The sequence below is a fragment of the Cucumis melo genome, chromosome 10, assembly GCF_025177605.1.
Source record: "Cucumis melo cultivar AY chromosome 10, USDA_Cmelo_AY_1.0, whole genome shotgun sequence".
Lineage (NCBI taxonomy): Eukaryota > Viridiplantae > Streptophyta > Magnoliopsida > Cucurbitales > Cucurbitaceae > Cucumis > Cucumis melo.
Genome location: NC_066866.1, coordinates 28192498 through 28264586, shown reverse-complemented (window position 1 = coordinate 28264586; position 72089 = coordinate 28192498). Strand labels below are relative to the sequence as shown.

The 72089-nt window shown below is 33.6% G+C and overlaps 3 protein-coding genes across 20 annotated transcripts in view; 2 read left to right on the top strand and 1 right to left on the bottom strand.

Annotated features, from left to right (window-relative positions):
* LOC103502563 (phosphomannomutase) overlaps positions 1–1272 on the bottom strand; it is a 13030-nt gene extending 11758 nt beyond the window's left edge. The window contains exons 1-3 of one of the 4 annotated variants that reach the window (XM_008466533.3): positions 1034–1201; positions 578–631; positions 75–160 (exon numbers count right to left, since the gene is read on the bottom strand). In XM_008466533.3, the coding sequence (XP_008464755.1) occupies positions 75–143 (69 nt within the window). In that variant the 5' untranslated portion in view covers positions 144–160; positions 578–631; positions 1034–1201. Of the gene's footprint in view, positions 1–74; positions 161–577; positions 632–1029 lie in introns of all 4 variants that reach the window. The other 3 variants (XM_008466534.3, XM_008466536.3, XM_008466535.3) reach the window with 3 other exon arrangements.
* Positions 1273–38961: 37689 nt separating this feature from the next.
* LOC103502562 (uncharacterized) lies at positions 38962–49547 on the top strand. 5 transcript variants are annotated; one of them, XM_051090552.1, is made up of 21 exons: positions 38962–39238; positions 40435–40513; positions 41563–41657; positions 42017–42073; positions 42175–42245; positions 42610–42709; positions 42865–42935; positions 43255–43355; positions 43447–43550; positions 43659–43712; positions 43875–43930; positions 44094–44132; positions 44269–44413; positions 44971–45152; positions 45235–45302; positions 46062–46134; positions 46203–46264; positions 46345–47272; positions 47771–48061; positions 48159–48221; positions 48812–49547. In XM_051090552.1, exons 5-21 carry the CDS (start codon positions 42181–42183, stop codon positions 49080–49082), a joined length of 2673 nt encoding a protein of 890 aa, XP_050946509.1. In that variant the 5' UTR covers positions 38962–39238; positions 40435–40513; positions 41563–41657; positions 42017–42073; positions 42175–42180; the 3' UTR covers positions 49083–49547. The 5 variants fall into 5 exon arrangements, with proteins under 5 accessions (XP_050946509.1, XP_050946510.1, XP_050946508.1 ...); XM_051090553.1 differs by lacking the exon at positions 42017–42073 and adding an exon at positions 41947–41982; XM_051090551.1 differs by having other exon boundaries at positions 41547–41657.
* Positions 49548–53292: 3745 nt separating this feature from the next.
* LOC103502561 (uncharacterized) lies at positions 53293–55941 on the top strand. Of its 11 annotated transcripts, none has more exons than XM_051090549.1 (5): positions 53293–53519; positions 53629–53752; positions 54468–54542; positions 55415–55530; positions 55613–55941. In XM_051090549.1, exons 2-5 carry the CDS (start codon positions 53736–53738, stop codon positions 55711–55713), a joined length of 309 nt encoding a protein of 102 aa, XP_050946506.1. In that variant the 5' UTR covers positions 53293–53519; positions 53629–53735; the 3' UTR covers positions 55714–55941. The 11 variants fall into 11 exon arrangements, 6 of the variants coding, with proteins under 6 accessions (XP_050946506.1, XP_050946504.1, XP_050946501.1 ...); XR_007823904.1 differs by having other exon boundaries at positions 53311–53519; positions 54457–54542; positions 55418–55530; XR_540608.3 differs by having other exon boundaries at positions 53314–53519; positions 54457–54542; positions 55415–55476.
* Positions 55942–72089: the final 16148 nt, after the last annotated feature.

The following is a 72089-nucleotide window of genomic DNA, read 5'->3' as shown; positions in this document are numbered from 1 at the left end:
CATAAGAATGATGTAATGAATACTGATATAATAACAATCATACTCCCAAGATCAACTAACAAATTTTTCTTCACCTTTCTAGGAGCTGTTAAAGTCCCATCGACATCGAATAAGGCAATGATTCCAGGTCTCCTCACAGCCATCACACTCGATATATTTCCTTTTGCCAACAGCAAGAACATTTCCAATTATAATTTGATCAAATATCTTCAAATCGCTTTTAGTAGAAACATAAACCAAACAGGAAAAATTCCTAAAGCTTCAGTGGCTTAATTCATTGCCTAAACAATATCCGCATCACAATTTAATAGAATCAGGGACAGAACTATGACCTCTTCAATGCAAATTCATCATACAAATAGAAGGTATAGTATATAGCAAGAGAAATTAAGATTAATTAATAAATCATACAAGACCAAAAAAGACAAGCAATGTGAGAAATACTTGAGCTTAAAGATTGTATCACTAGAATGGAAGTGTAACGAACTGACTTTGGAGATCTCTAACATAGTCACTACTCTTACTCTAATGCCACAACTTTCTGAGATCTCTAACATGGGTCACTGCTTTTACTTACCCAAAGTGTGGCTTGATCCAAACTCACTGCTAAACTTCACACAAAGATTTCAATCTACACAACACAATGAACACATTATAAATCCATATTAGAGCAACATTAACCAAACCAGGTTTCAAAACCTTGAATTCACCAAAATCTTATGCAAACTATCAAGTATAGAGGAAATGAGAGAGTTTTATTAATAAACTTAGAACTCATAAATAATGAATCGGAATACAATTCCTCTAATAAATAGGCAAAAACACAACTACCTAATAACAGAAAAGTAGCTAACTAACTGGCTAACACTTCTTTAACTAATTACACATCCCCACAAGCCTGAGAAAAGAAACTTCCAAATCACAGATCTAAAAACCAAATTTAAGAGTATCTATAAATATATGGGAAAACTAAATGGGTATTCAAGATCTTCAGGAAAAACTCAAAAAAAATCTCCAGAAGAACCGTACTCACAACCACAAATCCGGCGACGGCTGTGGGGTTGGACTGGCAGCGACGACGGGGTGACGGAGGCTGTAGTGTGGCTACAGTGCGGTGTCCGGAGAAGCAAACAGAGAAGAGAGAAAGAAACGAGCGGCGACGGTGGGGGGCTGCGCGGGCGAATGGGGGACGGGAGAGCTGGCGTTGGGCGAGTTTGTGAGAAAGGGAGAGATATGAATGATGGGAGAGCGCAGTTGAGGTTCTAAAGACGGAAGGTTGATATTATCTTATTATATATTTTGTAAAAGAAAAACTTCACTTGACCCACATTTTTTTACTTTCAAATGTTGCGTAAGAGATACTAAAAGTCTTTGAAACCTTTGTAACTGATTGAGTACGTTTGATCGTTTTAAAAACGTCTTTGAATGTTGCAACAAATAAGAATACAGAGATAGGATACAACGATGCCTTCACTTCTTTTAAAAATATATATATATAATATATATATTCAACCCTCAACATACTATACTAAAAGTAATCCACTAAAATCATAACTAAGATCAACATAATACCAACATTAACATTTTAATACAGAAAAGCAACATTACATATTGGTCGATGGAATGCAATAGAAAATGCATTCAAATTAATACAGAAAATGCATAATACTCCTTTAAATTGTTGAAGATAATTATTTTGAGAGACTTCGTTGATATTTAAACATTAAGATGAACATAACATGATTATGATGTTTGGTCTTTTACTCGTGTTTTTTTTTTTTTTTTCTTTTTAGTTCAGATTGGGGCAGTGAACTTCCTAAATAGGCTACTTAGTTTTTAATTGAAAATATTAGATGAATTGTTTATCTTTTTTCTTTAGATATGTCAAATTGCATGTTAGATATATCTATGAAGTATTGAAAAATATTAGATGAGTTGCTTATATTTTTCTTTGAAAAACGTCAACACAAAATAAATACGTCAAATCATATGTTAGATGCGTATTTGGAAAAGTATCTGAAAGTATCAACATATGACAGGATTTGCCTCAAATGAAGTATTTGTGCTTCATAAGTTTTAACAATTTAGGTCACGTTTACTTGGCTGTAAAAGATAATAAATCAATGGTAATCTAAAAGTGGATTTCATTTTATTATGTTTGTTGTTTACATGCATTTCATACTTGTAATGAAATGTGGAGTTGCTTTTGAATTTTGTAATTAAATAATGTAATACGATCGAGGAATGGAAGGTGCTCAATTTGATTGCATTTGAAATTTACGTGGAATCTACTAGTCGTTATCATTAGTTATATTGCTATTGTTTCAAATATTGTTATTGTTATAGTATTAGACTTATATGAATTTGCCTTATTTTATCGTAATTGTTGCCATTATCGTTACCGCAACCACTACCACTAGAGTCTAGCTGTGATAGTAACGGCACCAATAACAATAACATTAACCATAAATATAAAAGATTATGCCTATCAGTAACAATAACGGTAATTGTAATAATAAAAATAAAATGCAATATATTCACTGTTTAAACGGAATAAAAAACAATCTAATTATGATTGGGATTTAGACTTATTACAATTAATCCATCAGTAGAGTTTAATTACAAACACTTTTAATATAGTTCGATAAATATGGTCTTATTTCAACTATTTTACAATTGGTAGTGATTTTGTCACTAACGCTAAAAAAAAAAATCATCAAATTTAAGTATCAATTTGATTGAAAAAGAAGTTTTTTAATTTAACTTAAATATTGAAAGTATAATCTTACATGCATAGTATTGAAATTTTATGAATGATTGATATATTATTTATGGTTTTTATTTATTTAATGAAAAATAACATAGTTTAATTTTAAAGTTAGAAGTTTGATTCTCTAGTTCACATGTTATCTAGAAAAAAGAAGATATCAATTCTAAATTAAATAGGTGAAGTTGGAGCTTAAAAAAGAAGTGAGGCAAATAGACATAGAGTAATTTTAAAAAATTTAAAAGAATTAGTTTTAATCAATATTCAAAATGAATTTGTAAAAAGGTAAAGCTAAATAAAAATAAAAATAAAAATAAAAATAAAAATAAAAAATGAATTAAAGTAACTTTATATGTAATAAAAAAGAATATAATAACTCCCAAATATGGAGTTACAAAATTGGAAAATGTGGGTTTGCGTAGACTTTGGACCAAAATGTGAAGGAATGCGTGAAGGTGCCAAGAAATCTCAAATAAAAAATGTATCTCTCTCTTTTCAACGTAACTTCCTCCACAAACATACAGCACTTTATTTTCCTCACCTTTTGTGAAGACCATGTGCATATTTTTTCTTATGTGATTTTCGAAACAATTTGTAAGAATAGAGTTTATTTTTTAATTTAGTCATTACAATGAATCCAACATAAATATTTTATTATTATTTTTAATTCTGTAATTGTATATTAGTTTATTAAATTGTATTTTACAAAACTACTGAATTTTGTGATAATGATGGACACTAATATAAATCGTTTATTAGTTGATGGTTTGTTCGAAATTGTGGAGAAAAATACTCCAAAGACCTAAATTCCATTTTACTAGGGAGTATTATCAAATATAGTAAAATAAATCCGATATCTACAAAATATAGTGAAACTTTAGATTTTGTTAATAATAGACACGTCTATTATTAAAATAATTTTTTTTTTGTTATAATTTGTATTTTTTTTTTTTTTTTTTTGAAAGAATTTAATTTGGTATTTGGGGAGGTGTAACTTCAACTTGCTTGCTAAGGAATTTGATAGCGTTGAAGAGAGCACCTACCGAACGATTTTTCAAAGCTTTTGGACTTTAGCTTTTCCTCTCTTCCGCAAGCAATATGTGTGAGTATTAACAAAGAGAAGTGTAAAACCCCACAATTTGGGGAAACCTTTGTGTGAAACACTAAAATTTTAAAGACTCTTAAGACTTATAACAACTCGATAAAGGAAAGAGAGTAAGTATTTCAAATGAAATTCTTTGGAAAGGTAAGTTAAAGGATAAGTGACTTGTTTGTGTGTCATGGTAGGTGGGAAGAAGAAAAATTAAGGAAGGATGGAGAGGTTGAAGTTGATGGAAGAAAAATTGAGGAAAAAAAATGGTCGTTAACCAAATAGTTTGAATGTTATGGTAGCTAATGTAAGTGCCTTGAAAAGGGAATCCTTAGGCAGCTTTAAGAGATCTCGATCAAGATAGAAATCAGAGGGCAAATTTCAGTGCTAAGGTAGGAGCATCTCTATACTTGTCGACCAAAATGAAAAATAGAAAGGTTAAAGAATTCAAACCATCTCAGGGCGTGGCAGATCGAGATGAAAAATAAAAAGGTTAAGGAATTGTAATCTCGAGGCCATCTTGGTGCTTGTTCGACCGAAATGAAGGACATAAAGCTTAAGAAGTTAAGAACTCGAGCAATCTCAGGGTCGTGACCGACCGAGATTGGAAGCATAGAGCGAAAGTTAAAGAGCACTCGAGCCATCTCAGAGTCGTGTTCGGTCCGGAGTGAAGGCATAAAAGGAAATTATTAGGATTCTCGGGCATGATTTCTGGCATGTCTGATCGAAAAGGGTGAAGATCTCGGAGGATCTCAGGTCGATCTTGATCAAGAATTCAGGTGTCTTAAGCATGTTTCATGCATTTTGCGGCCAAGTTGGAGGTGGATTAAGGAAATTACGAGACAAATTAAGGAAGCTAGATGTGTCATTTCAGTTTCATGCAAGAATTTACTGTAAATATGCAACTTCAAAATAGGAATTCTCACAATCCACTTGTGCCATTTACCTCAAATTACTTTCGAAAGATCATAAATTGAGTCTAATTTTTGGGCAATGGTTGTCGATTAGATTGGAGGCAAGGAAGATTTCGTTCAAGCTAAGAAAAGGTGGAAAGGTCATTTTTTGGGAGAATCTGAGCAAGGTGCACTTCTCGGAGTCTTCAAAATGCTCCTAGGAAATTTTAATCTAAATTTTGAGGGAAGAAAGTTAAGGCAATTCTAAGCAAGTTTGTAGAAGGAAGTTTTCCATTTGAGGTTTGGATCAAACGTTATAAGCATTGAAAGTTGAGTGTTAAAATCTAGAAATCTCATAGTATTCGGTCAAGGGGATGAGTGGCCGAGCATCATTGCGTGGAAGTGCTGGACATACGCATGCAAGACAAGTCAAGGAATTTTTTAAGGAAATTTCCGCACCAAGTGTTTTGAGTAATTAAATGATTTCTATAATGGTTTCATCTATTGAACAAAGTATATTTCATGCATGTTACATTTACGGATTTATATTGAGTTTGAAAAAACTTAAATGTTCGATAAATTGATTTCCAAAAGACCATGTTATGTTCAATTGAATGCTATAGCTACGTGTTATGAAAGCTAAAGTATGTTTCAAGATTTTCAACTATGCTTTATCCTAGTCCGAATCTTCCATGAGACCTATTGTGCATATAATGTGGTTAACTTCATACCGATGGTAGGGTTGACGAGTCTATTTTAACTAAGGGCCATTAAGAAGGGTATAAATTATTATGTCTTAAAAGAGGAGGATAACATTGAAAGTTGTTTCCTATCGATTGTTTCGTCTTAGGACGAAGAGATTTAATACTACATGTGGCTATGGATCATGTCTTCCAAAAGCTCTATGCTATTAATAGTTTAAATGTATCCAAGTACCATGCTATGAAAAGAATTTCTATTGCTAAATGTTTCTTAAGCCAAGGTTTTATGCTAAACTGTTTATGAAAATATGTTTTATAAAACCATCGCTCATAGGTCTTTTGACTTACCCTTTCAAAATGTTTTCTCTCTTTCTAGGTATAGATTGTGCATCTCCGAGTGATCGATTTATTATTGCCAGACCAATTAGATTTTAGTTATGAAAAGGAATTGTTATGATAAAATGAGTTATCTTGCTAGAGTTAGAAAGAATTGTGAAAACTTTATAATTTTCATGTCCTTACACGTTTTCCGTTAAAACGTTGTTTTTATAAGAAGTGTTTTACTAAATGGGCTACATCTCAGTTTTGGATTAATAGTATTGTTATTAGCTTCCGCTTGCAAGTGATTTAAGTTTAGAAATTAAGGGTTAGCTCATGTCGCTTAGAGAGAAACGATGTTGGTTGATTTCACGTTGTCTCTCGGGTTGAGAGTAGGTGAACCGGGAGGGGGTATAACAGGAAGGCAACCTGAAATTAGAAGAAAATTTAGCAAGCAAAATGTGAAGTACCGAGAGCCTCATGAAAAAGAGAAAAACCTTGAAGCTATTTTTCCTTCAACATTTTGATTGTGTTAGTGTGTATTCTTCTTGGGTTATGATCAGTTTATGTTGTATTTCAAGCTATGGAACTGTGCCACTTGAGTTTAAATAGTTTGTGTCGAACTATTTGGAAAGAGAGATTTGTAGGGTGGATTGTATGTTTCAAATCTCTATCAGAGTAGAACTTTCAGTTGCAAAAGGTTCGATGTAGTCCCAAGTTCAAGGGAACCAATATGCTACCTTTTGGTCTCGCTCTTCCTTTTTCCTACCCTTTATTATTTATTTATTTATTTTATGATCGATTACTTATTTGACTCTAACATATGAAACATATGGATTGGGTTTAGTACCCATTTACATTGACGTCTCAAATTGACTTTTGATATGGTTGGTTCAGCTCTAGCGATAAGGTTCAAACTGAGTTGGCCTAATGATATGGTTATTTTAACTATACTTTAGTATAGAGAAAATTCATCAAGTTTCACAGCTGCAATTTACCAATTTATCATATGATAATAGTTTTGTTTCCTTGGCACAAATACTATCCTCACGCCTTTTCTTATAGTAATTCATCTATGTGTATTATCGAATCCGAAGCTACTGATCACATGACTAATTCATCTAATCTATTCAATTCATATTCTATGTCATGTGAAAATAAAATAAAATAAAATAAAATTACAACTGTAGATGGTATAGTTTCTCTTATATATATTGAGACAGGAGCTATCAAATTGATTAATATAATTTGACTTGTAATCTTTTATCTGTCAGTAAATTTGTAAAGAAGGAAAATTGGAAGTGCTAAAAATCTTGATAGCCTCTATCACTTCGATGCAGGTTTTTATAGTAATGAAATAACTCAAGGTCTTAATAATATTGATTCTCTTACTATTCATGAACAAATTCTGCTTAGACGTCGTTTCCAAATTTATTTAAAAATTTTGATCTCTCTTCTCTTCATTTTGAAAGTTATGTCTTTGTAGTAAATCATTAATCCACATATTTACCAAAATCTTAGAAAGTCTTCAAACCTTTTTACTTTGATTCATAGTGATGTTCAAAAACTTGATCGACAAAATTTGTATGTGGCCAGTGCGCTTAGGAATCATTGTTTTTTTTTTATTTTATTTTATTATTATTATTTAATGTGTTTAAACTATTGTTTTATTTCTCAAGAACATAGGAAGCAAAAAATCTAACTCTAATTTTGCATATGGGCTACAATTGCCCACTTAGAAGCAAAAAGAGAAGATTTGGAAGAAGCAAACAAAATGATGAAATTGCTCTTCTAAAGCAGCGTTGCAATGCTAGACAAAGCATTGTGATGCTACAGCACTGACGAAAAGCTAACACATGGATGAACGAAATGGAACTGTTGAAGGCAGCATAGTGCCATGGTGCTGCTCTATAGCGTCGATCCTGACGCTATTTCAATTTCACATAAAAAATGTACTACTAGTTCAAATAAATACATATTTTTCTTTGTACTTGGTAGCACTGCAACTCTTACCAATAGCCTTGCAATGCTTTCACCCATCCGCCACTAACAAATAAGCTCAAATTTTCACTTCACACCCAAAAATCACTAAATACTCTACTCTTCGGTGATTTTCCTTCCCTCTCTAATTCCTCTCTAAACTGGTGTTGTAATAATAATTTTCTTGTTGTTTTCTTTCATTATGATCTTAGGCTAACGTAAGACCATCTAGCTTGAGCTTCTTTGTAATCTCTATATCTCAGCTTAATTGTGAGAATTATCACTATGAATAAAGATATTGTATCATGTTTGATCTTCATCTATGATTATGAATGCATATTCTCATTATATCTTGATCATATTTTTATATTATATCAAGAATATATTTTACTATTTTGTATGTCTAAATACTTTACCCTGATTTCACTATAATAAAATCACATCTTCTTGTTATTGATCGACACCCAATTCTTGATTAGGCGATAAAATGCTTAGATTTAACCTTGATTAATGCTATGAATCTTAGAAGCAAAAGGTTAAATTACTAATGGTATTGTTCTTATGACGTATTTTTTGTCTCCTGTTGTTATAATAACAATCCTAAACTTTTGTGATTACTTTAGAACCATTGCAAAGGATCAATATGGTTGGTATTGGTTTATCCCATATAGGAATCTTAGATAACAAGCTTCGAAGTCAACTTTCTTCTTCACTAGTTGTTGCTAGTGCTATCATTTTTTTACTCTTCGTTCACTAGGCAAAAATAGTTTATTTCTTGGATTTATAAGCGATAGCTCCACCTACTATGTTAAAGATATAACCACTAATAGCCTTAGAGTCATCCGGGAGGGAGTTCCAATTTACTTTGTTGTAACCTTTTAGGATAGTGAGAAAGTTTTGATAATGTGATCTTAAGTTCTAGGTTTTCTTCAAGTATCTCATAACTCTTTCTGTACTATTCCAATGCTCTACAATAGGTCTGCTTGTAAATCTACACAACAATCCTACAACATAAGCTATATCTAATTTTAGTGTAGTTAACAGCATATTTGAGATTGCCGATAATGCTCGCCTACTGAGATTCATTAACACTATCACCAACATTCTTAAACAACTTTACACTTGTGAGACACTAATTCCAAAAGGGAGTCACGTTGAAGAAGAATTTTATAAGAGAAGCTGTTTTGAACAAGTGTAAAGAGAAGCATTATGCGAAGAGGGATGCGATTGGAGAAAGGGTATTGCGAAAAGAAGTATTTGTCTAAGAGTTATCGCGTGGAATTAGGTAATGTGTTGAGGTTGCTGGCGAAGAGGTTGCATTTAATGCGAAGGGCTAGGCAATGAGAGTAGCAACGTGGGAAAAGTACCTATGACTAAGAGTATGGTGATGGGGTAGGTATTTTGTTGAAATGACTGGACGACCTCTGAGGAAGAGTAAAAGTCTAATGTTTTCCAAGTAAAGAGTCAGGCGATTTAAAGAAGTTTAGCTTTCCAAAGAGATAAGGTTGGCATCTCAAGGAAATATCTATTCATAATTGACGGTTGACTTACGTGTCAAGTTTGGATTTGCTGCAGAACACGGTAAAATGGAAAGATGACAGGTATAAAGTAGGGAAATGACCATTGGATGTGAAAGCTCACTACAGATAAGACCGAAGACTGGATGAAAAAGGAAAAGACAAGTTGCTAAATGTTTTACAGAGTTGTTAAGAGTGGATTTTGGAATCTTGGAAGAATCAGTTGAAGGAAACCACGAGGCAAGAAGAGGAAGCCGAAAGAAAGAGTTAGGGCTAAGTGTTGTTGTGAGTGATATTTATAGAACAAATGTGTTTTGTAACTAATTTCATATCCTTCTAAATGAATGCACGTTGTTTATCACATAAGCGTTGTAATTTATGATCTTAACAAACAGACAAGTATTTTATGAATGTCGTATGATAACATTCTTTTATAATCCTTTCGTTGATGCTTGTTATATCATATATATGTGTTCTGTGTTGACAGTGATATGTTGAACTAACTCCTCTCATGTAATGTTAGTGTGATGACGAGTAATGGTGGCTGATCTATCGCGAGACACTGGTCGAAATCCTTGGTTTAAAGAAAGACGATGATGAGTGTGAATCCTAGATCTAGGTGGGTAAACACTAGTGAAAGTGAACCCTAGGTCTGAGTGAGTATGAAATGTTTTTTCGAAATGCTAGATGCTTGTGAGTGTGCATCCTAGATCTGAGCGAGAAATGATATGTGAAGAAGTTGGTGAAAGTGAATCCTAGGTCTGAGATGAAATTGAGATTATCACGAGACGCTGGTAAAAATCCTAATTCAATCGCCTGATACTGGCGAAAGTGAATCCGTAATCTATTGTGTGATGTTGGTGAAAGTGAATTCTAGGTCTAGACGATTAGATGTGAATGAGAGAATTACCCAGTGATGAGTAGCGATTACTCTGATGGCTTGAATCGCGTGGAATTGTTGGAATTGTCGTGGCTATGTTTGATGCAGCAAAAGCTCTTCTTTATGAAACTTAATATTATGGTTATTGGTGTTGTTGTGATTATGGTTATTGTCGTGATTGAATTTGTTGTATTCCCAAAAAGGTTTTTCTTAACCCATCACTCACTAAGTCTTCAACTTACATTTTAAGTTTCCCCTCCCTAGGTTGTCGGCGTTGAAGCCAAGTAAAGGGGGGAAAGAAAGGTTGTAATGCAAACTTATGCAACGTCCAAGTCATGATTCTAACTTGCGTTGAAGGAGTCAGTGAGTAAGAATTTCACTCCTTAACGTTAGAGGCTTATGCTCTAATCGAAGGAAGGTCATCCAACGCGTTAAGGTTAGAAAGGCTGAAGACGATGAGTGTGAAGGAATCGAGTCTGGAAAAGGAAGCCCTAAAGGTTGTCCCTGAAATGGTCGCTGGGCAACGGATGAAAATGAGGTCTTTACACCTCTAAATACCTCACCACAAGGAGCAACGTTGGGTAGTGGAGGAAGAAAAATGGATCAGAACTCAGTTTTAATTTTTGTACCTAGCAAGAAAAGGAATGTAACTGTTAAGCTTGAACCCTATGTAAAGTATCAAGTTAATAAAAGAGAAGTTATATTTATTCTGCTACTTATTGTTTGTACTTATCGCTTAGTAATGAATTTCTTTGTAGTGGCAAGAGTGTTAAGCGATGGAGTAAGTCTAAAGGTTGCAGATGTTTCCGCTGCATTGAATTAAGTCTCTAAGGTTCGAGGCGAAGGCCTTGCGCTTAAACAGATTGGAGTAAGTTGTTTCGATTACTAGGCGTTCATTGCGTCATCTCGCGATAAGATACAGAACGAGTATCTAGGTGGCACGTCTCCCATTTGGCTGTGAGAAGTGGCATTTGGGGTGGGGCGTGACAACACTGGAGTCGTAAAGAGTACAAGATGATTGACTATCAATGTAATTGTATGTATTTAGAATCTTTTCTATGTAATGAAATTGTTCAAAAGAAATGGTATAAGGCACAACCCTTAGGTCCTAATTCATTGTCATAGAGCCTTCCTTAGAGGCACCCGACAAAACTCTTAAAGAACTATATGAGCCCGATGTCCATCAAAGGCCAATAGGTATAGTGATTCCACCTACCACAACCAACTTTCACCTAGGTCGAATTTGATCTCAAATTTACCTATATGTAGAGGATCCAATGGAGAAGACCCACATAAATACCTTAGAGACTTTTCTTGTGCATGTGATCTTCTTAGACCTCATGGGGTAACCGAGAACAATTGAACCTTAGGGCACTTCCCTTTTTTCTTATCGATAGTGCCAAAAGATGGCTTATAAACCTAGAGCCCCAACCATAACTTCTTGGGAACAATTTTAGAAAAGGTTCTTAGAAAATTTTTCCCCAATTACTATAGCTCAATCGATTTTAAAAGAAATCTATGGTGCTAGGAAATCTCATAATGAAACATTATTTGAATATTGAGAGAGGTATAATGAACTTTGTGCTAGGTTGCCTTATAATCAATTGACCAAGAGAGACATTGTGCAATATTTTTAATCGAGATTGTTGTTATCGGATAGAGACTCAATAGATGCCACTTCGAGAAGGACCTTAATAGATAAAACCCCATTTGAAGCAAGGAAGTTGTCTCTAGGATGGCCAAAAAATCTTAAAAATTTTCTAGTAGAACACTTGATTCTAATTCTTCTTCATCTTATGATAATTCTGTTAAAGAACAAGTGAATTTACTAACTAAACTTTTTGCTTCTTTTGTCAAGGGGGAGGTTCCTAAAGTTGTCTCTTGCGGAGTTTGTGGCATGCTAGGCCATCATAATGATCAATGTCCTAAGATTAAAGAAGTAAGGGTCATGAGAGGTTTCAAAAGAAATGATTCACAGAGTAACATCTACAACTCTGGTTGGAAGGACCATTCAAATCTTAGGTGGGACTTTCAAGAACAAAAACCTAACAACACTTCTTCTTCCTCACCATCATCAAAAGGTACGTACTTAGTAGACATAGTCTCTAGGTTAGCTTTTAGCTCAAATAGTTTTAAAACTGATTTTGAGAAAACTTAGTTAAGTCGAGTGAGCAAATTGTTAATTCAATAGGAGCCATAAAAAATGATATAGAAACCATGAAAGCATCCATTTCCGAGTTAGGAGATAAGGTTAATCAATTAGCAACACACATTCTTAAAATTGAAGGGAAAGGCAAACTTCCCGCCCAACCCAACCATGCAATGTGAGTGCTATTACTTTAAAAAGTGGCAAAATTTTGAATAAGAATGATGATGTCTCTTTGTTTTAAAATGATCCTAACTTAGAGAATTTTGATTCAAATGCCAAAGAAGAAAATAAGGTACAAACTAACCCCTCTTTTTCTAATGCTTCTTCTTTTAATAATAATTCAAAGACCATTGTTGATACTCTACCTCCATTTCCTTCTAGGTTATCTCAATCAAGGAAGGAATTCAAGAATGACGAAGAACTCCTTGAATTCTTCAAGAAGGTAGAAGTAAACTTACCCCTCTTGACGGCAACCAAGAGCATACCAAGGTACACAATGTTTCTTAAGGATTTATGTATTCACAAGAGGAGAAGTAGGAGCCAAGAAAAAGTAATGGTTAGTAAAAATGTGTCTTCACTTTAAAGAAGAATCTTCCAGAAAAATGTGTCAACCCAGGTATGTTTTCACTTCCTTGCACTATAAGAAATAAAGACATATCTAGTGTCATGCTTGATTTAGGTGCTTCAATTAATGTCATGCCTCTTAGTGTTTTAAAAAACTTATGATTGAATGGACTTGAAAATACTAGCATTTATATTCAACTTGTTGATAGGTCTTTTATTTCACCATTAGGGGTTGTAGAAGATGCCCTAGTTAAAGTAGGACATCTAATGTTCACCGAATTTTACATAAATGAAATGAACAAGGAATTTGCACGTACATCTCCTACCATACTTTTAGGAAGACCTTTCTTGAAAACCGCTAAAGCCATAATTAATGTTGATAAAGGTCTTCTTAGTGTTGAGTTTGATGGCAATGTTATGTCTTTCAATATTTTCGATCATGTAAAGTCCTCTAATGATCATGTTTCATTCTGTGGACTTGATACTTTAGAATCATTAGAAACATTAGAAGAGCATGATAAATTCAATGAGCTTATAGATCAAGCAACTTTATAATATGTTGACAATGAATTTGCTAAGTAGGTTGACAATGAATTTGCTAAGGAGAAACCTACTGATGATGATCTTTCTATCTTCCTTAACTTTGTTACTAGTATAAACGATGAGCATGCTTTGGTTGATAATGTTACAACACATGAACAACATGCTTTAGGTAATAATTTTACATCTAGTAATGAACATGATCTAGGAAGAGACATTAAGGATGACGATGAACAAATTTTGAAAAGCATAGACATTGATAATGATCATGACATAAACACCCACATAAAAAACTTTGAAAAAGAGAATGATTTAAAGAATGACTCTTGTGAGGTTTGTTTGCATAAAGAATGTGAGAATTCTAATTCTAATGATCTTACTTTACCTTTATAGGAAAATGAGATAGAGCTTAAGGTTCTTCCTTTTCACCTCAAATATGTGTTCTTGGGAGAAAAGAACACATATGCTGTCGTAATTACGAAGGAACTTACTAAAGAATAAGAAGCAAGGTTGCTTGAAACCTTGAAAAGACATAGGCAAGCCATTGGTTGAAGTCTTGAAGACTTGAAAGGTATCAATCCATCCTTTTGAACACACCATATCCATCTTGAGGAAGGGGCAAAACACAAGGTTCAACGACAAAGGCGCCTTTAATCCTACCTTGAAGGAAGTTGTCAAGAAAGAGGTCTTGAAGCTTAAAGACATTGGTATCATCTATCTGGTACTGCATAACACTTGGTTAAATCCTATTCATGTAGTAACCAAGAAGATACGCATGACCATTGTGAAAAATAGCCAAGGTGAGTTCGTTCCTACTCATGTTTCAAATAGTTGGTGGATGTGTATTGATTATAGAAAGCTAAATGAGGTAACTTTAAAGATCGCTTCCTTTTACCTTTTATAGATCAAATGATTGAATAACTAGGAGGAAAATCTTACATTTGCTTTCTAGATGGATTCTCTAGATTTTATCAAATACCCATTGCATGTGTAGACCAACATAAGACCACCTTTACATATGAATTTAGAATTTTTTTCATTTTAAAGAATATCCTTTGGACTATGTAATACTCCTGCAACATTTCAAAGATGCATGTTAAGCATATTCATTAATTTCCTAGGAAAATGAATAGAAGTGTTCATGGATGATTTCACAGTTTATGGGAACGATTTTGATTCTTGCTTTGAATAGTTTAGAGTTGATTTTAAAGAGATGCATTGATAATAACTTAATGCTTTAGTTTTGAAAAGTGTCACTTCATAGACTTTCACGGAATAGTACTAGGACACTTAGTATCATCTAAGGGAACAGAAGTTAACAAAGCTAAAATTGATGTAATTCAAAACTTACCCTGCGCGATTTGTTTAAAAGATGTTAGATCATTTTTTGGGTAGTACCGAATTTTATAGAAGGTTCATAAAAGACTTTTCTAAGATAGTTTTTCCTTTGACAAATTTACTTCAAAAAGATGTCCCTTTTGTAATTGATGGTAAATGCATGTATGTTTTTGATACTTTGGAAGGTAAATTGACTTCTTCTCCTATCTTGCAAACACATAACTGGAACTACCATTTGAAATAATGTGTTATGCAAGTGATTATTCATTAGGTGCAGTACTAGGACAAAGAGTAAATAACAAATTACATGCTATATATTTCACATCTCGAACCCTAAACTCTACTCAAGCTAATTACTCCACAACTGAAAAAGCGTCTGTCTATAATCTTTGCTCTTGATAAGTTTCGTAGCCACATAATTGGATAAAAAATAACTGTGTATACTGATCATGCAGCTATAAAATATCTTGCAAATAAAAAAGAGAGATAAGGATTATTAAATGGGTACTCTTACTTCAAGAGTTCAACTTGACAATCAAAGATAGGATAGGTATGGACAATCCAGTTACCGATCACCTAAGTAAAATTGTTAAAAAAACAAGACAAAAATTCGGTAAGGGAATATTTCTTTGATGAATATCTCTTTAAGTTAGATTTACACACTCCATGGTATGCTGACATTGTTAATTACCTTGTAACTGGTAAACTTCCTTCTTATTCTCTTATAATATAAAATGCAAATTGAAAAGTGAGTCAAAGCATTATGTTTGGGAGTCTCCTTATCTTTAGAAAATAAGAATAGACCAAGTAGTTAGAAGATGTGTTGCTAAAAATGAGCATGATTCTATTTTGTCTTTTTGCCATGAAAGAGCATGTGGAGGGCATTTTGGTCCTAAACGTACTGCTAGGAAGATTTTAGACTCTGAATTCTACTAAAAAACATTGTTTGCTGATTGTTGTGCATATTGTAAAGCATGTGAAAATTTTCAAAATTTTGGCTCTATTTTCAAAAGGAATGAAATGCCATTAAAACCGATTCTCACTTGTGAAGTTTTCGACATTTGAGGAATTGATTGTATGGGTCCATTTCCATCCTCTTTTGGAAATCTTTATATACTTCTTGCAGTAGATTATGTTTCCAAGTGGGTTGAGGCAATCCCCACTAGAACTAATTCTTCCTCTGTTGTTTCTTCTTTCTTAGTTGCAAATATCTTCTCTAGGTTTGGTACTCCCAAAGCCATAGTAAGTGACCAAGGAATCCACTTTTGCAACTGAACCATCGAGACATTGATGAGAGTCCAACACCGAGTTTCAACTTCGTATCGCCCTCAAACAAATGACCAAACAGAAATTTCCAATCAAGAGGTAAAGTCCATTCTTAAAAAACTGTTAATCCCAATAGAGGTAAAGATTGGAGCATTAGATTGAATTATGCACTTTGGGCTTATAGGACAGCTTACAAAACACCAATATGGACAACATCATTTAAATTAGTGTTTGGTAAAACATGTCATTTTCCAATAGAATTAGAATATAAAACTTTTTGGGCTATTAAAAAGTACAATTTATCCCTTGAAGAAGCAACAAGAATAGATTGTTAGAACTTAGTGAGTTAGAAGAACGTAAACTTTATACTTATGAAAACTCTAAGATCTATAAGGAAAAAAACCAAACATTACCATGATAGAAAGATCCTTAAAAAAGAGTTTGAAGTAGAGGATAAAATGCTTCTTTATAACTCATCTTTATCTTTCATGTCGGGCAAACTAAAATCCAAGTGGATTGGCCAATTTGTTGTTTCTAATGTCTTTGACTATGGTACAGTTGAGATTATAAGTGAGAATACAGAAAAAGTTCTCAAAGTAAATGGGCATCTGAAGTGTACACGATCACACTCTTCCATCCCACCTATACTTGAGTTGTTGAAAGAATAAACGGTCGAGCAATCGACCTGAAAATTTTGTGCTTCTTGGAGGCAGTCAGACGTCAATTTTACTTGCTTTCTTTAAATTTTGTTTTACTATTTTCATTTGCTTTCTAATTTCTAGTTTTTACTTTCCAATAAAACTAAGAAAGTGTTCTTTCTTTTTCCAAGAATAATCTTACCCAAAGCAAACTTTGCATACAAATAAAGATTTAATGCTTTCTCCATGCAAGCTTTCCAGATAGCAAATATCAAGATACATCCAATGGAGTACACTGTTCCTCTTTCCTTTCTCCTTCACTTTATTTTGCTTTTAAAAATCTTTGAGGAAAAAGAAAATTTTTAAGTGGGGGTGGATAGCATATTTCTTAATAATTAGCTTAGCTTGCATGTGTATGAATATGGGGTACTTTTAAAAAAAAAAAAATCAAAAATTGCATATTTGCTTAACCCTTGAGTTGAGCTCGAGTTTGTGAATTATCACATTTTAGATATAATTTTCATATTCTGGATATATTTTAATTTTGAATATTCTGAATAGATTGAGAATAATGAGTTGTTATCTTCATTTTTTTAGCCCTTTTTAGACATACCATATTGAGATATGAATGCTTGAATGAAAAATGGCATGTATGTTATGATTGAATGATTGCATGTGTAATACAATAAGTGCATGGATACATTTCTAGTCTTGTCTTCTTTGTTGCGTTATTATGATATGTCTATGAAACACTTAGTCAAAATCTAGCCTAGATAGACTTCAAAAAGGATAAGAGCTTCTCTTTAGAAGTTGAGAAGGCTTTAACACTTTTGTCTTGTCAACACGAATTAGGAACCTCTTGTCTAGCCTCAACGAACTAGATCCCATAGAAAAGATTAGGCATTGATAGAACTTATTGTCACGTCGAAAGGAGCAGTCAAACTTAGAAACTAAGTTTAGATCCATAGAAAGTTAGCCCACTAGTTCTAGCAAGGCCTAGTTATTGCATTGCATACATAGAAAAAAAGTGAGGCAACCAAGAGCTAAAAAAATAATACAAAAAAAAAAAAATGAATGCAATATGCATAAAAAAATAGCTCGTAAAAACAAGTGAGAAGTCGGGTAGGCCAAGTACTTGTGTTGAGTTTCCTAACTATCAGAACTTTTGGAGGAAACTTCACTTTTGACCTAAGTAGAAATAAACAACCTTCTCTTAGTGTTCTAAACATATAATCTAGTTTGACATGAGCTTTGAAAAGAGAAGGAATCCTTCCCGATCCATAAGTAAAGGGAAAACAAATCTAAGGTATTTTCAATCTTTTCATAGCATGTCTAGCATCAGAGTAGAAAAACTTGAGCGTTTTTCTAAAATGTGCTTGTTTCGAACGAACTTAGTTAAACCTGAACCTTAACCGATAATTTGTAATCTCTTTGATAGTTCGAACTAGGTTTAAGCATAGGTTTGGATAGACTGTTAAGGCATGGAGTAACGTTGCTTGGATGACTTGTTAGAAATGTATCATCTCTATGCTTGCATTATTGTTTATTCTTCTTCTTAAGTTGATGTTTGCTTCTTGTGTATGCTGCTTGGCAGTTTAATATTAGATATTACTTTGCTCGGGACGAATGAAGCTTAAATGGGGGTAATTTGTAGGAGAAAATATTGACATGTTTAACGATAGCTTATTCTCAATCCATATCATGCATATATTCATTATTTTTATATTTATACAGAATATAAAAGAAGACTCCGATACAAACCCAACGCAACAAAAATCACCTAAAACAGAGTTTAAACAAAGTAGAACGGGTCAACTTAAAGTTTAGGGACAAATTGGTAAATATTCAAAAGTCGTGACACGCGTACATCGTCCACACCCATGAAACAACCCAGATGTCAAGCGTTTGAACCCCAAGTGAAGCGCTAATGTTCCTGATTTTCCTAATAAGAAACGAAGTCATTTTGATCCTATTCCTCAAACGTCATAGGTTCGAAACTCAGCCGACGCGACAATAATTCCAAATTATTCAAATTTCATCCGCGCGCACCTCATCCACCTCTCCCTCCTTCATCATACCACGTTTCGCTTCTTGAAGCCGCGTGCCTCCACCATCCCACCCGAGTTCGATCCTCGACATCTGCAAATTGATTTTTTAAAGGATTTTTCAGTGGCAAACTCGTAAATATTTTGCAACTATTCAAAAATTTCTCCTCTCTTCCGTTGCGCTTGGGCCTAGAGGTCACGAGTTCAAACCCATGCGACGGTTATTCCATTTTTTTCTATATAAACCCCTAATTTCCCACAATTTCATCATCAATTCATCATTTTCTCTCAAATAAACCCCAAAATTCTCCAAATCTTCTCCAAATTTCTAGAATTCTATCCATCATTCTATCAATTTTTCTCTCTTCAAATTAAATTTCAGATTTCTTAATGATTTCAATTATGATTCAATCTTTGTATGCAAGATACTTAGGTATGATAATTAATGCAAGATTAATTGAATTACTTTTCTCTATACAAAAATTTACTTGATTCTTGATTGTTTCTCATCAATTCTTGAAATTGAATAATACTTGATGAAATTTTCCTGGTTCTTGGTATTTTTCTTTGAAATTAATTGCATAGTTTTTTAGTGCATAATTAATTCCCAATTAGTTCTTGAATTGCCAAAATTGTGAAGGCAAATTCACATTTCTTTAAAGAACAAGGTAAAAGATTTAGTTAATATAGTAAGAATTAAACTAATTTCCTACGGAAATCATCTCTTTTCTTGTCTTGATCAAAATTCTTCCAAGATCAAGCAAGTTGATATTGCAAAGAACATTGAATCAAGAACCCCTCCTAATTAAGCATGATTCAATTCGTAATCATTCACTTTTCTTATTGAGTTTCAATCTTTAATTTCTTTTCTTGTGAATTGGCTTGCAATTTAAAGTTTTCCTTAATTCTTGGTCCTTATTGATTTCCCTCAAATTGTTTTCAATGCTTTCCTTTTCTTTTTGTTACTAATCTCATCTATTTGAAGCTTTTATTCAAGAAATTTTACTTAGCTTCACTCTCTTGGATTCGACAACCGTGCTTGTACCTATCTATGGTAAGAGTAAGAGTAAACTACAAATAATTTTTTGTCAAAGTGAATCTAGGTAAGCACCATTTTTCAACAATTTAAATTTTCGAACGTACTTGTGTTTAATAATGACCTTACCTACATTGCATAATTCTTTACGTATACAAAATCGCTTTTCTCATCCATCCTCGCTGGTGATGAGGTTAGAATAGTATCGAAATTGATATGAGTGATGGCACTACTAGAAAGTGGTGACATAATGGCCGGAGATGCTGCGATGGCGAGAAAACACACTTTAACTAGATTGCAAAAGGTCCACAAAGAAGCGGTGAGAAGATGAATGGATGAAACGATTAATGTAGTTGACCTAATTTTGGTCTGATCCAAGATGCAAACCAAGCGACTCAAGAAATTAGGCATGGAGATAATATTGGGCTAGTGTTGGTTTGGCCGAACATTAAAATCTGGGCCAAAACATTCAATTAAAGGTGACGGGTAGAGATCTGAGCAAAAAATGGGAGAGTTTACCTTTGGCTCAGTGGGTGCATTAAATGGGTCGTCAAGTGATGGTCGGCTTGTTAGTGGCTCGAAGGAGAGTAAAACTCTTCTCAATGTGGGTTGTCAACTGGGCCGCTCATGGTTTCTAACAGTTTTGTCTTCTAAACTTGGTTGTCCACGAAAAAAGGATTATGGATTACGTCTTAGTGATACTTCTAGTACTTCAAATGGGCATGTGGAGATAGGTGTGCCATCAACCACATCTTCATGGGCTTCCTTATTTGGCTCGGTTCATAATTCTTCTCTTCAATATACTTCTCCCACTACCGTTGGATCAAAGGTTGTGGTTACCCCGTTTGAGGAGGTTGATGCTCAAGGAGTCAAGGTTTAGGAGAATTCTCTAGTGCACCAGATTGTTGATGTAAAAATACCTTATGAAGTTATACAATGCATTATTGAAAATATTTGGGGCAAAATAGAAATGTCCACTATTACTATCCTAGAAAACGATCTCAGACGTTCAAAATTTGTTGACTAGATTTTATCCTGTGGACCATGGCATCTTGGTGGCAAACCTATCATTCTCTACAAATGGACTCCAAGTATTGTTTCTGAATCTTTTGTTTTTTATTCTGTTCCAGTCTGGATAAAATTAGGTAAAATTCCTATGGAATTATAGATTGAATCAGAATTGGTTGTCGTCGCTAGTGCTGCTGGTAGACCTCTGTCGTTGGATTTGGCCACAAAAGAAAGACGTAGATTGTCATATGCAAGTGTGTGTTTTGAAATAGACGAAAAAGTTAGTGGAAAAATCCAACATTTTGTCCCTTGACCAAAGTTAGTGGAAAAATCTAACATTTTGTCGGATAATCCCACCAACTCTTAGTGGGTTATATGGAAGCTTATGTTGATGACACCAAGCCCACTAAGAGAAAATGAAATGGTTATTATTTCCACTAAATGTTAGTGAAATGCTAGGTGTTGAGATTTTGGCCAACTAATTACATGCAAAATTAATTAGGTTATAAATAGTCCTCTTTTCAAATTGAAAAAGACTTTTTTGCCTTTTTTATTTTTTCTCTCTTTAAAAATTACACTCATCTCAACCTAATTCCCTTTAAATTTCCACATCTCTCTCTAATTCCTTTGATTAACGAGTCCCCCAACCTAGTTCTAAGTTCAAAGATTAGCGGGTCAACTTTAATGGTGGTCGGTTCGAGTTTGGGAAAAGATTTTGAGATTTCGGGAAGCTACAAAAGTATGTTTTCTTTGAACTCTAATTTAGTGTAATTAGGGTTGTGTTTAAAGCATGTTAACTTCTAAAATGTTTAGGTCCTATTAGAGTAAAGTTCAATTCGTTTTTCCACTGCTAATGTTCATTTCCATCATTTCCATGTTTAAGAACTTCTGATGTTCGTCCCAAAAAAAGGCGAACGATGATGTCACGGACTCAGTTTTTCTTTTGGGGTCAAAAGTGGTTCTTCAACAGTTACTTTCTTGTGTCTTGCTTATAAACCTTTCTAGCTTAGGGATTTAAACTCCAAAGACTTCATTCTACATTCTTGGTAAGACCCCTTACACATTTTTCCAAAGTATAGATCGAGAATCGAGTTCGTTGGAGGAAGGACTAACATGCAATCCAAAACGTTTGAAAAGATGGAAAATTCTTCCAAACGCTGGCAAAAATTTGTCTAGTGTCAAAAACAATGAAAATAAATTTCCAAAGAAGAAAATTTGCCATGTTTTAAAGCTTCTAGTGTTCGTCCCAAAAAACGAAACTACGATGCCTAGAACTAGGTTTTTATTTTGGGGTCAAAAGTGGTTCTTCAACGGTTACTTTGTTATGTCATGCTTATAAGCCTTTCTAGCCTAGAGATTCAAACTTCAAAGACTTCAGTCTACATTCCTGGCATGGTCCCTTACACATTTGCCCAAAGTATAAGTCAGAGTTCGTTGGAGGGAGGACTAAGGTGCAACCCAAAACAGTTGAAAAGATAGCTAATTCATCCAAACACTGGCGAACATTTGTCTAGTGTCAAAAACAATGAAAATGAATTACCAACGAAGATAATTTGCCATGTTTAAGAATTTCTAATGTTCGTCCCAGAAAAAGGCGAACGACGATGCCAAGGACTCAGTTTTTCTTTTGGGGTCAAAAGTGGTTATTCAACGATTACTTTGTTTTATCTTGGTTATAAGACTTTCTAGCTTAGGTATTCAAACCCCAAAGATTTTAGTCTACATTCTTGGTATGGTCCCTTACACATTTTTCTAAAGTATAGGTCGGGAACCAAGATCATTGGAGGGAGGACTAAGGTGCAACCTAAAACGATTGAAAAGATGACAAATTCTTTCTGACATTGGCGAACATTTGTCCATGGTTAAAAATAATCAAAATGCCCAACAATGATGATTTGCCATATTTAAGAACTTTTGGTGTTCGTCCCAAAAAAAGGCAAACAAAGATGCCTCAGACTCAGTTTTTATTTTGGGGTCAAAATGGTTTTTCAATGGATTATTTATTTTGTCTTGGTCATTAGCCTTTCTAGCTTAGGGATTCGAACTCTGAAGATTTCGTTCTATATTCTTGGCATGATTCCTTTCACATTTTCCAAATGTATAAGTCGAGAAGCAAGTTCGTTGAAGAGAAGACTAAGGTGCAACCCAAAACAGCTGAAAAGCTGCCTAATTCTTCCAAACACTGGCAAACATTTGTCCAGTGTCAAAAACAATGAAAATGCATTTCCAGGGAAGAAAATTTCCCAGGCTTAAGAACTTTTGGTGATCGTACCAAAAAAAAGGCGAACGATGATGCCTCAGACTTAGTTTTTCTTTTGGGGTCAAAAGTGGTTCTTCAAAAGTTACTTAGTTTTGTCTTGGTTATAAGCCTTTCTAGCTTAGAGATTCAAACTCTAAAGACTTTAGGCTACATTCGTGGCACGATCCCTTACACATTTTCTCAAAGTATAAGTCGGGAAGTCGGGAAGCGAGTTTATTGGAGAGAAGACTAAGGTACAATCCAAAACGGTCAAAAAGATGGCCAATTCTTACAAACACTGGCGAACATTTGTCCAATGTCAAAAACAAAGAAAATGCATTTCCAACTAAGAAATTTTGTCATGTTTAAGAACTCTTGGTGTTCGTCCCAAAAAAGGCGAACGAGAATGCCACACTGACTTAATTTTTATTTTGAGGTCAAAAATAGTTCTTCAACGGTTTTTTTGTTTTGTCTTGGTTAAGAACTTCCAACTTCTGGTGAATATTTGTCTAATATAAAAAATTAAAATGAATTTCCAACGAAGAAAATTTTCCATGCTTAAGAACTTCTAGTGTTCCTCCCCAAAAAAAGCGTACGACGATGCCTCGGACTTAGTTTTTATTTTGAGGTCAAAAGTGATTCTTCAATGGTTACTTTGTTTTATCTTGCTTATAAGGCTTTCTAGCTTAGGGATTCAAACTCCAAAGACTTCAGTCTACACTCCTAGCACGGTCCCTTACACATTTGCCTAGAGTATAAGTCTTGAAGCGATTTCGTTGGAGAGAGGACTAAGAGGCAACCCGAAACGGTCTAAAAGATGACTAATTCTACCTAACACTAGTGAACATTTGTCTAGTGTTAAAAATAATGAAAATTAATTTTTAACGCAGAAAATTTGCCATGTTTAAGAACTTTTGGTGTTCGTCCCAAAAAAAAGAAGAATGATGATGCCACGAACTAAATTTTTCTTTTGGGGTCAAAAATGGTTCTTCAACGGTTACTTTGTTTTGTCTTGGTTATAAACCCTTCTAGATTAGGGATTCAAACTTTAAAGACTTCAGTCTACATTCTTGGCACCGTCCCTTACACATTTTAAAAAATATAGGTCGGAAAGTGAGTTTGTTGGAGAGAGTACTAAGGTTCAACCCAAAACGGTCGAAACGATAGCCAATTCATCCAAACACTGGGGAAAATTTGTCCAATGTCAAAAACAATGAAAATGCATTTCCCGTGAAGAAAATTTGTCATGCTTTAAGAATCTTTGGTGATTATAAAAAAAAAAAAAAAAGGCGAACGACAATTCCTCGGACTAGTTTTTATTTTAGGGTCAAAAGTGGTTCTTCAACGATTACTTTGTTATGTCTTGCTTATAAGTTCAAACTCCGAAGACTTCAGTCTACATTCTTGAGATGGTCTTTTACACATTTTCAAACAGTATAGATTAGAAAGCGAGTTCGTTAGAGAGAGGACTAAGGTGTAATCCAAAACGGTCGAAAAGATGGCTAATTCTTCTCAACACTGGTGAACATTTGTCTAGTGTCAAAAATAATAAAAATACATTTCCAGTGAAGAAAATTTGCCGTATTTAAGAAATTTTGGTGTTTTTCCTAAAAATGGCGAACGACGATGCCTCGGATTAGGTTTTTTGTTTGGGGTCAAAAGTGGATCTTCAATGGTTACTTTGTTATGTCTTTCTTAAAAACCTTTCTATCTTAGAGATTCTAACTCCAAAGACTTCAGTCTACATTCCTGGCACGGTACCTTACACATTTTCTCAAAGTATATGTCGAGAAGCGAGTTCGTTGGAGAGAGGACTAAGGTGCAACCCAAAACAGTCGAAAAGATGGCCAATTCTTTCAAAAACATTGCGTACATTTGTCCAGTGTAAAGAACAATGAAAATGTATTTCCAACGAAGAAAATTTTCCGTGTTTAAGAAATTTTGGTGTTCGTCCCAAAAAAGGCAAACGACATGCCACGAACTCAGTTTTTCTTTTTGGGTCAAAAGTGCTTCTTAAACAGTTACTTTGTTTTGTCTTTGTTATAAGCCTTTGTAGCTTAAGAATTCAATCTCGTAAGACTTCAGTCTACATTCCTGGCATGGTCCATTACAGATTTTCCTAAAGTATAGGTCGGGAAGCGAGTTCGTTGGATAGAGGACTAATGTGCAACCCAAAACCATCGAAAAGATGATCAATTCTTCCAAACACTGGCAAACATTTGTCCTGTGTAAAAAAAATGAAAATGAATTTCCAGCAATGAAAATTTGGCATTTCTAAGAACTTTTGGTGTTCGTCCAAAAAAATGTGAACGATGATGCCTCGGACTAGATTTTTATTTTGGTGTCAAAAGTGGTTCTTCAATGGTTACTTTGTTATGTCTTGCTTATAAGCCTTTCTAACTTAAAGATTAAAACTCTGAAGACTTTAGTCTACATTCCTGGTATGGTCTCTTACACATTTTTCCAAAGTATAAGTCGAGAAGCGATTTCTTTTGAGGGAGAACAATGATACAACCCAAAACGGTCGAAAAGATGGTCAATTCTTACAAACACGAGCGAACACTTGTCCAATGTCAAAAACAATGAAAATGCATTTTCAGTGAAGAAAATTTTCCTTGTTTAAGAACTTTTGGTGTTCGTCCCAAAAAAAGGTGCACGACGATGCCACCGACTCAGTTTTTCTTTTAAGGTCAAAAGTGGTTTTTCAATGGTTACTTTGTTTTGTTTTGTCTTGGTTATAAGCCTTTCTAGATTGGGGATTCAAACTTCGAAGACTTTCAATCTACATTCCTTGCACGGTCCCTTACACATTTTTTTCAAAATATAGGTCAATAAGCGAGTTATTTGGAGGGAGGATTAAGATGCAACCCAAAATGGTCGAAAAATGGTCAATTCATCCAAGCACATGCAAACATATGTCCAATGTAAAAAACAATGAAAATGCATTTCCAACGAAGAAACTTTGTCATGTTTAAGAACTCTTGGTGTTCATCCCAAAAAAGGCGAATGATGATGCCACACAAACTTAATTTTTATTTTGGGGTCAAAAGTGGTTCTTCAACGATTTTTTTGTTTTGTCTTGGTTATGTCTTTCTAGCTTAGGAATTCAAACTCCAAAGACTTCATTCTACATTCTTCACACGATCTCTTACACATTTTCCCAAAGTTTAGGTCGGAAAGCGAGTTCATTGGAGGGAGGTCTAAGGTGCAATCCAAAACGGTCGAAAAGATGGTCAATTCTTTCAAACACTAGCGAACACTTGCCCAATGTAAAAAAAAATAGTCAAATTAATAACACTATTATTATCATAAAATATAGGCACATTATCAAACTTTAATCCAAAATCACAAATAGTTTGTTTTATGCAAAGAATTTTTGTGTAACAACTAGCAACCGCAATATATATACTGCTTCTATAGTGGATAAAGCATCCAAACTTTGCTTTTTATTAAACCAAGATACTAAAAAACTACCAATAAATTAGCAAGTGCCACTTGTAAGTACTCTTACAGTGAAGTAAATTATTGACAGAACCCGCTTTGGAATATTCTATAAAATTAAACTCTATATTTCTAGGATACCACAATCCAACATCAATAGTTCCAAGGAAATATTTAAATGTTCTTTAACGACATGCAAATGTGATTTCTTAGGACAAGATTGAAATCTAGCTAGCTCAAAACATACACTGAACATGATATCGGGTCTACTAGCAGTCAAATAAAGTAAAGATTAGATCATACCTCTATAACTCTTTATATCCACACATTTACCTTTTTCATCTTTGTACATCAAGCTTAGTTGGAAGTGCTCATAGGAGTTTTTGCAATTTTATCTTCATTGAATTTGAATCTCTTGAGTAAATCCTTTGTGTATTTTTCTTGACTTATGAAGATACCATCATTAAGTTGTTTGATTTTAAGTCCAACGAAGAAACTAAGTTATCATACTCATCTAAACTTCACTATGCATACACTTAGAAAATTTCTCACACAAAGTTGGATTACTGGGACGAAATATAATATCATCTACATATTTACACTATAAGCATTTTTTTTAAAAGGTATTGTAATAAACGTAGGGGTAGGGAGATTTTGAATTGGAGACCTCTTGTCTACGAGTACATACAGGTGCCAGTTGAGCTAAACTCATGTTGGGGCATATTATTTTCTTCTTTAATAAAGAGAGTATTGTCAATTTTTCCCATCTTAAAGTCATTCTCAAGTTGCTAAATCTATCATACCAAGCTCGTGGAGCTTGCTTTAAATCATTAAGAGTATTTTTCAACTTATAAACGTACATGATTGGACAAATCAAAATTTTCAAAAACCGAAGGTTTTTTTGCATAAACTTCCCCCATAATATAACTATTTAAAAATGCACTTTTTACATCCATTTGACACAAAATGGAAATCTTATAAGAAGCAAAAGCAAGCAAGATTTTAAAAGCTTATAATCTAGCAACTGATGTAAAAGTCTCTTCATAATCTATACCTTCTTGACAATAACCTTAAGTTACAAGTCAAGCTTTATTTCTAAGGATATTTTCATTTCATCCATCTTATTTCTATATAAATCCATTTACTTTCGGTTATGGTCTAGGGATCGAACTAACTCCTAAATTTGTTCCTTTCAAATTGATTCAATGCTTCTTGTCTAGCTAAAATCCAAAACTCATCACATTCGGCATCTTTAAAACTTTTAGATTGCATTTGAGAAACAAAAGCAATATTATATGACTAAATAAATTAAGAGAAGAACAAGTTTGCATACCTTGTTCGAGATCACCAAGAATTAAATCCTTTGGATGGGATAGAACATATCTCCGCTCGTTAGGTATGGAGGAAGAATCATCTTTTTTCTCTTTTCATTGTTCATCACTTCTTGTATACTTAAAAAATTTATTTGCCTTTGTCACCAACAAATAAGTCTCCAAAACCTTTTTATAAATCATCACTAAATTAGACTCAATAGAAATATTATTACAAGATTCATCAAACACAACATGCACATATTCCTCAATAACTAAAGTTCATTTATATTGGAAACTCTATAAGCTTTACTAGTAGAGAAGTATCCTACGAAAATACCAACATCCATCTTAGAATCAAAATTTTCAAGATTTTCTTTGTTGTTCAAATTAAAACATTTGCAACAAAAAACATTGAAGTATCCAATATTTGAAATTTTGCCATACTTGTTCATATGGAGTTTTATATCTTATTGAAACTCTATTTAAAACATAGCAAGGGGTGTTAATAGCTTCCAGCCAAAAATATTTAGGTAAACCATACTCGTTTAACAATGATCTTGTAAATTCTTGCAAATAATGATTTTTCCTTCCAACCACATTGTTTTGTTGAGGAGTTCTTGCAGATGAAAAATTAGGAGAAAAACATCGTTATCAAATTCTCTTCCATGATCACTCCTGATTTTAGAAATAAGAAATGGGCACTTGCATCATTTGCAAAAAAGTTTAACTAAATTAGGTTTATGTTACTTGAATTTTTAAATTGCAAAAATAACAAATTCAATCAGCCAGCCCAAATTTGCTAATGAGCTCGATGAAAAACTCTAAAATGCCCCTAATTTTTTAAAATAATTTGATTATTATATGATTGTTATATGATTGTCATTGATTACCTTCTGCGCTTTTTCTTTCCAATTTTAGTTAGTCTTGTAATAGTCATTTGATTATTTTCTAATTGTCATCTTATTACCTTCTATTATTTTATTTTTAATTCCAATTAGACTTTTGATTACCTTTTGACTGTCAACTGATTAGCTTTTGATTGTCATCTAATTACCTTTATTTTTTTTTTCAATTTTAGTTAGACTTTTGAGATAGTGACTTGATTACCTTTTGATTGTCCTCTGCTTACTTTTTTTGTCATAATATTTTTTTTATATATATATTTTTGCCTTACGATTGCAACTTCTATTCTTTGACATGCCTACTTGTTTAATATTGATTGTTTTCTAATTGTTATCATATATTTATTTGTTATCTGATGGTTGTTTGATTGATGTTTGATTACTATTTGATATAGATCGTGTATATATTTGTTTGTTTCCTTAGTTTCATGTGAATTAAGTTTTCTTTTGCCAACATTGTGAAATCCTAGACCGTAAGTCTAGTACCTACTATGTATACTCGAAAAATAAAAAGCAATCGAAAAGAATTCATAACGTACTTAATATCATACAATCATATAGCAATCTCATAGCAATCATACAGTAAACATATAGCAATAACATGACAAGCAAATGGAAATCCCAACGTTATTTTTATTTGAATGAAAATGAATTTCTCTTATATTCATTTTACAAAATAATTCAAACAATTCAAAAAAATTTAAATGTACGTACCTTTTGATAACAAATCAGAATCCAACATGTTGGTACCGCAAGTTAAAAGAAAAAATGATTTTTCAAATACATTTATAAATATAAGTTACAATTCAAAATGATCTTCGTAATCTTTAGGACTCCATCAAAATCCACATAAAAAGATGAGGAAATTTGCGCAGCTGCAATTGAAATAACACATAAAAAAAAAAATGAAAGAATTTTTTTCTCTGATTTTGAGTTTTATTACCACAAATAAGTTTTTGCCTATCGCTAATTTCTCTCATCTTGTGAGCTATTTTTTTCCGTACCTTTTGCCGTCCGTTGCAATTTCCCAATAAGAGATCCTTTTTTATTTTGAACTATTTTTGCAAAATTAATAAAAAATTTCAAAGCATCATTCTTATGTTTTTTTCGTCAAAATTCAAGTGAATCTAGAAAAATAATCAAGTATAATAATTTTCTCTGTACAAATGTTAGAACCAATCAACATCATTTACTAAAATAATTATATTTGGGATTAACTAAAAATTGACACGTGTCCCAAATTAAATTTAAAGACAAATTGGACAATTCTAATGATGTCACGTGTCTTTATTATGGTAATTGGGTCAAATTAATTACTTTGATTCAATTAAATATTATTTAGTTGGGCTAAAATTCAATTGAGCCAAAAAATAAGCTTAATTTAACCCAAAATTAAAAATGACCCAAATTCATGTGATTAAGTCCATAGGTATGGTCCATGAACCAAACCAACCCAAGTCCATAAAAGCCCACCAAGGAACTCTATAAATAGAGGAGTTCTCTTCATTTGAGGGGTTGGAAATTTTTTACTTCAGAAGGTCTAGAGAGAATTCTCCCAAGAAATAGAAGCCTCGTCAACTCACTACTAAAGTCGACCACCCTCGAAGATTGAAGCTTCTTCGAAGATACAAGCTTTCTTCAAAGACTCCAATTTTAAGAACACCCTCAAAGATTGAAGCTCCTTTGAAGATCCAAGCTTTCTTCGAAGACTCCAAAAATTTCATAAAGGATCATTCAAATGCAAGACTGAAGACTTCACTAGTGCTCCACCGACTTTAAGGATTGCACTGTTATTTTTCCATGTACAAGATCGAAGGTTTCATCGATGTATCCTCAAGTACAAGCTCAAAAGATTCATTGATGCTTTCTCATATTTAAATTTAAAAGTATTGTCTTCTTCAAGCAAAAATAAATAAATAAATAAAATAAAATAAAATAAAAAGAGACTTCATCATTGCCTTTTCAAGCAAATTTGAAGACCTTAGGCTTCTTTGGTGTAGAGGTGGCTTTGCCTCCTTTAAAAGAAATGTGAGCACAAAAAAAATAATAAATAAAATTAAAAAAAAAAAACTCTACCTCATTTCTAATATGTTGCAGTCTTGAGAGGACGACAACGGTACAGCTCCACCTTTGCTTCTCGAAGAAGACGTCGATGGTACAATTTTGTCTCCACCTCTCTAAACGACGAAGGTGCACGATCGCTCCTATCAGGGTGGTGGATCTGACGGCAAAAGCCCAATCGTCCTCCGATAGAAGTTGGATCGCTGACGGCAGTATCACCTCTCCAAACGACGATGGTGCCCGATCGCTCCTACCAGGGCGGTGGATCTGATGGCAAAAGCCCGATCGTTTCCCGATAGAAGTTGGATCGCTGACGGCAGTACCACCTCTCCAAGCGACGAAAGTGCCCGATCGCTTTGACCAAGGCGGTGGATCTGACGGCAAAAGTCCGATCGTCCCCCCGATAGAAGTTGGATCGCTGACGGCAGTACCACCTCTCCAAATGATGAAGGTGTCTGATCGCTCCTACTAGGACGATGGATCTGACGGCAAAAGCCCGATCGTCTCCTGATAGAAGTTGAATCGCTGACGGTAGTGTCATCCCTTCAAAGAACGAAGGTGTCCGATCGCTCCTACCAGGGCGGTGGATCTGACGACAAAAGTCCGATCGTCCCGCGATAGAAGTTGGATCGCTGACGGCAATATCACCCCTCCAAAGGACGAAGGTGTCTAATCGCTCCTACTAGGGCGGTGGATCTGACGGCAAAAGCCCGATCGTCCCCCGATAGAAGTTGGACCGCTGACAACAGTACCACTTCTCTAAACGACGAAGGTGCCCTGATCGCTCCTACCAGGGCGGTGGATTTGACGGCAAAAGCTCGATCGTCCCCCAATAGAAGTTGGATCGCTGACGGCGAAGTTACTTCTACAAATGATTTCAAAAAAAAAAAAAAAACAAAACAGAAAAAACAATAAAAAAAATCCTTACCTTTTGACGATAACTCTAGTTCCTAAAAAAAGATGGAGAGTTAAAAAAATTATTATTATTAAAAAAAAAAAAGAAAAACAAAAAGGGAGAAGAGAAATTTTTTCTTTTTTCTTTCATACCTTTGTTCTTTTTTATGAGAAAAGAATGATCATGGTATGAGTCTATTTATAAAGCTAAAAAGTCAAATTCCTAATAGGATTTAAAAAGGTTTTAATTTTCTTTTTAATAATAAATAAAATTAAAATCCAATTATCTTATGATATTTTATTTTGGAATAAAATCTCGCATTCCACTTTTAAAATATTCAAACATATTTTAATATTTTAATTTTTAAAATGAAATTAAAATTCGATTATCTTAGGTTAAAATTGGTCATTCCAAATTCTTAAAATCAAATCAAACCATCATCAAACTCAAATTTTTATCCTCAAATTAAAGTAAATTCTGGATAAAACCTTAAATTTTTCTAAATTAAGGATTGGCCATATCCCAACTATTATTTCAAATTTAAATCAAACTCATGTACTAAATTCATAGTTTGATTAATTGGATATGTCAAATTGAGCAAAAAAAAAAAAAGCTCATATTTGGACTTTAAATTTATCTTTTCGAGATTGACCCACTCATACACGTGCATAAATCTCGAAAGGGGGCATTTGTTGAATAAGAAATTTTGGTACCAATCACAAATTGCCACATCATTAACTAAAATAATTATATTTGGGATTAACTAAAAATTGGCATGTGTCCCAAATTAAATTTAAAGACAAATTGGACAATTTTAATGATGTCACGTGTCTTTATTATGGCAATTAGGTCAAATTAATTATTTTGGTTCAATTAAATATTACTTAGTTGGGCTAAAATTCAATTGAGTCAAAAAATAAGCTTAATTTAACCTAAAATTAAAAATGATCCAAATCCATGTGATTAAGTCCATGGGTATGGTCCATGGACCAGACCAACCCAAGTCCATAAAAGCCCACCAGGGAACTCTATAAATAGAGGAGTTCTCTTCATTTGTCTTCATTTGCAGGGGTTGGAAATTTTTGACTCCAGAAGGTCTAGAGAGAATTCTCCCAAGAAATAGAAGCCTCCTCAACTCCTAAAGTCGACCACCCTCGAAGATTGAAGTTTCTTCGAAGATACAAGCTTTCTTCGAAAACTTCAACTTTAAGAACACCCTCAAAGATTGAAGCTCCTTTGAAGATCCAAGCTTTCTTCAAAAACTCCAACTTTAAGAACACCCTCAAAGATTGAAGCTTCTTCAAAGATCCAAGCTTTCTTCGAAGACTCCAACTTCAAGAACACCCTCAAAGTTTGAAGCTCATTTGAAGATCCAAGCTTTCTTCGAAGACTCCAACTCCAAGAACATCACGTGCTTCGCTTCCTCAAATTAAGCGTAAGCATCCAATCGAGAGAGAATCAGAGGATCAAATTCTAGAGATTGAACCGCATCGCATCAAATCAACGAAAATACAACATCAACACAAGTTCAACTCCACGAATCAAATTTCTCCGAAAATCTCGTGTGAACACTAGCAATTCTAGAAGGACCAAGTAAGTCCACGTGTAATAGTTGTAGAAGTTTAGTAGTAGAGATTATACTTTTAGATTTGAATGAAGAGTTAGTTTGCTTATCAATTTGACAAGCATCACAAACTTCATCTTTTTCAAATTTAAAGTTAGGAAACCCTCTAACCAAAGAGTTTTGGAAATATTTAAAATTAAGACATCAAACCTTCTTTATACACTATAAACACTCTAAATTATTTTGAACATGATTCATTTACATGCCAACTACATACCATTTAAGACTACATATTTATATTGAATTTTAATTGTTGATGATAATTTAATATAACATATTTAATGATTAAATTAATAAACTGATTAATTATTTAAGACACAGGTCATGTAGGACCTGTAGTTAGTTAAGACCCGTAGTTAAGAGAAGAAGTAAAAATTTGACAAAGTATCCTAAAATAGGTGTTTTGGGTGGTCTACGCTAGAAGAGGTGGAGTATTCTACGAGAAAGGTTATGCGAGAAAACTTTTGAAAGGTTAGGCAATTAGAGTTTTTCGCGAAATGAAACTTGGCGAGAAGAAACAAAGAAACTTCTGAAAAATTTCCCAAATTTACTTAATGGACCACGTGTAAGGTTTAAGTTAAGCATGATTAAGTTAAACCTTAGTTTACACATGTACCGCTAAGAAGTAGGAGCTAGTGACTTATTATGGATTTAAGGGTGACTAAGCTATTTTCAGACTAGTATAAATAGAGGACGAGATTAAAATGTTAAGAGTTGTTATTCTGAAAGTTTAAAGAGGAAAAGGCAAGAAGTTGAAGTTCTTCTGCTAGACTACATGAGAAGACGAAGAAGAAAGGCATTTTGGATTTAGTTCATAAAGTGTTGTGAGTGTTTTCTTCAAATTATTTAAATGCTTTCAGGCCTTCTTTATTAACGTGTTTACTGATTTGAAGTGATGATTTCAATAAAAATGTTTCTAAAGAAATTTCTAAGTAAAGTCTATTCTATGTTTAAAGCATGTTTATTATGTTTTAAAACATGTTTTGTGTTTCAATGATTATGAAATGGTGTTTAAACCATTAGTCTACTTCCTATAAATGAGCTGACTGTTATGTGCACATATAAGGAGTAAAGGCAGCCATGTAAAAAAGGATTACATGATGGAGTGAAGTTGGCTAATGTAGAAAAGGATTGCATTGTATTTAGCCGCCTGAGCAACAAGAACGAATTGGGACATTCTCGTATGCTAATGATGAAAAGGCCATCTCAATAGTCTAAACGCGGATGATGCATGAGTCCTTACGTAGAGAATGATTCGGGATTCTTGGCGAAAGGAATGACTTGACTAATGTGTGATATGTAAAATGTACATTGATGTGATATGCGAAATGATATGTTTATATAAGAGATAAATTTATGTGATTTGATATGTTTGGCAAAATGATGTTTACAAAAGGTATTTCGCGAAAAGGTCTTTTAAAACCTCACTAAGTCTATTGACTTACATTTTAAAGTTTGATCTTCCAAGAATTAGGCGTTAAGGCCAAGTAAGGAAATTTGAAAAGCTTTCTAGGCGAGAAGAGTTGCAAGTCGTTTAGACCTTCAGTTTAAGTATTGATTATGTAATTTTGGCTAAGTGTTGTAAAGTGTGTTGTAATTTCGTGACTTAAGTTAATAAAAAGAATGTTTACATCTTATTATTTGTGTTAAATGGTTTACACATCATCTAAGACATATTTTCTAAGTTAAGTTTAAGAGGTTAGACGATTAAGCAAGACTTAATAACCTTAAAATCGAGTGTCTTTGGCGTTTAGCACGTCAAGGATACTCTAAGTCACGCCGCATCTCGCATGGCATTTTGGGTCTCGTGCGGGGTGGGATGCGATAGTTCCAAATAGAAATCAATATCCACTCTAAGAAAACAGGGCTATCTTGTTTGAATTCGTTGTCGTTTATGTTTTAAGGCTTGTAACGATGGACAAGAGTTAAAGGTCGAGAAAGAGAGATCGAGAGAAAGAGTTAGAGACTAAGAGAGAGAGATCATCATTGTTGTTTGTCGTCCATCGTCATCGTCGAGGTGCTCTATCACTCACTGTTCTCCACTCATCGTCCTATTCTGTCACCGTCGCCGCTTTACATTTCGATAAACTATTTGTTGTTTTCTTAAAGTTAAATAAACGTATGTTTTAGATGTATATTGAAATTGTTTGCATGGATAGAGTTAAAATTGTTAAAATACATGTTTAAACATATTGAATTATTTATTGAAATTGTTTGAAGTTTAAGAATGAAATTGTATGTATAAAATGTATATTGAAATTTTTTATAGGTTAATGTTGAAATTGTTGAAATTTATGTTTAAATGTATTGATATCGTTTGAAGTTTAGGAATGAAATTGTCTGTATAAAATGAATATTGAAATTGGTATAGGTTTATGTCTTAAATTGTTGAAATTTATGTTGGGGTTGAGATTGTTAGAGTTTTAGGGTTGAAATTGTTAGGTTTATATTTGAAATTGTTGAATCGTTGAAATTGGAAATTTTTAAATGGTTGAAATAGAAAATTTTTAAATTATTGAAATAGTTTAAATATTTGAAATTGTTGAGAGGGGAGAGGGCCCAGTTGAGTCATTTTGATTGATTTGTTGTGGTTATCCTGCAGTTATGATAACATTTAGTTTTTAATCTGTTAGGCTCTGATATGTTAGTATGCTTTGTTTGTTGGAATTAAGTGTTAGGTAGCTTTTAAAGCTTGTTGGAAGTGTTAGGTAGCTTGGAAAGATTCAAGTAATATATGGTTAGGTTTTTTTGGCTATTTTGTAATTATGGTAGCCTTTTTAGCTTAAAGCTTAGCAGTAGTGAAAGTTGAGATATTGGGTACTTGTGAGGTGTTGCTTATTCATGGAGTAAGTTTGAGCATTTGAGAGGAGGAATAGTAGACTAATCAAACCTATTTATGTTTTAGGGCTTTTAACGATGGACAAGAGTTGGATGAAACTTAGGAATAAGTTCTTGGTTGAGTATAGAGAGGGAATGTCCCAATTTTTAGAGCTTGCAAAGTATCACGTTGATTATTACGAAAGAACAAAGTGTCCATGCAAGAGATGTATGAAATCAATTTGGGACTTATTAAAGGGTGTGGAGCGACATCTATTAACATAAACAATTGATAGTGTTCGACATTTCAGGTTAGTCTCATTACATAAACAATTGAATAAACAATTAGGTTTCTATTTCTGATAATGTTCTTTTTTCGTAGATGGCCCTTAACCTACTCCCACTCCAAGAAGACGTTAGCACTCCCGGAACTTGGGGTTGGATAGATACATATAGCAGAATGGAAAGATCCCAATATCAATCGCCCCAAGAGGGGATAAGCCTATCTCGCCACATGCTGTTCGATTCAGCAACACCATTGGTGTGTTAACATGAGACACATTTCCAATCCAGGCCCTTAAGTGGCTAATGTACCTCTATAGTACATTGAGGTCGTCAAGGGTGACCTACACGTAAGTTTGTAAATTACCTTACATATATGTTAAACCTACATATATAGAAAACTAATCCATATGTATTTTTCTTTTATAACAATAGTTCGTGCTTGATTTCACTAATCGAACACTTACTCGATTTGTTGAGCATCAAATGCTCAGCACGTGGAAAGAGTTCAGGGGAGACAACCATAGTCATTTCAAGTAGTTCAACGATCGTGAACAAGCATGTGCCACCACCAAAATTGATGAATCGTGTGGAAGTTGGCACTTCCTCTACGATCATTACATAACTCGACAATTTCAAGTGATTTACACGTGAAAAGAGTTCAGGAGAGACAAACATAAAAGGGTTTAGCCAATTAATCTCGGATCATTGGAGCCCATGATCTTTAAGTCCATTAGGTTCCCCTGCTAGCTCATATGGAATTAATTTAGAAAAATATGTTGGAATAATTCTAATTGTTTGAATTAGGTAAATGGAGAGAAATCGACAAGTATATGTGATATAGTCGTCGGTTATAGCTTTGAGAAAGATATTTATGTTTAAATGTGATTTAAATATTAAAAATATGTATACGGATTCATATTCGAAAACTTAGAATTGATATAAATGGTCAAAGTTGTAAAAAGTCAAAATGTTGACTTTTAACTTTGAAAAGTTAAACTTTGATCGACTTTATATTTAAATGTAATTTTAATTTAGAAAAATGAATGCAGATTCATACTCGGGAGGGAGGTCGAAATTAGTTAAGACTGACAAAATTGTAAAAAGTCGAAATGTTGACTTTTGACTTTGACTAGAATGGTCAAATGATCATTTTGCCCCTTAAGCTAAGTGAAAGCTCATGTTGATTACACCAAGCACACTAAGAGAAATTGGAATAGTGATTAATTTCACTAATTGTTAGTGGAATAATAGGTGTTGAGTTTTTATAAACAAATTACATACATTTTTGCATGTAATTTGCTTATAAATAGATCATTTTTCAAATTAAAAAAAAAACTTTTGAAATTTGGTTAAATTTTATAAGTTGCAAAATTATACCATTTTTCTCTCTTTCTCAACCCTATTTTTCCACCTCCAATTTCCATTTGTCTCTCCTATCCTTCACCTAATCGAGTCCCACAACCTGGTTCTAAGTCCGGAGAATAGCGAGTCAACACTAGTGGTGGTACTGGTTCGAGTTCATGAGGAGATTATTGAGGAATCGGAAAGCTTTGAAGGTATGACTTCTTCTAACCCTAATTCATTTAATTAAGGTAGTTTATGTTGCATGTTAATTACTAACTAGTTAGTTATAATTAGGGTAAAGTTTTGTTTCTTATTCCGCTACGCATGTACCGTATTCCATCATCTCTATCGTATATGTCAAGACTTACCATTATACATAATATTTTGTGCCCTTCCAATAGATGTCTGGCTTTCACTATGTATACATATTACAGGCACCATTTATTAGACTAGTTGGGAATATCTTCTAAAAATTTTCGAAGTCATTCTGCTTCTTCCCAGCCTTCTTGTCTAAAGCTATAAATTCATATTCCATTGTGAATCATGCTATACATGTTTGTTTGGAAGATTTCCAAGATTCAACTCCACCTCCAAGAGTAAAAATGTAACCACATGTGGACTTGGAGTCTTTAGTGCTTAATATCTAGTTGGCATCAGTGTAACCTTCAAGTACAACAGAATTTCGAGTATAGTTTAGGCCATAGTTTGTAGTGTGTTTTAAGTACTCCAAAATTCTCAATACAACTTTCCAATGAACTTGATTTGAATTGCTTATATAGCAAGTTAGCTTGCTGACGGCAAATGCTATATCAAGATATGTACAACTCATGATGTACATTAAATATTTGAAAAAAAGGATTTATTGAGGACGAGACTCGACCATGGTCATTTAAATTATACTATAATTTGACAAATGTATATGCACAATAATAGTTGAAATATTAAGAGGCACGGGTGGTTATAATTTATTTTTAAATAAGTTTGGTTCGAGTTTTAACCACCTTTTTTCAATAAAAAAATCCGTTCAAAGAATGATCAAACTTTTTTTTTTTTCTTTTAATACAATCAATATGTCCAATTTTATGGTAAAAAAAAAAATCAAAATCCAACTAAAGAAGTTGATCCATTATTTTATTGTTGGCTGTTAGTTGCACTCCTCCTACCACATACGTTCAAGTGTTAGCCATCGACGAAAAACCATTACGTCATTCACAGTATTAACATTTCCATGCAATATTAAAAATTAAAAAAGAAAAGGGAGAGAGAGAAAGGATATAAATAGACGTTTTTAACTAAAATTCACAGATAAACGACAAAAGAGAAGTAGAAGTTTTCATTTCGATCAATAAGAATAAGGCTGCCGTCCTAAAGAAAAATGATGATCGTAAGAATTGGTATCCGAAATTTGCATGAATTGATGACGAGATAGTGAGAGAAAAATCGGATTAAATTGCAATTCACTATTTCTATATGAATAAGCAACTGAGAATTTTCCGTTTCCGCCATTGGAGCTCTCATTAAGGCTGTCTCTTCTTCTTCTTCTTCTTCTTCGATTCCACTTCCTTTTTTCCTCATAATCCTTATCATGTATGTCTTCTTTGATTGCCCCTCTTCTCTCAACTTTTCTCGTTTTTTCCGATTCAATGTAATTCGATTCAACTTGTTTGGCTTTTCGTCTTCCTTAATTCCCCTGCTTTAGTTTTCTTTTCCCATTGCTTGATTGAACATGTTTTTTTCTTTTTCTTTTTTTTTTTGTCCTGTACAATGCAATTTGAGGTTGACTTTTTTCTTTTTCATCTTGATCTTTTGATTCAACTGATTTGGGTTTTGATTTTCCTCAATTCCCATGCTTTGTATTACAATGATTCATATCTTTTTTGCTTCAACTTCTGAATTTTTATTGCTCGAAATTATATAGGAATTGGTTTGTTTCTATTGCAAATTATAGAATTCTTGTTTGGGATGAGAAGTATGATATCTCAAACGCTAGGTTATTTTTCTCATAGTATAGTTGGCTTTAATTTGTATTGAGAAAAATTAAGAATTTAGGCCTGGATTGATAACAATTTCGTTTTTCAATTTTCTTGTTTTGAAATTTATGTTGGTTTCCTCCCAATTCGCAGATCTTGTGAATCAGTGTTTTAGAACAGAACAAGTTTGAGAGGGATAAGATCAAGTTTTCTGTGTTGTATTGATTCAGCAGAGTATGCCCTATTTACACACTTGTAACCCATACAAGGAAGAAACTAGCACCCACCATAGGAACAAATTCGTAACAATACAAATATCACCATTAGGTGAAGAATAAAATTAATATACTGCTAACAACCTGTAACAGCAGTAGGTGGTGGACTTGGCACGTTTGTGATGACCTGGTGCAGATGGATCGGACTCCCTAATATTGTGAATTCCTAGTCAAATTCTAATAAAAAAAACTATTTTTCTTTCCAAAACGTGGCATGCTTTTTGGAAAGAAGAGTAGAACATCGACAACAACTATAGAAACTAGTAGTGTTCATAAGCTTAATTTTCCAAAATTAGATAATGATTAGACGCGGCTTTAATTTCCTACTTTGTGGTTACTAACTTCACCATCTCTATCTCTGTATGTGCGAATGTTTTGTGTATGTATGCCAATTGTCATTGTGATGCAGAAAAAATTAAGAATGACGTTTGGATTAGGGGTTATTTCAGTTCTTGATGGTCTCCCATGTCTTTGACTATTGTAGGCTTTATGGATATAACTTCACTTATAACTGTATCATTTTTCCGCATATTGACAGAAATATGTCAGAAGGCAAAAAGTTGGAAAATGGCTTTGTTGAGCAAGATGAGGATATCAATAAATCTCTAACTGAAAAGGTTAAATAGTGCCTTCATTCTTTTTTTATGGTTAAAGATGATCTGATCCATTTTCAATGACATTCGAGATAGCTTTACCTTTTGCATAATATGCTATAAATGGGGATAAGCTCTCTGTATTATGTGTGCATTTGTTCTACTCATATGGATGCTTTTTGAATTTGAGTAATTATTAAAGAGTGGTATGTCAAATATTTTGTGATTAAAATGTAAAATTTAGAGTTTGAGTCCTTTTTTAGCCCAATGAGAGCAAATATTTATTGCAGAGTAAGGATGGTAAGAAGCCAAAGAAGTTACCCTTTAGGAGAGGATACTTTTTAAAGAGGGAATTATTTTCTAGAAGATATATATATTTTTTAAATCAGACTTTATTTGTTTTCTCATTTCCTCAACTGAAGAATCTTAGGGGGTATTCAACCCATTGACTTCATAAGTTGGTGTTAAATAACCCAACTACACTAACTTCAATAGTTCAATCTATTGAAGTTTTCACTTTTATCTCGGAACACATCTTTTCCTCTTTGTCCCTTTTGTATATTTATTAAGAAACTCCATCTTTACAACTTCACACCCATAACATAGACTTCCTAATTCCAACATATCAACTCCAAACTTCATAACTAAACTCAGCACCCCAAACACTCACTTAACATTCTAAATAATTCTCCTGTGTTAAGGCTTCTCACATATTTCAAGGGGGAAATTGTTCTGTTTTGTCTATGGCAGAGTAAACAGAATTAAACTGTTAAATTAATGGCCACTAATTTAAAAAGCATGCCTAGGTGTATCCGTCGGCTTTGCTTGAATTTTACATCTTTTTGTGTTCCTTGTTGTGATTGTGGTCGTCAAAGAATTTGAGAGGCTAATTCCTTCCTTTCAAACCTGGGGAACGATTGCAGTGCTAACAACATGGGAGACTAATCTTTATTTATAGTAAGGGATATATGCATCTAGTAATATTAATTTCTAGAGAATGCCTATTCCTATTGATTATTGTATATATAATAGCCTGAACTTTCCTCAATTTGTATAGACTGGCACTGATCCAGGGCAAACCCCATCACTCACCTGGCAAAGAAAATTAAACAGGGAAGGGCCTTCACTATGGCAGTTCAGGCTGCATCTGAAAGAGATAATTCATCTGGTATTTTTAAATTTAAGATGATTTCTTTTAAAGTCTCTATTGTACCCTCATAATCTTGTGTGTTAATAATATTAACATGTATGTTTGCTAAATTGTTCAGTATTACTTGGTGTCTAAGCAGTTAAAAAAACTTGGTATTCATTATTTTATTTCTTTAATATCAGAATTTGATAGACATATACTTCCATCTAGGATTGGTCTTATTTTATAGATATGATAGTGTGGAAATAAACCGCATGCTTGTCTATTTTATAAAACCAGTGTTTTTACATTTTTCCGGTACTTGAAGCATCCAAAATATGCAGTTTAAGGTTTGAACTATCAGGTATGTCATATTACTCACTCTTCTTCTCTTCCAGGCTCCAGTAGGGTTTAGGCTAATCCGCTATATCCGAGAAGAATCTGTCAAAGGAAGGGTAGTAATTTTATTGTAATATTGCTAGCTCAGATTGATTCTTAGGTTTGTAAGTAAATGTATTTAGAAATTATTGAATAGCTCCTTTTGTCTACGCTTCAGGGGGCTATGATAAATCCTTTTATCAGACGTCGTATAACTGACACTCATGCCGTTCCTCTAGGTGGTCTGGGGTAAGTATTTCTATCTTTATATTTTTCCCTTTACGAATTTAGTACTATATGCACCTTGTAATTTCCTTACTTCATATCAATTTTCATTGTATGAATATCACTCCAAAAAATCATTGAATATCAATTTTTATTGCATTGACAATTGGAAAATAAAACATTAACTTGATGTAGACATGGAAAAAGTGATTGTAAGCATTAAATAACACTCCCAAACTTGCTCTTAGTCTATTTTCATTGTTCAAGAGTGATATGATGATTATTTGAAGTGGTTAATTATGTAAGCTTTTGATCCATTCAGATTGATCTGGGAATTATATGTAACTATTCTTCTTTTTTGTTTTGCTATTTAAATCTAAATGTTTAGATCAGGAAGCATTGGAAGAAGTTACCGAGGTGAATTTCAACGATGGCAACTATTCCCTAGAAAATGTGAAGATAAGCCAATTTTAGCAAATCAATTTTCTGTGAGTTCATATGACCTTCCTTGCTATCTTGAAACACTTCTTAATGTGTATCATACTCATTGTAATTTCATTTACATCCTTGGGACTCATTAGTTATAGAAAAGTTTGAGTCAGTTCAATTATTAATTATAATCTAGTTACGAGTACTTCAATAGGTTTTCGTCTCACGACCGAATGGTGAGAAGTATTCTACTGTACTATGTGCACAGAGCCCTGAAAACCAGAGGTAGTTACTAGACTTTTTATTGACATCTAATACCTCTACATTTGACCATTGTATCTTTTGAAAACTGTAAGATCGTGAGGTCTCCCAATCTAATGTGGAATCCTCAACACGTTCCTTCAAGATAGTGCTTCATAGAGTTCACCATTCTTGAGTCGTTGTACCCAATTTTGGACTGAATGCCTCTTTTGGCTTCATGGGCTGATATCATAAAGATTGTGAGGTCGCCTCATGTTCTCAACGTGAGATCCTCATCATTGTTGAATGGGATAATTAAAAAATAATTGTCTACCTGCTTTCCCATTATCATATGCACCATCAGGGAAGTTGAATCATCAGGCATTGGATCGTGGGATTGGAATTTGAAGGGTCATAGCTCCACATATCATGCTCTGTATCCTCGAGCTTGGACGATATACAATGGTATTCTTTTAATTGTACATTTTATGTTTTGTCAGTTCATCATTGTTTACATAACATCCAGTTCATTTTTCACCCTTTTCCTCCAATGCAGGTGAACCGGATCCAGAACTTAGAATAGTTTGCCGTCAGATTTCACCTGTTATTCCTCATAATTACAAGGAGAGCAGTTACCCTGTCTCAGTTTTTACTTTCACGGTTGATATGAATTTATGTGTCGACATTTATTTTATCCTTCTTTTATGCTATTGTTGGTCTTACGAATTTTAGTTCATCATTGGCCTCTTGATTTATTTTCCTTTTCAGCTGCATAATTCTGGAAAAACAGATGCTGACGTCAATTTGCTTTTCACCTGGGCAGTATGTGTTCATCTCGATTATTGATTTGATTATAATTTCCTTTTCTAATGTTATGCCATTAACTAATTATTCTTCTTCTAGATTATCACTTTGAATTTGTCTGGATTTATCTAGAATCACGAGATTCTTTGGACTTGATTTTTATTTTCTCATGTTATTCAGAATTCAGTTGGAGGGCTTTCTGAGTACTCTGGTAACCATATCAATTCGAGAACAAAGTAAGAAAGTAATACTAGCTAGACCTCATTATTATTCTTTTCTTTATTATCTTAACTATGACTACAAGTGTTGCTTTAATTAAAATCTTTCTCATGCATTTGTAGAGAATTATTATCTAATCATTAATTCAAATCTAACCTACAATATTTATGATTTCTTTAGGAAGAAAGATGGCGTGCATACTGTGCTTCTACATCACAAGCAAGTGCCTTTCTTGGTCATTTATTCCAAATAATGTAAATGGAAAGGAGATTGGGGACAGGGTGTGATTAGTGCAATAATCAATCATATATTATATGTTTTATATTTCTTATTGTCTTCTCTTTTAAATAATCAGGACAGCAAGTGGATATCCCCCTGTGACGTATGCTATTGCCGCACAGGAGGGCAATGGGGTTCATGTCTCAGATTGCCCTTGTTTTGTAATATCTGGCCACTCCCAGGGTATATCAGCCAAGGATATGTGGCTTGAGATCAAAGAGGTATAACTTTTATTAAAATTTGAGCAAATATCCATTTATACCTTAAACTTTAGGGGCTGTATCAATTAAAATCCTGAACTAATAATTGTATCAATTTAAATCTTGAAGAATTTTGTTCGATCAATATCGTGTGAAACATATGATTTTGAGTCAATTAAACTCATCAATGTTCTAATTCATCAATTTAGATTTTTCATTAGGGTTACTTTTGAAAATCTTTCATGCATTGAGTCTGAAATGTGTGAGGTCTTTTTCAAATGTTGCCTTTAAAAAATGGATTATCAGAGTAAATGCATGACGATTTTCAAAGGGAATTCTGACTCAGAGTTTAAACGATCTATTTATGAAAGCGTGGTGTTTAATGGTTACACACAAGTTTTCATGTAAATTGACACACTTACATAAGTTAAGGGTTTGAATTGATATAATTACTGGTTTAAGGTTTAAATCGATACAACCCCTAAAGTTTAAGACTATAAATTGATATTCCCCTTAAAACAATCATTTCTATGATTACTTCCTTTTGGAGCTTTACATGTCTATTATTGTTGTAATAGCATGGATCATTTGATCGGCTTAAATTTGCTGATATGTCAATGCCCTCTGAAGTGGGTTCGTCCATTGGTGCGGCCATTACGGCTTCAATTACAGTTTCATCTGATTCTGTTCGTACCGTGACATTTTCGTTGTCATGGGACTGTCCTGAAGTGAACTTTTGTAGAGGAAAAACTTATCACAGGTCAGTGGCAAAATTGTACAACAAATGATACAACCTGAATCAATCATATTATCTATGTGGTTAAAGATGATTTTCTGTGCAGGCGTTACACAAAATTCTATGGTAACCTTGGTGATGCTGCTGCTGATATTGCACGTGATGCTATACTAGGTAATTTTTAGTTGTATCGTGTAATTAGGTTGTCTAAACCACAATATGTGCGGACAGTTGGACAGTGCGACATTTTTTGGACACGTATAAAACGTTTGTTAGTACAACAAATATATTAGACATGCGTATAATACTTGTTGAGTAGATATATATATAATAATAATAATATATATAATAATAATAATAAATTTTGAGTGTAGAGTACATCAAACTAATTATTTTAATTATATACTGCACCCCTTTTAATATGATAAAAGTGGTATATTTTTAAAAATGTACATTTTAATAAACATGTCATTGTGGTGTGCTTGCCCTCAGATTTTTAGAAAAATGACATGTCGCTGTGTTCTTATCGTGTTGTTTTCACATCTCCTATTCGTATATGTGTTCTTAGATTCAATGTTTCTTGATTGCTTACTGCAACCCTCAAATAGAATAGAAATAATCAAATTATTTAGTTGAGAAATATTTGTTTATGTAGTTAACTTCTGGAACTACAAATTTGTCTTTCTTTCCCTTCAGAAGAAATGTTGCTCTTGATGTTCACTCCTGTTAGAAAATTTCTCCACACATCACTCACCATTAAATTGAATTCTCCTTGAGCACCTACTTTTTCGAACGATTCACACCATTTTAAAGCAACAATGTTATAACTGAGCTTGAACCTATTATTAAAAGGAGCCTTTTCATAACTTTCTTCATGTAATTATTTTCAAAAATACGTTGGCTTAACATCCTGTGTTTCTGTATCCGACTTAGAACATCATCACTGGGAATCTCAAATTGATGCTTGGCAAAGACCTGTTCTTGAAGACAAGAGGTTTCCAAAATGGTAGGCTTAGTTACATCGGTTATTGCTCATTGATACCTTCAGATTTTGAAGTCTCCTGGTTTATGCAGGTATCCCGTTACTCTCTTTAACGAGCTTTATTATCTAAATGCCGGAGGGACAATCTGGACAGGTATATCTAACCTACCATTTTAAGATAACTATTTATGATTTTGATTAAAATTGTATCATATTTTTAAAATGTTTGTATAGATGGTTCTCTTCCAATTCAGAGTTTAGTAAGCATAGGGGAAAGAGGATTTTGCCTTGATCAATGCAGATCTGGTCTGAAGAGTGTGATTTATGAGTCCCACGAAAATGACACTGCTAATGATATTCTTGGGAGGATGACTTCAAGACTTGATGAGTTACGGGATTCAGTCGAGTCAAATTCTGCATTTGGAGTAAATCTGCTTCAAAAGGGAGAGGAAAATGTTGGGCAGTTCCTTTACCTTGAAGGGGTTGAATACACGATGTGGAATACCTATGACGTTCACTTTTACTCCTCTTTTGCAATAATAATGCTATTTCCAAAACTCGAACTCAGCATTCAACGAGATTTTGCAGCAGCAGTGATGATGCATGATCCCAGCAAGATGCAACTTCTTGATAATGGGAAATGGGAAGCAAGAAATGTTCTTGGAGCTGTTCCCCATGACATCGGAGTTAATGATCCATGGTTTGAAGTGAATGGATATAACCTATATAATACGGATAGGTGGAAGGACTTGAATCCAAAATTTGTCCTCCAAATTTATAGGGATGTTGTTGCCACAGGGGATATGAAATTTGCAAAGGCTGTCTGGCCCCCTGTCTATCTTTCCATAGCTTATATGGACCAGTTTGATCGAGATGGTGATGGGATGATTGAGAATGATGGGTTCCCCGATCAGACTTATGATACGTGGTCCGTCACTGGTGTTAGTGCATACAGTGGTGGCTTATGGGTGGCAGCGTTGCAGGCTGCTTCAGCCCTGGCTCGTGTAGTCGATGAAAAGGATGCTGAACACTATTTTTGGTTCAAATTTCAGAAGGCAAAACGTGCGTATGAGAAATTGTGGAATGGTTCTTACTTCAACTATGACAGTAGTGGCGGGAGTTCAAGTTCATCCATTCAAGCTGATCAGTTGGCTGGACAATGGTATATATGTAATAAAATCTTGAAGTTTTTTAATAATAATAAGAAGTTTAGCATGATACCATACAACTCAAAGGAGTTATCTCTTTAGTATACTTCTTTTTCTAATGCATCAGCAGTTAGATTTTTCCTTAGTCTAGACTAGAATCTAGAATTAAATATCAGATGATATAATATTAAATCTACCTTTACCCATCGACTTAAGCTTTTGGGTTAGACGGTAACTTAAAATGGTATTAGAGATGGTTTATGAGATCCTATGTTTAAACTTCTGTATTATTGTTTCCCCCAATTAATATTGATTTCCATTTATTGAGTCCCTAAAAGAATGATGCACAAAACTAACCCAAATTAATATTGTTAAGCTGTAGAGTAGGAACAGCATTTCAACTTTAATCTCATTCAGAAATGCTTCATCTTTCCTCCCATTTTCAACATTGTATGAATGTGAGACTAGATAATTTATGGACTTCTAATAGCAGCATAATATTTGTCTCTAAGGTATGCGAGAGCTTCAGGTCTTCTTCCCATTGTAGATGAAGACAAGGCCAAAAGTGCACTGGCGAAGGTATACAATTACAATGTCATGAAGGTGAAGGATGGGAAGCGAGGTGCAGTAAACGGGATGCTTCCAGATGGTACGGTAGACTTTTCATCAATGCAGTCAAGAGAAATATGGTCAGGAGTGACATACGCAGTTGCTGCTTCAATGATCCATGAAAATATGACCGACATGGCATTTCGAACAGCACAAGGCATCCATGAAGCTGCATGGTCAGAAGATGGCCTGGGGTAAGATCATACATATGTATACATTAACATACATACATATACACATACATTTATATACTTATTTCAATTTGTTTCTTTTTGCACTTCCACTATGTAGACTGTTTTCAATCAAATCTCAGATGATTTCCTATGACAAGAAGCTTGATGGTCTGGACGTCAGGTTGCATACTGAAGATTTCTTTTCCAGAAAACATATAGAATAGGCCGCCTATTAACCAAGTTGTTTCTTAGTTTCACGAAATGGTTTCTATTTTTCTTTTAAAAAGGATGCCGAGCTTTTCATTAAGAAACTGAAAAGTCACGACTAATGCTATGAAATACAAAGTAAACAAAATATAATCAAATAAGTCATCAAAAGTACAAAATAAGGGAAATCCACTAAAGAAAAACAATAAAATTAACTATTCCAGCTCCTGTTTAAATCCTATATGGAATATCCCTTAAAGCTTTCAGATAATGAACACCATGATGAAATGGGCTGAACAAAACACTCCAGACATGAACGTGACGGTTCCTAAAATATATGTTGATTTCTTCCATTCCAAAGCTCATGTAAAAGACCAATTAACCATATCAATCGGCAATAAATAAGTTGTTACACTCAATAGAGGGCTGCACAATATCTGAAGAACTTACAAAATGGTTTTTATTTGAACCATCCATATTCTCTTTAGCGCCTGGGTGTGTAAGTATACGTGTCTTTCACTCAGAAATTGACTCATATTTATAAATTTTTTTTGTTGTGATCAGATACAACTTTCAGACACCAGAAGCTTGGACAACCACGGATCGGTACAGATCATTGTGTTACATGCGACCTCTAGCGATTTGGGCGATGCAATGGGCATTTTCAGAAAAAGTATCTGTCATCGAGGAGTTGAAAGAACTCGATAGCGATGCCATATTAAGACACCATGCTAAGTTTTCAAAAGTTGCCCGCCTTTTGAAGTTGCCTGAAGATGGGACATCTTCAAGTGTTCTACAAACCGTCTATGATTACACCCTTAAGAGGTTTTTCTAGATTCTTTCAATCTTCTATAGGTTCAAATATATTATAATAAAGTATAATGATTGTTTGTACCTATCTTCATTCTGTTGAGCTTAATTATAAGATGAGGGAATCTAAATCTCCAGAAGAAGTTGTTTATCTTCTGTTAGGCCACCGATTATATTTCGGTATAGTATTAGGAAGGATAATAAGGGGAAAGTGCATGTTTGTGGGAGTTTAGTGGTGAAGTCTGGTATGGGTCCCACAGTAAGTTAAGCTTTGGGAGGGAAGGTTTATACAGAAAGGGGTAGAGTTGGTCGGGGATATGTTTATTTTGGTTGCTAGGTTTCTCTGGAGAGAGAGAGTGGGAGGAGGTAGTAGAAAGTTGTTGCTGTTCTTATTTCTTGTTTTCGTGTTCTGTTTGTGTTTGGTTGAATTCTTGTAACAGCCATTGGCTATCTGTTGATTCAATAAAGTCTTTGAATTGGAGTTCTATCATCTTCCTATCTTAAACTTTTCGATTTTGATTAAGGATTATCTTTTATTATATATATATATATATATATATTATATGTGCCAAAAAGACAGTAACATCTGGCTGTATGAATGTACGAATAGGCTGATGGCATCTGTGGAATAAAGTTTTTCTTTTTGGGCATGATGCCTGAGGAAGATCCTATAATGCTAGTTTTGGTGTTTTGGTGTCTATTTGTCGATTTTAGTTTGGCTGTTTGGGAAGATGCCTAAAAGACCTACGGCTTCTTAATGACAAGACCAAAAATGATAATTTTTCTATACAATGACCATTAGCATGAACAGAAAGAGTTCATATTTTATAAAATTGGATTACATTTTCGAGCAATACTTTTGGGTGTGTTTCCTGAGCCGCACTCGAAGTCTTGTAGTCCACCTAAAGCACTTTTAGATAAAGCTAAAGAATATTTAAAAAATGAAGAAAGTAGAGTTTGACATATGACAGAATTGTGGTTGGACAGCTGAGTAACTCAGCTGCAAAATATGGCCTAAAAAAGAAATGTCTTCGCATCCAGTCCCTTGAGACCGAGCCATGGAGATCCACCCACTACCGAAAAAATATCAAAGCCTACAATTTGGAGCACATATTATTCCCCTTCATTATTTCTGACTCATCTTAGGACCCTAACGTAGATGTTGAAAAGGAAAATATATAACTATCCTATAGCTACTACTTCTATCTAAACTATAGAGCGTGTTAGGCATAGTCCCATCCAAACTTAAGTATTAGAGTGTGTTGGACATGGTCCTATATTGAAGGAAGTTCTGAGCCTCTTGGTTAGAATCTCCCATAAATAATCATCGTCTCGTTTTTTTTATCAATCTCATGTAGTTCGTTTCGCCTTTTCTTTCCTTTTTTTTTCTCTTTTTGTTTTCACCACTTATTGTTGAATAGAGTTTTTTTTTTAACACTAAATTGGTCCAAAAGTTCAATATATATTGTGTGTATCTAGAGTTATGTTTAAGAGTGATACTAGAGTAGTGATTTTAGAAAAAGAAATATATAGGTGCAATTGATTTTTAAACTACATATTGATTTGGGTACAAGTGATTTTAAGACTTTAGTGTTTTTTATTCAATTTTTAGGCTATTTGATGTAGAAGTTGACAGTTTGTTGTTATACCTTCAATATAATTCCATTTATGAGCGTTTGAAGAAATTTTGTAGCATAGGTTTTGTGCAAGTCTATGTTAGGGACAAATTTGCGATGGGTAACAGTTTTTAGATTAATGATGAAGGTTATGGTAACATTTTTTAAAAATTGCAGTGTAGCAAAATTCTTCCATCTTAATAATAGACTTCTATTAATGATATAGTTCATCACTAGTAGATTCATTGAGTTACATTTAACTTTTGTTGTATTTGTAAGTTGTCTTTTATTATACTACATAAGTATGGTTGTTTCCCTTTATAGCAAAATGGGCCAAATTAATCACAAATAAAGCACAAATTTGCTCTAGCCCATGTAAAGAGTCCGAAAAACATATTCTCCACTAGTGTTTGTCAATGGAAATGATAGTAGACCATCGACTATCACTTACCACTATTAAGATAATAATGAGATAATAATAATTCTTAAATAGCAGTCAACATCAAATAAGAATAAAATTGGATCAATATTATTATTAACGATGAATATCAAACAACAATTATAATTATTAATTAGGAAAGTTGTGATGGATGAGAAGAGTAAGATTTTTTTTTTTTAAAAAAAAAACGTCCCACTTGCAACATCAGAAAAGGGAAATTGTTTTTTATTTAAAATATATAAATTTTGTTACCAAATGTGTTTTAAAATAATCATTGGGCCGGTGGTTTGTTTTCAAAGTCATTACTATGGTGACCGTTCCCATCTTATGTCTATGAGTCTCAATCCCCACAACTTTTTTTCTTTTTGCAACTTAATTTATTGTTTTTTAAATCCACTTCTGTTTTTTTTTTTTTTTTTTTTAACTAAATTCTCTTTTAGTTTTAGTATATAACTTATAGAATTTTTTAGTTTATACTCTAAGAACAATTTTTTTAACCGTTTAAAATTTTAAATATTGCTTATGATGGGATGTTTTATTAAAATAATATTGTTCTAAAATGATAAATTTACATAAATATAATAAAACTAAAAAATATTTACTGTCCACGTAACAAAAGATAAAAGCTCATGAAGTTAGTAAAATATTTTTATAATTTTCAGATTTGTCCTTGAATATTACGCACGATTCGTAACTTCTCTTTCTTCTTTTTACTTCTTTGTGATTTCTTCCCTTCTAGATATTTTCATCTTCTCTTCTAGATTTTCTTTCATCTATTTTTAAACGAATTATTCTTCTGTTTAAATCTCCTATTTCTTCTTCATCAGTTTCGACATGATTCTTTGAAGTTATTTCACTATTGTTTCAATATTCTTATTCATCTTCCTCATATTCAAAAATATCAAAATCGTTTAAATTCTCAACACGATAGTTTATCATTATTAACACGATGGTTTACCATGGTTAACAATATCATTTAAATTTGAAGTCTTTTTTTCTATCATTTAAAACAAAGTATACGATCTTGTCACTACTACAACAACATCAAGTATTGACAATTTTAAAGAAAAAAACGTCAAGTATAGTTTTTAAAAAGTGGAGTATTCACGAAATTTTTTGAATTATTTTTCGTTAGCTTTTATTTGACTTTTTTTTTTTACATCAAGTATATGAAGAAATTTGATGGTTTTTTTTTTTTGCATCAAGTATAGTGAACAATATTTACTTGACACGAAAAAAGCATCAAGTATAACTTTGAAAAAACAAAGTTTTCAAAGAATTTTTCGAACTATTTTACGTTATTTTTTACTTGCGTTTTTTTTTCGCATCAAGTATAATAGAGATTTTACTTGACGGTATTTTCGCGTCAAGTATAGTGGAAATTTTATTTGACGTTTTTTAAGCATCAAGTAGAGTTAATATTTATTTGACGCGAAAAAAAACGTTAAAGTATTGTTAACATTTTTATTTGACACTTTGAAAATGTCAAGTATTAATATCTAAAAATAAAAAAGTATAAAAATACTTTTTATTTCCCTCCTTTCATTAAATAAATTTATTAAAATAAAGTAGCCATTTCATCTCCCCATTCCTCTCCACAAAAAACCCTAAATCCTCTCCATCTCCACGTTTTGACCGATAATCTTCTCCATCTCCACGTTTTGGCCCATTTTCCATCTCTATGAAAATACTAACCTAAAAGCATGATTGTCTGACGGTGACCCACGATAGCCACGAACGATGACGACTGATGGTTACCCACTGACGCGAACAAATCAGCTATACTCGGTGACTCCATGTGCGTTTGACGATGACCTACTCCGACGAGGCTCGTGAATAGTGGTCATGGTTTCACCAGCGGATTTAGTATAGGCCTAAGGGGCTTAAACCCCGCTCAATTTTATTGTCTTTATATAATATAATATAAAAAAATTTATTTATTTTTAAATATTTATAGTTAACTTAGTAGCTATTTTGACTGTCATCTCTCCTTCCAAATTTTTCTACTAACCAAATTTGAGTTATATCTTCCTAAGATAAATATTAAATGCTTCATTGTGGGTAGAAGGGTCTAACTTTTAAGGTAAAATTAAAAGTTATTAAAATTTGGAGGAGAAGGAAGAGATATATTACCAAATTTGATTCCAACGTGCTATTGTAATCATATTTTGAGTTTTTGAATTTATATTTCTTGTAGCTTTAAATAGGGATGATTAGAGAGTTTTTCTTTATTTAATTCCTTCTCGTATTCTCTCTGTCCTCTTTTTTAAAATTGGTTTCCCTCCAGTCGCGTGTCATCTGCTAAAAACCCTTTCCCTCCAAACAGTCCTCCACCCACCGCTCTCAAAATCTTCCTCCTGTCGCCGCCGTTGAAACGCCCTACGAAATCTTCCTCCACCGCATGTTGGTAATGACAACGTCGGAACGCTATCTCTCTCTCTCTCTCTCTCTCTCTCTCTCTCTCTCACATTTCTCACTTACCTTTTTCTTTCATGTACTCTACTCTCGAGCAATAGCAAGCGCACGAACTGCTGGCAGAATATCAAACATTTTGTCCAATCCATCACCGGACTCCCCCTCCGATGTCCCCAACGTTGTGGTTCAGGTCATTGATCTCAAGGCGATGGGAAATCGCTATATGTGAGTTTTCGTTCACTAATAACTCTGATTAGTCCTCTACTTTTTGTATATTTATGCTTGCAATGTGTGAGATTCACTTCTGGTTTTGACCTAAGTTTGATGAAGTTCTTATTTTGATGATTCGAAGTTGAAAGTATGGTTTAGATCTTAGTGATTGTGTTGTTTGTTATATATGTTGTTTATGGTTTTTGATTTCGCATCTTAGGGTATGTGAGTTTTCTTTTGCTCAGAACTCCGATTTATGCTTTGTTGTCATGTATGTTTGCTCATACTGTGACACTTTTGCTTTTGACCTAAGTTTGGTGAAGTTATTATTTAGATGACTGAAAGTTGAAAGTATTGTTTAAATCTTAGTGATTATGTTATTCGTAATATAGGGTGTTTATGGCATTGAATTTTCAGCCTAGGTCATGTGAGTTTCCTTTCACTAAGAACTCTGATTAGTACTCTGTTGTTTGAATTCGCTCGGACTGTTTGAGGTTCGCCTTTGGCTTTCACCTAAGTTTGGTGAAGTTCTTATTTAGATGTTGAAGGTTGAAACTATGGTTTAGATCTTAGTGATTGTGTTGTTTGTGATATAGGGTGCTTATGGTTTTGAATTTGCAACCTAGCGCGTGTACTGACTGGCCTGCCCAATGATTTTGCCGAAATACTTCAAAATTACTTTACTTTCATGTGTTTGTTGTTAATTAATTTCTTATTAGGTATGCAATAGGGCTACACTTGTGACCATGAGGCTTGGAGCAGATGTTCTTGTGTTTTTCCATTGCAATGGAAGTGATCAAAGAGGGTAAGTTCTTTATATTTGAAGGCTTATGATGAAATGGCTGTTCATTTTATATTTTCAGTGCATTTTATTTATTTTTATTTTTATTTTTTGCTTAGGAGTTAGTAGGAAAGTATTGTTCTTATCGATATAACATAATATTTAGATGGGGCGGTTAGAATTTGATTTGTTTGTTTTGTTCAACTTATGTGATTAATTTGTAGTTTTAATCAATTTCTAGTCTTCATTATGGCAACAATCTCATGTGTTGCTCGATTTCAAGTTCTTTTTCTTCACATTGTATATCTTTGAATTTCTCTGTTTTTTTTTTTACATTTCTTTGATTCGGATTTATTTTCATTTGTTTTCTTCATTTAGCACCGCATAGGCATTGAAGTGCTTAGCATTCATAATTTATCACTCATCTCGATTGTTGCTGCCTTTCCGAATATGTACTTACGGTATATCTTTGAATTCTAATTGTTAAATGGTTACCTCCTTCACTTTTAGCTATAAATAAAAGAGCCAGTCTAGAAGCACTGGTCACCATTCATTAGCAAAAACTTCTGGTCATAATTCATCTGTAAAAAGTGTTTTGATGCTGGGTTAGAAATATCTGAATGCTTGTATTAGTGAGAAATGCCCATGGCTATTGCTTTTCTTTTACCTTTTGTAGACTCAAAATGTTTTAAGATCTTATTGCATACCCCGTATAGATGTAATTAGCTATAGAGACTAACAGAAAAGCAACAACCAGATATGCTGATCTCAAACATCTATGATCATTTTGTTTATTTTACTCGAATCTGCTTGTCTTTTGAATCTTTTAGTGGCGATATCATTGAGAATGAATATTTTCTACTATGCACTACTATAGAATCTGGTTTTGTGTTTAGTAGCTTTTGGATTCTCCATTGCTGCCGAGAGATGATGAGTGCGGTAATGAGGGTTCCTTACGGTACAACACTTACATTTTCAATGTGCAATCCTTTCATAGTATCATTTTATACGTGTATGTGTTGAGATGATCTGACTACAAACTTTTAAATATATTATTTTCCTTTTTTGCTAAAGCTTGCTAAATTCTATTGTAGGTTGTTGCTTCAAGAAGTATTTGGTGAAACTTACTATGAGGCTTCATGAAGTATGCAACACTCGAAAAGACGTAATTATTGAGGGTCAGAACATAATTTAATGTTTTAGTCTTATAGTTAGTAATTTTATTTTTCTTTGTAAATTAAGACTAGTTTGTGGAGAGACATGAATAGCCATACTACTCTTTGTTGGCGTGAATTAGTTAATTGTTGTGTTTATTGAAAGTTGAGTTGTCGCGTATACAAATATTGTAAATTCTTTATATTATTGTAAATTATGTACATATGACTTATTGTTGAAGAATGAAATTATTGTTGGTGTTGGAAAATTTATTTTGTTGATGAATCTATCTTTATTGGAATGAATGTAATACATGAAATGGTAAATGATAAATGTAAAAAGAGTTAAGTATACTATTTTACTTGACTTATAAAAAGAATCAAGTATACTTTACTTGACATGTAACTAGAGACAAACATACTATCTTGCTTGACATGTAAATAGAGTCAAATATACTATCTTACTTTTTACTGTCTTACTTGACACGTAAAAAACGTTATATTATCTTAATTACTTGACATGTAAAAAGCGTCAAGTATGATATCTCAGTTGACACAAAAATTACATCAAGAAATATAATATTTGACATTTTTTAGTGTTAAGTAATATTACTATATTTGACAGTCGATTACTTGACGTTTTTTAAAATGTCAAGTATAGGTTTTCTTGATATGGTATCAACATCAAATAAAAATGATCGCCTACTATAGTCAACACGATCGTTTTTCAAGGTTAACATGGTCGTTGACATGGTCAACATGATCACTAGATTTGAAATTTTAACGATCATTTACTATATTCATATTTATTTAAATCATATTTAAACACAAAGCTTAAAGTTTATATCTACCGACTTATATCTTATATATTTGTCGATTTGTCGATTTGTCTCTCTTTTCTTAGTTCGAACAATTCGAGTTACTTCAACATTCTTGTTCTTAGTTGAATCCATATGAGCTAGTAGGGGAACCCAATGTATCTATAGATTATGGGCTCCAACGATTCAAGATTAACTGGCTAAACTCTTTTAGACCAAACTTAATCAACATTCGTTAACTAAAGAGTCATTCCACTAAAGACTCTTAGTTGCACTCCGCTCACTATAGATATATTTCTGTCCACTTGATATAACCATGATGAGTAAGTTTATCCTTCACAGGTTGTTCGTAATATTGGCTAGGTCAAAATACCGTTTTATCCCCGAGATTACATCTTGCTCCTTACGACCCACTGATCCACTATTGAACAATTGGTTTAAGGTCAAACTTATAAACCTGAATCCTTCTCGGGCCAATGAGAAGGTGGGGCCCCTTATTTAAGACTTGGATCCAGTCCTTAAGGGAACAACCTATCTACTATCCCAGAATTGGGTAAGAGTGAATTCCGTCTTGCACCCTTATGTCCCTAGCTATCCACTCGGTCTTATCCCTGAAATGGGAGGCTTATTGGGCCAACGATGATGAGCTGCCCTCACCTATGCAGATCTAAGGATACTACCGAATGAACAGAAGTTCATAGTTAGTTTTGGATTAAGATCAAATTACCTAGGTCATCATAATTGAAATAGTCAGTTTATAGTTTACGGTGTTATAACTAAAAGTGACTATTTCGTGGTTTCAGTCTTATGCAAACTATTTACATAGGATGCCCCCACTCCCATGTCTCTACATGAACGATTCAGGATTACATCGTTTGTACTAAGTACGGAGCGGGCTGCATCCATAGTGTTTTTCTAGAATAAGACACCCAACCTTATTCATACACTATAGACTATTTTGGCTATTAACTCGAACTTAATCCAGGTTTATATCTCTATATAAAGTTCAAGTATATCGACAAACTCAGTAAAATAGCCTTGGGACCTTAATTTATTGGTTTTAAGATTATAGCATTCAATAATAAATTTTATTGAATCAAATAACAAAGTACGAGTTTTAGGACACAAATCCCAACAATAGCTTAGCAATCAAATCAGAGCATCGGCCAATCAAGCAAGCCCAATGATGATTTCGACCTGAACTCATTTCTCAAATGGAGGAAGAGGTAAATAAGCTCATTGAGGTTGGATTTATTCATGAAATCAAGTACCAAATGTGGATAGCTAATATTTTTCTGTAAGGAAGAAGAATGACTTACATCAGAAGGTTCATATCTAATCTTGCGGGTCGATGTCAACCATTCTAGAGATTGATGAGGAAGCATACAGTTTTTGATTGGGATCAGTTATGCCTAAATGCATTTGATAACATAGAAAAGTATTTGCTCAACCCTTCGGTCTTGAGTGCGCCTGTAGCTGGAAAACCATTGCTATTGTATATCGCAGCTCAAGAAGCTTCACTCGTGACATAACTTGCACAAGAAAATGATAAGGATAAGGAATGTGCACTCTACTATCTAAGTAGAACTCTGACGGGAGCTGAATTAAAATATTCTCTAATTGAAAAAAATGTGTCTCGCCCTCTTCTTTGCAATAGATAAACTGAGACATTATATACAAGCCTTCACTATACATTTGGTGGAAAAAGTTGACATTGTCAAATATATCTTATCAAGGCCAATCATCTTGGGACGCCTCGCTAAATGGGAAATTATACTCCAAAAATATGATATTGTATATATCCCCCAAAAAGCAGTAAAGGGCCAAGCATTGGCAGATTTCCTGGCTGATCATCTGAATCCATCAAACTGGGAATTATGTGATGACTTACCTGATGAGGAAGTATTGTTTGTTGAAAGCATGAAGCCTTGGACCATGTTCTTTGATGGTGCAGCACGAAGAGGTAGAGCTGGGTACAACATTGTCTTTATCTCTCTTGAAAAACATATGTTACCATATAGCTTCACAGTAGGGGAGTTGTGTTCAAATAATGTTGCTGAGTACCAAGCCCTAATCATTGGCCTGCAAATGGCTTCAGAGTTTAGGATAAAGTACATAGAAATATTTGGCGATTCGAAGTTAATCATAAATCAGCTCTCCTATCAGTACGAGGTAAAGCATCAAAACTTAAAGCCTATTTTGTTTATGCTAGAATATTGATGGACATATTCGATGACATAATATTGAAGCATATGCCGAGATCAGAAAATAAGAAAGCTAATCCCCTTGCAAACTTGGCCACTGCTTTAACAGTTTCAGAAGACGTACCAATAAACATTTCCCTTTGCCAAAAGTGGATCATGCCTTCGATTGAAAGTCAATACGAAGAAACTGATGTGATATTTGTGCATGCAATTAATGAAGAAGACTAACATCAACACATTATAGACTATTTGGAGCATCGCAAACTTCCTACCGATCTTTGACATCGAGCTGAGATACGAAGAAGAGCTATACAATTTATTTATTACAATGACACACTTTATCAACATTCATATGAAGGTCTTTTTCTGCGATGCCTAGGAAAAAAGGAATCGACAAAGGCCTTAAAAGAAGCACATTTAGGTATCTGTGGTGCTCACTAGTTTGGTCCAAAGCTCCACATCAGTTGAAAAGAATGGGTTACTATTGGTTCACCATGATCCACGACCCGATGCATTTCGTAAAGTATTGTGAAGCTTGTCAATTCCATGCAAATTTTATTCATCAGCCACTAGAGCCTCTTCATCCAACAATAGTGTCATGGTCTTTTGAAGCCTGGGGACTCGACTTGGTTGGACCTATCGCGCCTAAGTCATTGGCTGACCATGCTTACATCCTTGTAGAAACTGATTATTTTTCTAAATGGGGTAAAGTTGTACCATTAAGAGAAGCAAAGAAGGAAAACATTGTAAATTTTGTTTGAACACACATCATTTATAGATATGGTATTCCTTATCGCATCGTGACTGATAATAGAAGACAATTTTGCTAACACTCTGACGGACAAGCTGTGTAAGAAGTTCAACTTCAAACAATACAAGTCTTCTATGTACAATGCAACAACAAATGGATTGGTAGAAGCATTCAACAAAACTCTGTGCAATCTTCTAAAAAAGGTGGTCTCCAAGACAAAAAGAGATCGGCAAGAAAAGATTGGGTAAGCATTGTGGACCTACCGAACTACCCATCATACTCCTACAGGTGTTACACTTTATTCTTTGGTTTATGGCGTTGAAGCAGTACTTCTACTAGAAAGAGAAATTTCATCCTTAAGAATGACAATTCAAGAAGGTAACTACTGAAGACAATGCTAAATTACACCTTCAAGAGTTAGAAGAACTTGATGAAAAGAGACTAGAAGCTTAACAAACACTAGAATGTTATCAAGAACGAATGTCTAAGGCTTTTGACAAACATGTAAAGCCCTGATCATTTTAAGTTGGTGATAGTAGGGGTCCTTTCAAGGGTGTTGACTTCATCCTGAGCTTGGCAAGTCCTAGTTCTTGTCGCTTTATGGCTTCTATTTTCTCACAAGATAAGATCGACAGTTGTTCAGGCATTTATGCTCTGAAGTCTCCTCTCCAGTTCCTTCTTTTCTAAAGATAACTGTGCGACTCTCTCCTGAATGACTTTGACATCCCCTCGTAGTTGGTCCATCAAAGTTAAGGCTTCTTTGATGGTAGATGTCTTCTCATCTAATTGGAGAGCTTTATCTGTTGACAACAACTATGCAGAATATGAAGATTGTACATCGTTGAAATTGTCTATCATCTTAAGGTAACTATTCAGATACTCTTCAAGAGGAGTAAAGTCGTCTGCATGGATCTTCGCAATCCCCGAGAGAACCATTGCTATTTTTGGCCTAAGTCTTAGGATATATTCAAAAGGAGTCCCATATGATCTTATCTTGAATATCGTACCACATACATAAGGTTGTTTTCTCGAAGAAGTTTAAAACCAACTTTTTACCAACCCATTGAGAAGGCTTAGGGTTTCTTATCGTTTGTCTCTTAAAAGTCTAAAGTCGATTGAGAAATCTTAAGAGAAGCATGTGTCGATCTGACCTTATGTAAAGGCGCTTTAGGACAGACATCTCCTTTGGATGGAGGACTTTCAATGTCTTTTCCTCCCAGTTAATCTCCTTGAGAAGAGTAGATGGATGTAAGAACCGTTCAATTGGTTTAGAAATGGGAGTCTTCGAGGTACCAACTTCCTTAATGACCGAATCAACTGTATGAGGCTCCATCAAAGATTCATCGCTGCCTAACTTTATAAGTCCTTCAAGATGATCGTTCAAAGGTGACTATAGAAGTAAAAAATTAATAAATCACTCATGAAGAAGATGAACAAAAAAAAAAAAAAAAAGTTAAGAAAGGAAAATGTGCAAACCAGTGGTGGAACATTAGGGACTCCTATAACACTTGAACCCCTTCTACTCGGATCATCACCTGATACCTTCGCTTTCTTCAAAGGTCTCTTTCAATGATGATCACTTTTACTGGTATCGCTCTCATCTTCATGCTCCTTCATCTCCCCTTTGACAGTAAGAGCCATTGCCTCAACCAAACGAATTTGTTTACAACCCAGGGTACTCATTCGGTTCTTGGGTAGTTTGGGTTGTGAAGGGGAAGGAATGACACTGATCACCAAATGGTGTATGTTATCATCAAAATAGGTATGGTGCCTTGTGGCCCACCAATTTTTAAATTGTTTCGTCACATGCTTGCAAGGCTCCGACGAATGGACGGGTAAGTATAACTCAGATAAAGTGTTGCACCTCGTACATATCCTCCAATGATGCAATATATTATCTAGTGTTATCACATGCGACATGCTCCTTGTATCATTAGGGAAATCTTGGTGAAAGCCAAATTGTCGTCCAAATCGAGACGGACTGTATGATGTTATGATCAAGGTATTCCCACAGCGGGATGATAAGTAGCAGAATGCATGCTCACAAAATAAGAAGTCTACAGAAACGATCAATCATGGGTATCAGCCACACGTTCATGTTTATTCCTGTTCTGAAGGCTGGTGTGCCACTAAATTCTTGAACCATTATGGATTAGTTATTGCACCTCATATTCTTCAAAATAAATAGACCCGCCTTCACCGAAAAAGTTAACCAGCCATAGATGTAATACGTAGGAAAGTGAAAGTTTATGTGTCCTATCGAATTGGATGCTTTGGTTATCAAACCTAGCCAATGATATATGTTCACCAAAATTGGAATTGAAAGACTATAGGTAGCTCTAGCGACCATTAAGCTTGCAATCTTAAATATTCCAGGGCGAAGAAATGATCATTTCTGCGGAAATACGAAGAGGCACAACCAACAAGATAAGAAAGCAGCTAAATATGTTTCATCCTTCAAATCATCCCTGATTCCAAGTTCTACATATAACATGTTCTCCCTAAAGAACCATTCTCGAGCCTGGATCTTCGAACTATTAGAATTTTGAGTAGATTTTGAGCGCGACGCCTTCTTTTGCTTCTGTGTGGTTGGCTTATCATAGCTTCTAGACTCAAGGTACCAGAACGAAAACCAGGAGCTAATAGTCACTTGGGAGTCATTCTTAGATGATGTCGTACGATCATTCCTCTACGTACAAACTATTGAATAATATGCCAGAAAAAGATATTGACAAGTCATCGGAAGGCACTTTGTCTATCTCGCGAGGATGTTAATTCTTTAAAGGAAGGGATACTTTCCTCATAGAAATCCCTCTCAATTGGAAAACCCCGAAAGGACCATAGGTCCCACAAATAAATGGATAACTCGTTCGCCATAATATGAAGAGTATTAGTTGAAGGATACCAAGCTTATCAAAATGCTTAAACAACATCACTATTACAATCGTAGGTGTACAAAGAAGCTGTTACGATGTCATATAAACGAGAATTGTAAAGAAGTCGCACATTTGGACCAACTACAAGCTCTAGCCACTCCTAATAGTAGTCAGTAAAGCAGAACTCTCCAGGGATGAAGTCACAGTGCCCCAGCGTGTTTGGCCTTCACTTAGACGATGTCCGAGAGTGATAACTCTGTCAAAATTAGGAGCCTCGTTATGGATAGAGGACTATAAGACCCATGCACTTTTCCCTCAGACAAAGGTATCTCTATAGATAGTCTGGGAAGAATCAAATGGTTGTATAGGCGTGGCCAATGATCTGTAAAAGGGCCAGCTCATAGCTTCTCCATAAGGAGACTAACCTCATATTCTCTTGGTTGATTTCTATCAAAAAGTATTACAAGATGTCAGACTCTAGACAAAAATCATTATGTGAAGTAAACCGTCGTTCTACAAAAGATCATCATAAGCAAGTTATGCTAATGACATAGTCTTGGAACAAATAATATGTGAAAGCAAAGTAGCCGAAGTTGGCCGTCATGATAGAGTTGCATCGTCTATCATGAACAAATCCCAAAAGCCGAAGTAGTATGGCGTCATGATAGAGTTGCATCGTCTATCAAGAGCAAACCCCAGAAGTCAACGAAGCAGTAGGGCGCCATAATAGAGTTGCATCGTCTATAATGAACAAATCCTAGAAGCCGAAGAAGCAGTAGAGCGTCATGATAAATTTGCATCATCTATCATAAATAAACCCTAGAAGCAAAAGAAGCAGTAGGACGTCATGATAGAGTTGCATCCTCTATCATGAACAAACCCATGAAGCCAACAATAAAAAAAAAAGACGTCAAGGATATCGTAACTTCATATATTTGCATGGGGCCTTCAAAGGAATAACTGAAAAAAAATAAAATCATTAATAATAATAACAACAACAATAATAATAAATAGGTCTTAACCTTTGGTAGAGCTTCATCTAAGCAAATTAAGAGCTATTGAACCTGAAAAAAAAGTAAGTTACGTAAAAAAGTGTAAAATAAACAAAAAAAAAAAAAAGAAGAGCAAAAAGAACAAAAATAATAATAAAAAGGAAAAGTAAATAAAAAAAAAGTAAAAGAAGCTAAAAAGAAAAAAAAAAAGAAAACAAAAAGAAAAAGTTAACAAGAAAAAGAAAAAAAAAATAAAAGAATTTAAAAAATTGGTGGAAATAGTTATTAAAAAAAAAAAGAAAGAATTTAAAAATATCTTTAAAAAAAATTATTGAAAACAACCAAAATGTGAGGGAAAAAAAAGAGAAAAAGAAAATGTAAAAGGAAAAGAAAAGGTAAAAAAAAAAATTCTGATATTTTAAATATAATGATATATTATAAAAGTAGATATCCATAACTTACATAGGTTACAATTTTCATATAACTCTCACATTCAATTCCCTATTGTAACATTCATCCCATTGAATTCCATAATGTAACCTATACCATGATATGTCCTATAAATAGAAGAGTGTGGTGCCTTTGTAAGACACACCATAATTGAGTTCAATTGTCTTCTCTTTTTCCTCTCTTCTCTGTTCTTCTCTTTGTTTGTTTCATTATCCTTTATTTCATAACACGTTATCAACACGACACTCTACAATTTTATTATTTGCAAAAGGTAGGTTATAATATTAGTTAGTTTTTTTTTTTGTATTTGTGAATATTGCATGAAACAATCCATGTATACATCATGCATAGTTTAAATGTTTGAGAATGTAATATTTTATACCTATTGCATGTTGTAATTTTACATATTACGTTTACATTGTTATTGTTTGTTAAAAAATATTTTTAGTTCATGATAATATTACAATTTAGTTCATCTTTAATTTCTTTATGATTTATATGATCGTTTATGTTTGGTTCTTATATCAATTATTTTAAGATCTATGTATAGTTTATGAGTTCTTTATAATTTGTGTTTATAATTTAGTTGTTTACTTTCTATTAGTATAAGTTTTGTAATTGTTTTTATGATCTAAATGATTTTATCAATTTACTTAAGTATGTTGTAAAATTAACATTTTTGGTGTGTATTGTTGTTAATTTTCCATAATATGTATATGTAATTTTTATTTGTAATTTTAATTATTGTACATTAACATGCATGTTTTGAATTATTATATATAGGTTCCAATGATTTTTGTATCATGTGCATAATATGATATTTATCTAAGTTGTCTTAGAATGCATGTTTGACATGTTTATTAAATTTCTAATATAAGTTAGTTTATTTGTTCTTTGTTATGGTTTTACCATGTCAAGTCTTACCAAATTAGAATTTCTAGCTCTTGATATTAATGGTGATAATTATTTATCATGGGTGCTTGATGCTGAAATTCATTTGGATGCCATGAATCTTGGAGAAACGATTAAAGAAGGAAACACGACTTGAAGTCAAGAAAAGGCGAAAGTCGTGATTTTCCTTCGACATCATCTTCATGAGGGACTAAAAATTGAATATCATACGATAAAAGATCCATATAAACTATGACAAAGTTTAAAAGAAAGGTATGATCATAAAAAAAGTGTGGTTTTTCCTAAAGCTCGATATGATTGGATGCACTTAAGATTGCAAGACTTTAAATCAGTAAGTGATTATAATTCCGCATTATTTAAAATTTGTTCAAAATTATTGTTATGCTGAGAAAAAGTTACCGATGAAGATATGTTAGAGAAAACCTTTTAAACATTTCATGTCTCGAATATGCTTCTGCAGCAGCAATATCGAGAAAGAGGTTTTAAAAAGTATTCCGAACTCATATCATGTCTTCTTGTGGCTGAACAAAATAATGAGTTATTAATGAAAAACCATGAATCTCGACCAACTGGAGCAACATCATTCCCTGAAGCGAATGTTGTATTTTTAAATAATATTAATGGTCGAGGTCGAGGTCGTGGTCGTAATTGTGGCCGAGGTCGTGACCGTGGTAGAGGAAGAAGTAATTATACTTTACATGGTAATAATCATTTAGATTTCAAGAAAACCACAAATGATGATCATAGAAGGAAGACTCCACAAAATAAGAAAATTAAAAGTGGTGAAAATCAGTGCTTCCGTTGTGGTATGAATGGTCATTGGACTCATACTTGTCGTACATCCAAGCACTTAGTCGACCTCTATCAAGCCTCATTGAAGGAAAAAGGGAAGAATGTGGAAGTAAACTTTGCCTATCAAGGTGATGTATTTGACCCTTCCAACATGACCCATTTGGATGTGGCGGACTTCTTTGAGTCTTCTGAAGAGAAAAATGATGTTAATGAAACTTATTAAGTTTCAAAGATATACGTCAAAATGGTTGTCATGTTAAAACTAACAATAAAAAATAATATAGAATATCTTTATATTACATTTATTGTTTCACATGAGAAGCGTATATTGGAAACATTGCCTACCTTTTTTTTTTTGGATTATATTATACTCATACGAATAATTGAAACATATGCCACCATGAACCCGAAGTTCATGAATTTAAATATGTTTACTATTTGGCATGATCGATTGGGTCATCCCGGGTCAATAATGATGAGAAGAATTATTGAAAATTCTTATGGTCATCCACTAAAGAACCAGAAGATTTTTCAATCCAATGAATTATCATGTATTGCTTGCTCTCAAGGAAAATTAATGATTAGGCCATCACTAGCCAAAGTGGGAGTTGAGTCACCTACATTTTTAGAACGAATTCATGGTGACATATGTGGACCAATCAATCCACCAAGTGGACCATTTAGATATTTCATGATTTTAATTGACGCATCAAGTAGATGGTCACATGTGTGTTTATTATCAAGTCGAAACCTTACATTTGCACGATTACTTGCTCAAATAATCAAATTAAGAGCAAAATTTCCAGATTATACAATAAAAAACATTCGACTTGATAATGCTGGTGAATTTACATCCCAAGCATTTAATAATTATTGCATGTCAACTGGGATAAATATTAAACATCCTGTAGCTCATGTTCATACACAAAATGGTTTGGCAGAATCATTTATCAAGCGTTTACAATTGATTGCCAGACCATTACTTATGAGAGAAAAACTTTTATTATCTATATGGGGTCATGCTATTCAGCATGCAGCGTCACTTATACGCATAAGACCAACATCTTATCATAAGTATTCCCTAACACAATTAGCTTATGGCCAGGAACCAAATATTTCTCATTTGCGAATTTTTGGTTATGCAGTATATGTTCCAATTTCCCCACCACAACGTACTAAAATGGGACCTCAAAGAAGGTTAGGAATATATGTCGGATTTGAATCCCCATCAATTATTAGATATCTTGAACCCTTGATGGGGGATGTATTTACTGCACAATTCGCTGATTGTCATTTTAATGAGACAAATTTTCCAACATTAAGGAGAGGAATTAAGAAGTTGAAAAATGAAATTGATTGGAACGTGTCGTTATTGTCTCATTTAGATCCTCGTACAAAGCAATGTGAACTAGAAGTTCAAAAGATAATTCATTTACAAAGTGTAGCAAACCAAATGCCAGATGCATTTACAGATACTAAGAAAGTGACCAAGTCATATATTCCAGCTGCAAATGCTCCATCTAGAATTGAAATCCCAACTCAGCAAGTTGATACAATTAATGAATCAACACTACGCCAAAAGCATGGTAGACCGATGGGTTCAAAGGATAAAAATTCTTGAAAGAGAAAAGTGACCAATAGTCGAAATGACTTAATTGACAATAGAAACATTCAAGAAAAAGTCATTGACACGACTAGTGGTAAAAATTTAGAAGAGACTCAAGTATATGAAGATAACAATGAGATCTCGATAAATTATACCATAACAAGAAAAAGGTGGAATAGAATTAATGTAGTTGTGGACAACATTTATGCGTAAAATGTTGCACATAATATCATTCATGAAAATGAGGATTATGAATCTAAATCTGTTGTCGAATGTCGTAATAGAAAGGATTGGCCCAAGTGGAAAGAAGTCATCTAAGCAGAACTAAACTTACTCATGAAACATGAAGTTTTTGGACCTGTAGTTTATACACCTAAAGGTGTAAAACCTGTGGGATGTAAATGGGTATTTGTGCGTAAACGAAATGAAAATAATGAGGTCACTAGATATAAAGCACGACGTGTTGCACAAGGATTTTCTCAAAGACCAGACATTGATTATGAGGAAACATATTCTCCTGTGGTGGATGCTATTGCATTAAGATATTTAATTAGTCTGACTGTATGTGAAAATCTTGATATGCGTCTTATGAATGTAGTTACAACATACTTGTATGGATCTTTGGAAAATGAAATCTATATGAAAATCCCTGAAGGATTTAAGATACCTGAATCGTATAATTCAAACTCTAGAGAATTATGTTCAATCAAATTACAAAGATCATTATATGGATTGAAACAATCAGGACGAATGTGGTACAATTGCTTAAGTGCTTAAGTGAAAGAATATTATCAAAATAATCCAATTTGTCCATGTGTTTTTATTAAGAAATCACAGTCAGAATTTGCGGTTATAGCTGTATATGTTGATGATTTAAATATAATTTGAACTTCTGAAGAGCTTTCAAAGGCAATAGAATATCTCAAAAAGGAATTTGAAATGAAAGATCTTGGTAAGACAAAATTTTGCCTTGGCTTATAAATTGAGCATTTAGCCGATAGAATTTTTATTCATCAATCGACATATACAAAAAAGATTTTAAAAAGATTCTACATGGACAAAGCACACCCATTGAACATTCCAATGGTGGTTCGATCACTAGATGTAAAAAAGGATATCTTTCGACATCGGGAAGATAATGAAGAATTACTTGGTCCTGAAGTACCGTACCTTAGTGCAATAGGTGCACTAATGTATCTTGCTAATAACACAAGACCAGATATAACATTTTCAGTAAATTTGTTAGCAAGATATAGTTCTTCTCCAACAAAAAGACATTGGAATGGAGTTAAGCATGTACTTCGTTATCTTCGAGGGAAAATTGATATGAGCTTGTTTTATTCAAATAAATCAAACTTTGATCTAGTTGGTTATGCGGATGCTGGATATTTATCTGATCTACACAAAGTAAGATCTCAAACAGGTTATCTGTTTACATGTGGAGGAACTGCTATATCTTAGCAGTCTGTAAAGCAAACCATGACTGCCACTTCATTGAATCATTCAGAAATTCTTGCATAATTCATGAAGGTAGTAGAGAATGTGTATAGTTGAGGTCAATGACCCATCATATTCGAGAAACATGTGGTTTGTCTTTCAGTAAAAATTTACCAACAATATTATTTGAAGATAATACCCCATGTATAGCACAAATCAAAAGAGGGTATATAAAAGGAGATAGAACAAAACATATCTCACCAAAACTCTTCTATACGCATGACCTTGAAGAAATTTGTTGAACACCAATGTCCTATAAATAGAGGAGTGTGGGGCCTTTGTAAGACACACCACAATTGAGTTCAATTGTCTTCTCTTCTTCCTCTCTTCTCTATTCTTCTCTTTGTTTGTTTCATTATCTTATATTTCACAACAAAAACTTCTCTTTTAACAAAAGAAAAAATAGAAAAAAAATAAAATTAAAAAAGAAAAGAAAACCCTAAAGATACGGAGCCACGACCTTCCCCTATTTTCATTTTTTCGTCTCTTTCTCTTCCTCATTCTTCTTTCTTTCTTTTTCTTCTTTCTCCCTCTGTCTATTCTCTTCTTGCTTTCTTCTTCGTTCTTCCTATGTCTTTTTTCTTCTTTTTTTTTCTCTCTCCATCTCCTCTGATTTCCCATCTTTCTAAAAAGAAAAAAAAAATAGTATGATTCAAAAGTTATTCATAGGGCGGTGCAATCGGCGACTGCGACGGTGCTACCAACGGAGAGTGCTACGACGATGCAGCCGACAGAGATTGTTGCGGCAGAATGGAGACGAAAGAAAAGTAGAGCGTTTTTCCTTCTTTTATGTAGAAAGGGAAGGCCGTGAATTGAGAGTAAACTCAACATCCTTCCTTCCATATTTATAGTGTAAAATAGCCTTCAATCTTTAGCCCAAATTTGTTAAGATTGTATCTTTGACATTGTATCATTAATATTGTATTTTTGATATTGTATCTTCCCATATTTGAATTTCAATTTGTTGAGATTGGAGAGGTTATCTTAAAAAAAATCTTCAAATAAAAAAAAAGGAAAGAAAGAAAGAAACATATATATATATATATATATATATATATATATATATATATATATATATATATATATATATATATAAATAAAAAATCTGTTAATTAAAATTTAAAAATGAGCATTTTCAAAAATATAACAAAACGGCAAAATATTTACACCGTATAAAATAATTCTGAAAAAGGAAAAATTCCATAGGCCCACCGTGGAAAATACAAAAAATGCCCCACACCTACGCCGTCAACAATGCGTGCGTAATATATTTGGTACGCGATTGTTTAGATTTGGTTATTGTTTGGTACACGATCGTTTAGATTTGGCTACAATTTATTTTTCGAATTCTATCGTTTAATTTTGTTACACAATCGTTTAATTTGATTACGTTTAAATTTGATTACATGATTGTTTAGATTTGGCTCAAAATTTGGTACACGATTGTTTAGATTTGTCTCAAAATTTTGTACACAATCGTTTAAATTTGGCTAAACGATTTTTTTAATTCTTTTGGTACACGATCATTTAGATTTGTCTACACGATGATTTATTTTTTTTACACGATCGTTTACATTTGGCTACTCCAATCTAAATGATTTTTTTTCAAGTTCTTTATACACTTAGATTTTTCTACTTTTTTGTACACGGTTGTTTAGATTTGATAACTTAAATTTAAACGACGTAAAAAAAGAAGAGAAAAAAAATATTCTTTATGCATGATCTTTTAGATTTTGTTATTTTTTCCAGTCTTTTATATTCAGTACACGATCTTGAACAACCAAATAAAAGTTTGAAAAAAATATATCTTTTATACTTGATACACGATCTTGAACAAAAAAGAAAAGAAAAGAAAAGAAGAAAGACGATGGAGCAGACGAATGAGGTAGAAGACGGAAGGGCAAACCTGAAATATTTAAAAAATAGCTAACTTTATGGGTTTTATTACACGGGCCGTAAATAGTTTGATGTTTTGTTACTTTTATGAAAGTTTTCCATAAAAAAAGTCAAAGATATTTGTTTTAATTGTTGAGATAGACTATTAAAAATAAATAAATAAATAAAAATAAAAATAATTTTTTTAGTAACAACAATATATTTCTTTTAACATATAGCTTCAAAAAAAAAAAAAAAACTTAAATTCATGAATTAGCAATATTTCAATTTGATCCATTTAAGCATCAATCTCCTAATTACATTAAAAAGAAAGGTGAACTTAAAAATTAACCAAACTTCATATATGATTTTGATTAGGGGCGTAATGGGGTTGAGAGACATTCTCAACCCAACCCAAATTTTCGAGTTGGTTGGGTTGGAAACCCGAATAACCTGAATTTAGTTTTTAACCCAGTCCATAAAATATGGGTTGGATTATCGGGTTGTTTCTTTTTTTTTTTTTTTTTTTTTTTTGCTTTCTTTTGTACCCAGTAGGCTTCATGACCAAGAATAAACAAAATTATAATCCACCCTCTCTAAGCCATCAACCTACAGAATTGTTTGATAAAAAACTAAAAAGAATCAATAAGTACAACTCACAAACCCCCCTTGCAATCAACTATCAACAATAGTTTTCCAATCTTGACCGGTGGAATAATATCAAAGCATGGAGTTGAGACCCTAAAATCGAAGTTTCAAACCAATTTTTACAATTCTTGTGCCAAATCATTACAAATTGAAACACAAAAGGATGCTAATGAATAATGTCAGACTCTAATATGCCATTCAAAGAATCAAAATCTAGCTATATTTCAATTAAGAATTTTAGTAGCAATCTTTATTTCAAAGATTTCAAGTACTAACCTTTTAGGACTAGAAGATAACTAAGAAGAGATTTAATTTCGAAGAGGCAAACTTGAAGAGAACTGAGAAGACGACTTTGAAGACGAACTTGAAGAGAACTGAGATGACGAACTTGAAGGCTGAAAAGAAGAGACAACCAGACGAAGGAACGACATTTTAGGGACGTGTGGTCGAGGATGTGATCGATGTGGGCAACTTGACGAAGATGAAATCGAAAGATGAAGGAAGACGAAGGCGAAGTGAAGAAGCGGCATTTGCCATTCAAGAGGCGTGTTTTTAGGGTTTCAAAATTATATTTTATTAAAAAATAATATAATATATAATATTTATATATTATTATATTAATTCGGGTTGGGTTAGGTTGAATCGAATTTTTCAACCCTTCAACCCGAGACCCAACCCAACTCGAAAAAATTTAAATTTTTCAACCCAACCCAACCCATATTTTAAACTAACCCAACCCAACCCACATAATATGGGTTTGATAGTCCGGGTTATTCGGGTTGTCGGGTTATTCTTACACCCCTGATTTTGATCACATTTATGTCCAAATGCATAGAGTGATTAATTTGACACTTTAATGCGAGCAAAAGTCAAGAACAGGTCTTTTGTTTTTTGTGTTTCAGCTTATCATTTTTGAAAGTCACCCACTCATACACGTGCATGAATCTCGAAAAGGGGCATTTGTTGAGCAAGAAATTTCGGCCAATTAAATTGCAC

Coding starts and splice junctions, on each gene's coding strand:
- LOC103502562 (XM_051090551.1), top strand. CDS start 40,439: ATGTCAGAAGGCAAAAAGTTGGAAAATGGCTTTGTTGAGCAAGATGAG. Junction 42,710..42,864: donor TTTTAGCAAATCAATTTTCT/GTGAGTTCATAT, acceptor GTACTTCAATAG/GTTTTCGTCTCACGACCGAA. Junction 45,153..45,234: donor AGAGGAAAAACTTATCACAG/GTCAGTGGCAAA, acceptor TTTTCTGTGCAG/GCGTTACACAAAATTCTATG.
- LOC103502561 (XM_051090543.1), top strand. CDS start 53,514: ATGTTGGTAATGACAACGTCGGAACGCTATCTCTCTCTCTCTCTCTCT. Junction 54,543..55,414: donor AATGGAAGTGATCAAAGAGG/GTAAGTTCTTTA, acceptor TTTTGTGTTTAG/TAGCTTTTGGATTCTCCATT. Junction 55,531..55,612: donor CATAGTATCATTTTATACGT/GTATGTGTTGAG, acceptor ATTCTATTGTAG/GTTGTTGCTTCAAGAAGTAT.